This window comes from Rosa rugosa, chromosome 4 (genome assembly GCF_958449725.1).
Source record: "Rosa rugosa chromosome 4, drRosRugo1.1, whole genome shotgun sequence".
Classification (NCBI taxonomy): Eukaryota; Viridiplantae; Streptophyta; class Magnoliopsida; order Rosales; family Rosaceae; genus Rosa; species Rosa rugosa.
In genome coordinates, this window is record NC_084823.1 from 42,632,979 (window position 1) to 42,704,025 (window position 71,047).

Genomic DNA, 71,047 nt, shown 5'->3' on the forward strand with positions numbered 1-71,047 from the left:
TGTATTTACCCTAGGATTTGGGATCTAATGATTCACAAGCTAAAGACTAACTATGATAGTTTACATTACTTAATATATCCTCTTCCTTTGGGTAAACCGTAAACCCATCCATGCCAGCAGCATCATGAGTTGCATAAATCTCAAGGCTTCGACTCTGTTAAGGCCAGGAACACCTTCCTACCCTACTTGTCGATTTGCGCATAACGAAATAATGGAAAAGGCTCCACACACGAGATTTCTTAGGTGCTACACATTTAGCTAGAGATTCACACGACCCCACCTCACTTGCATAAGGTTTCCATCTTCTTCTCTGAACAGTACCACCAAACCTAAGGCCATGTTTGACTATTCTGCAGCTGCATAGAATCTCACATTCTTTGTACCCACACTGTTTGGCTTGCTACCAAGTCTACAGGTCTTTCATCCCCCCTCCCTTAATTTACTGCACCAATTATTCATGAGGACCAGACCAGAGACCCTTTGTCTATTAATATAAGAAAAATGGTGGCCTAATCTTGGGAGGGGTGGGTCCATATTTGAAGACTTTCTCAGGCTAGCTGCTACTGTGCTGGTCTCAAATGGTGGCAGGGTGACCCTTCTTGTTTAAATTTCACATGGGGTTTCGGTTACCATTGTGAGCATTGTCTATCAAAAGTCTACGGTTAAAGCCTTAAAGGTATTCCAAATGCACAGTTTCATTTTAGACATTAAAACCCTGAAATATATAATCACTAGCTTGTTGCCTATTCGCATGACATTGCAAATGAGTTGGCCCTGCCTTTTCAGGACACTGCTTCCATAATTGGTGGCCAAACTGGAACCTACCTCACAGCTTGAAAAATAAGTACTGCTATATGGGTTTTCACTTTTTCCAGTTCATATATAAATGTATGAACAGAGACATAATCAATGTAATAGGTATGAACAATGAAGGACATGTTCCAGGACTGAAACCAAGCTATGCGTTTGAAGATCTAACAGCGCTAGCTGTGGGCTTGATGATGGGCCGACGTCGGCCGTGGGCACTGAAGAATTAGAAAACTGCCTAAAGAGCTTGTTGGGCATTGAAGCTGCAGGGTTTGTAGTAATGGGATCATCCTCGGGTCTTATAGCGAGAAACACATCACAGTTTTGGAGTAGTGAGTAGCCAGCAGGGATGTCAGCGCCACCAGTCATATAACTGTACTGTGTGTGAGCCATAACTACGTTGTAGTGGTTTTGATCATTCTGAATCGGCTTGAGGTAAGCTCCTATTGCATCAAGATACCAGCCAGACCTCCCATGAAACCCAACAATTTTGTTACCAGTTGTCACTGGAAGTGAAAAATAGTTTCCTTGTTCAATTCCAAAAGGTCCATAAGATCTTTTGTTGCTCTTGAAAGTAAGCGATCGGACTGAGACTGTCCCCCATTCACTTATCTTGCCATAATACCCATGAATTGAAGTCAAAAATTCCTCTGGATAATCAAGCTTCACCTGCAGTAGTAATATACAATTAGCTAGCTAGTTTGTAAAGTATTGTTAATGTGCATGTGACTAAAATGACGGCTAACCTTGTCTGTTTTCCAGCCTCCATTTCCACCATGCTTGTCTGACCAAAATGAGCACCCTTTGCTATCATACTCAATCTGGATGGAGTCAATCCCAGAGCCATGAGCTATCACTAATTGCCTTACCGTTGAGTAAACTCCGTCATCCCACATGAGCCCAGTTTGGCCTCCCCATGGTCCAACTGATACCACTTTCTTCTCCGGTTCCTCAAAAGTACTCTGCGGCAAATTTAATGTCCAAGTAGTACTCTAATTATTAGTTACTTACAAGTGAACAAGAATTCAATATGTAATAATGAATGCATTGCAGAAGACATATAGTTAGTTACCATTTCGGAATAGTGATCACTGAAAGAGATGGAGAGCTAAGTGAGGCTGTGGATGAATGAAACTAAATGCTAGCTGCAATGAAAAGAACGATGTCAAGGGAATGAGGAATTTATACCGAGTATAAAATGTGTTTATATAAAATAGGTAGCTTGGAACAGTCTAGAAGAAGCTAATTCTGTTTTCCACTATGGAGCGAGGGGCACCCAAGTTAAAGAATCGAATTATTCAAATCCTGTATTCCTGTATGGTAAAGGAATGGTATGACCTCCATCGAATTATTCAAATCCTGTATTCCTGTATGGTAAAAGAATGGTATTATCCTTGCTTAGCTAGATAGCATTTGTTTTTTCTGTTTATACTACGGATCCATCGAAACGAATTCATCGAATTGGGAAACAGAAACCGGCAACCACTCACTCATGATGAATTAATATTGGAAGCTTTTCTAATCTGCGAATATAGGAAGCTAATTTTCTGGTTATGGCGTATTATAATGCATGAGGTAATTTAGAAACGCACACGTACTCTGAAATCTCTGATATTCCTACTTGATTCTATTCCATATCATGAATCGTTCCTTTCAGAATTTCTCAAGCAGGAAACGTTCTACTTTTTGGCAGTACTGGTTTGCTTTACAACATACCACCAAGAATCTAGTTAGTACTCCATTTCCACTTGCCAATATATTGACCACAGTTTTTGTCCACAGTCTAGTTTAAAATAATCCAGGATTGTGTACTAGCTAGCTATGATTTACCGCACCTGTAACATCGAGTTAATAAAAACATTTGATAACAAAGAACAGTCCGGGTTCATTGTTTCATATTCACTCTAATGCTCTATGAAAGTCAGCGTAACAATTATTCTGCAAATCAATGTCTGATCATAAATTGAAGAGAATTGATCATTGACTTCTATCCATTTATTTTAATCAGTATATTGTCTTCAATTCCATTATGTAAATCAAGCTTTTAGTTCTTACTTTAGATAGATGTACAGCTCTCGTATAAAAGCTAGTTAGGATTTGTATTGTAAACAGATTATTGATTACATTCAGATCGATTCCCATATTCTTCTTCTGTTCTTTACATGTATCAGAACAGAGTATTATCATTCAGTGAATAGAGAGATTATGGAATACAACTACATATAGAGAACATACTTGATGAGACAAGATAATAAAGTTTACCCTAGTAAACAAATTCTAATCTGGCTTATCTAGCTTTATGATTACCATCCGTATTTTTCTCTTATTTTCATCAATGAGAACTCAGAAGTATGGATATGGCCACATCCAAACATATATTATCAACCTCATCAAGCATGGACTCCAAAGAAGGATCAAAATTCTCAGGTAGTGAGGCAAGAAGAACTGCAACCTTGTCTTCCTCCATGATCCTCACCTTCGAGTCAGACAGTTCCTTCAGCTGTTCAGCATCTTGTTGAACTCCTTAATATGGTCCTCCATTGTTTTATTTCCACCCATGGTGAACCTATGAAGCTTCATCTTGAGGTTGATCCGCTTTGCAGAAGTTTCTACATTACAATTTTCAAGTTTCTCCCAAACCTCCTTCGCGGACATTGTCTCACTTGTGATAGTAGCCTTGATCTCCTTCGATAAATAGCACCGAATTATAGAACAAGCATAAGTATCAAGCTTACACCACTAGTCTTCCTCCATATTAGAGGGTTTTCCATCCAAAACAAATTCCAAATCCTCCTCGGCTAAGATATACCTCACTTCACGTTGCCATGTCCTCAAATTGTTCTTCCCATCATATTTATCGATTTCATCAATTTCATGCATTGTGGATTGGCGTACTTCTTGTACTTTGATCTCTCCCTAAAGCGTAGATATTACCCTATAGTACTGATCTGTGGCGCAATATATATATATATATATGATCATATCTAGAGCGGAGCTCCGCTTTGAAATTAACGTGTGAAATTCGAGTTTTGGGTCACTTTTCGGTCGCATATCCACATCTTGACCGTTCCGTTTCTAGGTTCTAGTGTATAGATCATCTCTGCAAATTTTCAGCCAAATTGATGATCGTTAAGGTATCTAACTCGCTTAAACCAATGGACGGACTGAATCTGTCAACCTGAACCGTACTAGCTTTAAGGCAGTTATCAATGCCTTAACGATCATCATTTTGGCTGAAAATTTGCAGAGACGATCTATACACTGGTACCTAAAAACTGAACGGTCAAGATGTGGATATGTAAAAGAAAAGTGACCAAAAACTCGAACTTCACATGTTAATTTTCAAAGCGGAGCTCCGCTCTGGATAGGATCTGTATATATATATATGGGTCCGGATCAAGGGACATCTCATTTTACACAAATTTTGACACACTTTGTAAGCCATTAGATTTTAAAATGTTCAATGGTCTAGATTCGTTGCTTGAATGATGTCAACACAACACCAAGTGATGTGGATAATGACGTGACATTATATATTTCTAATCTAAAATTATAATTTGATTACACTTTTCTTTATGAAATAAAAAAAAGAATTGAATACTGTTTGTATGAGAACTGTACACAATCAAAAGAAAAAAAGAAGAACAAGAATAGCACAAGAACAAACGGCAAAAGAAAGAGAAAAAAGAAAAAGGAAGAGCAGAAGACCAAACGTGCCATATCAATTAGGCAAAAACTTTATTAGGAAAATATATATACAAGAAGGCTCAATTGATGGTGCCAATACTCCCTCTTCTCCATGTCACTGATAAGCTTCCAAGATTCATCAACTTCTTGATTTTATTGTACCTAGAGATCACTGCATTTCAAGTAGCAACATCCTTCACATTGACCATGTCGAAAATCCCACGTGCCATATCAATTTGACCACAAAGAGAGTACATATGCACTAATGCATTGTGAACAAAAATATTAGAATCAAAACCATCACTTCAAAGCATGGGCACAGAACTCTTTTTCCCATTTCAATATAATATCACCAGTATATCCTCTTAACAAGAATGAGAATGTAGAGTAGTGGGGCTTCATACCCATCCTCTTTCATTGCTATATACATAGATATTCCATGGGAGCAATGTCTCCTAAACTATAGCCTTTGATTATGGTGTTCCAAATGAAAACACTTAGTTCAGGAATTCTATCAAACACCTGGTGTGCATACTTCATGTCACCAAATTTATGCATACAACATTACACTATGATTCTGTTGAGCAGAGTTGGCTATGATGTGAAACCTGTTTTAATGGTTTGGATATGCGATTGCTTCGATTACTCCCTGGTCTTCTTCTTTCTAGAGTCCAAAGTTTTTTCTCAAGCTCTTTTCCAACGTTTTTTCTCCTGCTCTTTTTTTTATTTTTTTCCTTTGATCGTGGATGTCATGTATTCTCCAAATTTTCATTTTCTTTTTTAATTTCATAAAGAAAAGTGTAATCCAACTAATAATTTTAGATTAAAAATATATAATGCCATGTCATTATCAACATCACTTGGTGTTGTGTTGGCATCATTCAAGCAACGAATCCAGACCATTGAATATTTTAAAATCTAATGGCTCACAAGGTGTGTCAAAATTTGTGTAAAAACACAGACACACACACACACACACACACACACACGGAGCCGTTCGAGAGCGGACGTCCGCAACCCAGAAAAAGTGTGGACGTCGCTCCTCCGGCCTCGATCGAGCGTCGACGGAGCGACGCGGCTTGCCGAATGGACGCCCGGGGTCTACGAAGCCGGCAACCGTTCTGCAGCGCTGCACAGAACCTGTAGTTGTAGGTGAGATGGCTGCCCAGAAATCGGCAACCCCGACCTCGATCGCTGCCCAGAAGAGGTCTGGCACGCCTCCGGCTTCCCTCCTGCCAGCCCCACGCCGCCGTCGCCGCCTGCTGTGTCGACGTCCGCACTTTAGCGCTTCTGCAGCGTTTCACGCAGCGACGACGGCGCGAATAGGGCCGGATGGAGGCCGGAGGCATCCTAGACAGCTTTTGGACAGCGATCAAGGTCGGAGGAGGTCGAGGTTGTAGGTTTCACATAGGGCATAATTGCTAATTTGCTACCCTAGGTTTCACCTTAGTGTCAATTTACTACCCTAGGTTATATATTAGCCAATTTTCTACCCTAAGTTTTCAAAATTAGCCAATTTGTTATCCTATGTTTATATTTAGCCAATTTGCTACATTTCCGTTAAATTTTATACTCTAGGTTTTCGAGATTAACCAATATGCTTCTTTAAGTTTTCAGAATTAGCCATTTGCTACCCTTGATTTTTAAAATTAATCAATGTTTGAACTGAGGAATTGACGTAAGGGTAGTAAATTCGCTAATTTTTAAGACATAAGGTGGCAAATTGGCAAAAATAATACTTATGGTAGCAAATTGACTAATTGTGAAAATTCAACATAGCAAATTGGCTGAATTAAAATTTAGCGTAGCAAATTGACAATGAATTGAAACTTAAAGTAGCAAATTAGCTATTATGATGTCTCTTTCTTTTTATAATACAATTAATAAAAAGGGCACCAACTCCCATTACAAAACCTGATATTGGGCGTTTGGATGAATACAACAACAACATACTCAACAAAAATAAGGATAACAATTAGGCTTAAAACAAGAAATTCAAACCAAATCCCACAAACACCAAAAGCCGATAACACTACAATCAGAACTTATGGAGTGGTCTTTACCGTCAATTTCTTCTGGATGGTTAGGAGGGATCAACTTTTGTAGAAATGTGTGTGTTTTCTTTCAAATCCAAGATGTTAATATTAGAAGTAAAGATGTATATTGGGCAAGACTATCCCAAATCATCACTATCCAAGCACCAATAATGATGGACCAGGCTGAGCGAGTCCGAGATATACTAATTCCATCTCATCAACACCAAAAACCAATAACACCACAACCAGAGCTTACGAGGTATTCTCCACTACCAATTTCTCATGGATTGTCAAAACAGAACGACATTATTAGAAATGTGAGTGTTTTCTTTTAAGCCAAAGATATTCACATTAGAAGTAAAAATGTAAACTAGGCAAGACCAACCCAAACCTATAAGGTTGACCCATCACGATCCAATAATAGACTGGGCCGAGATATATTAATCCATTGAACTCGAGAAGATGGAGATTTGAAAAATAGAAGACTGATGAGATTATAGGGTAACATTTGTAGATGTAGTGAATTATGTGAATTTTATAAGAATTATATGAGTAATTAAGAAGTAGACAACATGGTGTAAACAATTAATGAACCACCTTTTGTTGGAACAAGAATAAGATGTTCGATCCAATCACCACCGTACCAGTTGCACTCATCATTGAGCCACAACTTTAGATTTATTGCATCGTTTCTCATTATTACGAACTTTTTTTTTTTTTTAGGAAAATTATTACGAACGTAAATGAGGCTCAGTTTCTAGAACTTCCTTGAAATATTTAAAAGCTCACACAACTTAAAATTATGTTAACCACCTACATCATTTGTTATTGATCATTTCAACCCCCTTTCTCAACCTCTCCTCCTTCTCACATATCCTTTGCAACCACTCCTCTTGTCTTGCCATGAAAGTCTAGATGCACATGAATTGAGATGTTTTCAATTCCAATAATTTATAATTTGAATAGTTTCTACCATTAAGAGACAAACTAGTGTACTGGTGGGTATGAAATATCCTCATTTACAACTATTTGAACAAAAATTTACAAGTATTTGAACCAAAATTACAACATTGAGAACAAAAGTTACCATATTCATTTACACTATTTACATATAGTTAAACAAAAATTACAACATTGACAACGAATTTGTTCAAAAGCTTGTAAAAATGTCGTAAGAGGTGTAATTACCATTATTAGAACTAAGATTACAACATTGACAACGAATTTGTTCAAAAACTTGTAAAATGTCGTAAGAGGTGTAATTACTATTATTAGAACTAAGATTACACAAAGTAGGACTCAAATTACAATTTTGACAACAAAATTTGTTCTCACTTTTGTAAGTGTGGGTATGAGATACCCACCACTACACTAGAATTTCCCCTACCATTAAATAAGTAAGAAGAACAAATACATCATAGAAATCAATGATAAAATCAATCTTGATAAAAATGGAAAGAGAGATCATATAAAGCAGTATGATTTAATATCATCAAAGGGATGCACAAGAATTGAGATTTTTTTTTTGGAGGAAATATTTTGAATAGTTACATAGATTTTCATAAAGAAACAAAAGAAAACACATTAAAAATGTAAGCAAAGAAAAGATAATGAACACGGCTTAAATATAGAAGTGCAACATAGTCATGAAAGTATGAGGTGCAACATCGTTCGCACTATATTAAACTGCAAGCTTCTCATATTGGCTCGTCAGTTGTTGATCTCCGAGGCTTGAGTAATTAACTTGACACAACATAAGATTCATGAATGGGATAACTACTAGTACATTAGTCAATAAAACGATCAAATTAAAACAACAAAACACAGAGCAACATATAGGCAACAAAAACAATCAAACCACACCAACGCAATCAACATAATCAAAACACATCCAACACCATAAGTTCCGCTGAACCACCTTCCTTTCTTTCCCTTCTTATTCGCATTGCTAGTAGTTTTGTCAAACTGAGGGTCTAGAGTCTGATTAGGTGCATCCATGTATGATAGACCACCTTTTTTTAGGCTTCTTCTTATAAGTCTTCTCCTTTTTCTCCTTCTTTTCTTTCTTCTTGTTCCTCCTTGGATCCTCTTCCCCTCCAGCTTCCGCATACACCTGAATGGAGAGATAGTAGCTAGGCGCTGGGGCCGCTGAGTAAGCTGAAGTGTTTGGATCGCAAGGTAAGAGCTATATTAGCTGGGCATGAAGTTGTTATTCTCATCATATCTTGAATATCCCGAACCCGAACTATATTATTGACCCGAACGATCCGAACCCACCTGTCATACTGAATCCCAATGGTAGTTTTCCCCGAGTAATTGAAAACCCATATTACAATCCTAATCCTGGGCATGAGGTTCAGCCTGCTCACTTTGAGCCCCGTGAGAGCTATATTAGCTGGGCATGAAGTTGTTATTCTCATCATATCTTGAATATCCCGAACCCGAACTATATTATTGACCCGAACGATCTGAACCCACCTGTCATACTGAATCCCAATGGTAGTTTTCCCCGGGTAGTTGAAAACCCATATTACAATCCTAATCCCGGGCATGAGGTTCAGCCTGCTCACTTTGAGCCCCGTGAGAGCTATATTAGCTGGGCATGAAGTTGTTATTCTCATCATATCTTGAATATCCCGAACCCGAACTATATTATTGACCCGAACGATCCGAACCCACCTGTCATACTGAATCCCAATGGTAGTTTTCCCCGGGTAATTGAAAACCCATATTACAATCCTAATCCCGGGCATGAGGTTCAGCCTGCTCACTTTGAGCCCCGTGAGAGAGAGAGAGATGAGGCTCATGGGAAGGGAACCCATGAAAGGCGGAAAATCATGTTCTGAGGCTCCTAATAAGCCTAACAGCCGCAAGAACACGGGAAAGGAGAAATGCAAGGAGAAATGCTTTTATGAGTTCGAGTGGAGGAAGCGCGAGGATCCTCATTATCTCTAAGATGATTAGGCTTTTGATGCGGCTGGGATGGTTGCTAGGTTTGTGGGTGGCTGTTTAGGATCCCGATCCCTTGGTGTTGTTTGTTTTCATCGTTCTTCGCATGTGTTTTTGTTTATTTTGTTGTGGTGTCTGTTTAATAATTGGTTTTTGTTTTCGTTTATTTTGTAACTTAATTTAATGCTATAATGTAATGTTGGGAGTCCTGATCAGAGATGTGTCAACTATGGTGTTAATTTGTGTAGTCTTTTAATTTGATGCTTGAATAAATACATGATGGCTCTGTGAAACCCACATGCTGTCTTCATTATTATCCCACTTTACCTTACCGCCAAGGACTGAAAAAACGAAACTTTCGGCGAAATTTCGTTTTTTTTAGGGGCCGATATATCAGTAACATACCAAGCTTCTTTGAGAGCCCTGGCCAACTCTGTTGCACATACACTCATGCTATTTTTGCACTATTCTAATATATATTCAATTAGCCTACGAATCTGAAAATTAGATATTTATTTCAAAAAATTTCAGAGTTGTCGGCGATTCAGCATTTACCGTTTTTTGTTAAATTATAACAAATTACTATATAACAATGTTTATTCAAGGTTTTCTTTTCATATATAGTAGACAACTAATAAAACAAACATATCCAAAAGTTTCACTTAAAATTTCCATATTTTTCTTCAAATTTCCATAATTTTTCTTGATTTTTTATCGAAATCGATATATCCTCGATATTTCCGTCGAAATTTCCGTTTTCGGGACCATCGATATTTCCTCGAAACTTGATATTTTAGTCATTGGATGATAGGAGAGAGAGGGTTTGGCACCTTATTAGGTAAGTTTTGTTATTATGCGCTCAAAGGAAATAGTGTAAAAACGTTTGTACAAAAAAAAAATAGTGTAAAAACGTGTCGATTTGCTACGGTAGTGCTCTCCAAGATGCCCAATCATAATTGAGCATTCTTAGGCTTATAGTGAAACCGGTTGTGTGATATTACTATCGAGACTAGATTGGTACTTGTTCATCACTCTGGCACTTGTCAAGTCACTACTGCAATAACTTTAAAGCTGGTCTTAAAAGTCACGTGAAACGGAATCATCCTGCAGTGTTTCTCTTTTCCCCGGTTTCAATTGAGAGAGACTTTACTTTGTTTTTTTTTTTTTTTCGATTGAGAGAGACTTTATTTTATCAGAGTGGGGAGACCGGAGAGAGCTAGTAGAAAGTTAGTAAAAATGAGTGAGCTGTGATTTAAAGATTTTAACCCTTTTCCTCATGCACAACAAAAATAGTCAGATGCCTACAGAAATATGAACACAGTTTGTTCACTTGGGGTTAGGCAACAGCAAAGCCTACACAAAAAATAGTTTGGAGATATATATAAAAGGACCAAGTTTGAACACATGATAAGGGTTTACAAGAACAAAACATAACAACAAAAAGTGATTAAGAGGAGAACTCATAATCTCTAAATCTTTGGCTGCAAGTAAGCGAATACAATGTATCAACTCCCTGATCCATCTTTGCCAAATATTGGATTGCAGATGTTTTCTAGCTTTTTCATCTTATTCTCAATTTCTTCAAGAGTACAAGGTTGGTTCTCATTCTCATGCAAGCGGGAAAATCGTCCAAACAATGTCTGAACTTTTTCAGACTATTAATTTTCATACCTATATTTTGAAAAATATCAAAATGGTACCTGAAGATTTATGCCCGACCCAATTTTCGTACCTGGAGTCACTAACGACGTTAAGTCCGTTATATTTTCAAGGTTATTTTTGTCCTTTTAGTATTCATATTCTCCTTCTAACTTGATATTATTGTGTTCTTCCTATTATTCCTCTCTGACCCCAAATCCTCCTTGTCCTTCTTCCACCACAATTTTTCTTCTTCTTTTTCTTACTAAGCTCCTTAGAGCATCTCCAACCGATGTAGTCAAAAGCCAAAATGGCTTTGGCTTTTTTTGGGAGCATCTCCAACCATTCACTTTGTGTAGTCATTTTGACTTATTAGTCAAAAGCTTAAACAAAATGGCTAAGGAATGAAGAACGAAAGCCAAATGGCTTCAGATGGGGGAGATGTGGGCCCCAGCCGCACATGGCTTAATTGTTATTTCAGACATCATGGCTGTGATTGAAACATGCTTTAGCTAGCAATCATTCATACATTTTGAAAGTTGTGTGGGAAAACATCTTATAAAACGGAAAAATAATTAGTTAAAACTTAAAAGTTAAAAGACAGCTACAGAATCAAAGTTCCATGATTTCCATCGTCTTTCAATTATTATGGATGAGATCTTGAACATGGTTATTTTGTTAGTTTGTACCATCTTGGTCGACATAAAAGATACTCATTATCAAAACTCCAAAAGAAACCCCCAAACCAAAAAACAAAACCAATAAGAGCTTTACCTTTCCGTCAGGAACAGAATACTCCCACAAAATAATGGCACCCCCAGCAACTCCAAAGAGCAAATAATGTCATCCACAGCCTTTGGCTGTGGATGACGGTAAAGCTGTTAGCTTGAACAATGATTCTGAACAGTAAACTTTGAATGCAAACTTATAAGTAGCTATCTTACCTTTGAATGCAAACTTATTACTTGGAAGCCATTGAGTGCAATTAACAGAAACCTTGTGACCCGGAAGCGTAGTCAAAATTTGAGCAGTCTGCACAACCCTAAAGCCCAGAGAAAGCATCACCTTGCTCTTGGTAAACAGGGAGAGTATCTGTTTTCTCTTATTGCTCAGAGAGAGCATCCCCTTGCTCTGGTTGCACAGGGATAGCATCCCCTTCTGCGAAGTGCGGTTGAGGCTCCTCTTGAGGGGTTCCTGAATATCATCTGCCACATGGGATACCATCTATATGCTTCAACAAAGCAAAGTAAAAGCTCTTGTAAATACGCCATTCATTAATGTCTAGGAACATGACATTAGGATGAAAGCAGAAACTCAGTTAAACTCTAGTAGTATAAAAATTAGAGAACAAAAGGGTAGTAGAAGACATTTTTGAGTATGAAGTCACAACATTTGCCTATTTGGTCCAACCTTCTAATACACATTTAGTTAATCCAACCAAACTGATGCAACAGCTTTCTTTCAATTTTCAGGTTTCTTATAAAGGAAAATATATAAATCAAGGTCTCAAGTGTCTACCTAAATCACAACATCAGAGAATAAAAAGTCCTCAGAAAACCCAGTGCATGCATGATCCAAAGAAAGGGCTTAGCTGAAAAATACCAGAAATTCCTTTTGTTGAGCTTGAAGTTTCATTTCAACCATTTTGTACTGTTGAAATCTGCAAGCAGCGAATTGCCAAAAACAGTACAACCCCATAAAATTTCAACTTCCATGTCTTTTTTTTTAAGGACAATAGCAATGTATGAGAAGACCAACTCATTTGAATAACCTTCAAGTATGATTCAACCAGGATTGAAAAAAAAAAGAGTTTTAGCAAGTCAGCTGTTCAAAGTCTCTGACTTGGGAAATTGATTAGAACTATATGAGTCAAAACCCAGATGATCAACATGAAAGTAAGACTCTGTTTCCACCTGCAGACTCCACTCAGATTCTAATCCTCTCAATTTCAAACCAAAACCTCAACTTCGTCTTCATCCAAAAAAAACAAACAAACCTCACAAATATTAGCAGCAAAAACTCAATCACAACCACCACATTAACTACACAATTATCCAAGTCATTAAGGTATCAAAGTTCATGATCTCGACACCCGGTAACAACTACTTAGGGATCCACCTTCATAATTCCTGATTTTGCTGTTACCTTGGATGATAAAACCTGTCTCTTTGACAAGGTTCCAAACCAGAAGGACAGTATCATTGTACATCTAGTGTGGAATCCTGGGTCAAAATTTCCCCTTGTGACTGGGTGTGGTTGATGCAAGGACACATTTGCAAGCATGTCATCAAAGTCAATATGATCTATGAATCTCATCAAAGTTATAAACCTTCCATGTCTTATCAATCATTCAAAGAGTTGCTCATCAGCTTATCAAAGAAACCAATAGAGGATATAGTAGATGGGATGATTAAAGCAATCAAAGAGAGTGGAATGGTTTCTGCAGAAATCTTCTGGACTCATTTCCCTATTACATGTTTAAGCCCTCCGGTATCTAAGGGGGGAAGAATGTTAGGACTAGTGTTATAATGATTTTGGGCTCTAAAATTATTTGGTATGTGGACTTGGGTTGGGTTATCTTGAAAACGAGTATTTAGGGTTGGTTAGCAGATAAAGCTATATAAGGCAATCTGCCTCCATTGTAAGAATCTATCGACGAATATAACCTTGCTTTAACTTAATACCTTTTAGTTTCCTATAATTCACTTGTTCCAATTCCTTTTTTGGTTCAGATTCCAACAGTATGGTGACTTCCTCAAGAACAAGATGGTAGAATTCCAGTTGCAAGCATTTCTTTTTGTTTGTGTTGCAAGAATCATACCTCATGCTTGAAATTACTCTAGGCTAATACTTGCTTTGCATCTTCCACACCTTCACATCAGTTCCGTTATTCCACAACTCTTCAATTATCTATCCGCAGCTGCCTTAGTTCACCTCGGAAGGTGGGGCTAGAAGTTAGTGTTCGATATGCAGGATTTCTTATGTCAAGGCATAAACAGTCTTGGGAATGCGACCAAGCTCCCACAAGGCACCACCACTGATCATGTTTTTTGCATTTGTTTCTGAAAGATAGTGAATTCTACATTTTTCAGCAAACTTTCTACAGAGAATTAGCTTGTTCATGGTGGGATCAATAAGAAAGAGGAAAGGAAAGCTTACCATGTCGCGCTAAGTGGCCTAGTGCTAACTCACTGTGGCGCTTGGTTGGTGAGGATTATTAGCATTATGTACAATCATAAAAGTGCACTGTCCCCAATCAGAAGAGACCTTCCATTTTTGGTCCCCCTATAATTAAATAACCAGATTAGCTCAGTCCAAAGGATGATTAAACTGTATATGTTTCAATGCAATAATTCTTTAATAGTATTTGATAAGCACAGAATACAATTGAAGTCTTGAAGACAACCACAGGAAGACCTTTTTAATAGTCTTTTACCTTGTGTAGATGCCCTAGACTCGAATTTTGTGAAATTTGCAATCCCACAGGCAACTTGTGCAAGAACATCTGGATGCCCACATCTGACCATTCCTAGCAATGCCTTAATGCCACCTTCTGCCCTTAGCTTGCTCTGTAATTTATCTGAACAATGCAATTTCATTGGTGTTAGTGACAGCAGAATATACGACATAAAATTAGTCTTTATCTGGAAAGTAGATAAAGAAACACCCTGCTGAAGAATGATGTAGATCCTACTTTTAGCATTTGATGTGATTAAGAATATCATTAGGAAATTGACTACGGATTTGAACCATTTGATAAAGAGATTTACAGAAATTCACGAAAGTACTTGTAAGTGAACTAGCAAGGATTTTATTATATTTGATTGTTTGACAGGCCTCATAATTAGGTCATAATGTAATTTTCTTCAGACTGGAGCATAGAAGTTTAAAATGAAACCCCAGCTTCTCTCTAGTTCTTCTTCACTATCCGTTCCCTCTTTCTCTTCTTTTCTCCCTCTTCTATTATCTCTAGAGAAATAGTTCTTTGTTTTTAGTGAACCAGACACAGTATATAGCAAAACGACAATAGACACAAGCGCGAAGAAAGTTTCTCACAATAGAAATATGATTAACAAATCTAATATTTCTGGTGCAGCCTGTACTGTAACTTCTCGGTTGCTAAAAGTCTGCTAGCTACATTCTCATGCAATTCTAAGTAGGAGTAAGGTTTCATAAGATTTACTTGAACTCATTTAGAACTTCTTGCAACTTGGTGTAATGTAGAATTAAAAAAAGTTGAAGAAATGAACTTCAAAGAGGTCAGAAAGTTTACCGTTTCCGCAAAGATTAGCAATGGCTCCAGCAACCATTCGAAGGGTTTCTGGATCTTCACCATTGGCTGCTGTGATAGATAACAAACTAATTACCCCTTGATTCATTATCAGCTCCTGGTTGGTTTCAGAGTTCAAAGCCAAATTAAAGACCAGATTTTATTAGCCAATATTTGCAATATCTACGAAGAATCATGAATTAGGGACCAATATTTTTACCATTCATTGCTAAATTTGCAATGGCACCTGCCGCAACTCTATGTATGGTTTCTCAGAGGTTTTGAGTCAACAAAGATGTGAGATCGCCAGCTTCTACAATTTCTCCTGATTTACTTCTGCAAATTACGGGGGAGCAGTTATTATTGCTTGCTATGCAGTAGCATTAATTATAGTGATGCAATGAAGTGATCGTATCAGATCTGGAGATCGAGCTTTATTCAACATGGAAACTAATAAGAAATCTACATATAGAACTGGTTCAACAGCAAAATATTCTGACCCAAAATATATTACAAGGGAAGAGGGACCCAATTTTTGTACACAGCATTAGAAGCTAATATAGATAACAGATGAACTCAGTTTCACCACACAAAATAATTTATCAATCTTTACCTATCTTTTCATCTAACCATACTTGCCCTTTTACCAAGGAGTAGTAACTGCTAGTTGGACCACGAAACAGAACATACATCTTTAACTTTCACATAGCCAAGCTATTAATGTTCGCTACATGAATCTTTTTATTCCAAAACAATTAGCATCAATTATTCTCAGGCCAATTGATCATTACTTGAAGCCAAATTCCCTCTAGCATCTTCAATTAATAGTCGCTCTGTTTAACAACATATTTGGAAAAGGAAAAAGATCTTAAGAAATCAATTGTGCTAGTTTTTTTATCTTCTTTTCTCCCAGATAACTCGCACAGATCTTCTGGTATTGAGTGGTCCTTTAAAACTAAATGCTATTCTACTTCAAGCATAAAACACATACTTCTGCATATGCAATTACTCTGTAGTCTCCACATCTGAAGAGATGTTCTTAAAAGAAATTAAGCATTATGCCACAGGTAATATCAGTAACATGCTGGTGCATTGATTTTGAGAATTCAGAATGTAAGCATGTAATATGGCAGTAGCAAGGCAAGGAAGATGAACGAGGTAAAGAATTGAAATCACCTTCAGCAGCAAGATTTGCTACAACTTAGAAGGCATGAATTTGCACATCATTGTCTTCAGCTTCAAGTAATGACAAGATCTTATGCAATCCCACTAATAATATTATTTACCATTAGTAATAGATAAACAAAAGATAAGCAAGAGAAAAAGTTAATGAATATTATACAATATAGCATCAAGTGAAAATAAGCGAGCACTAGAGCCAACTGCAACCTTGTTTGAATATTTTTGCTATTGAGGCTATGACCTCATTTCCTGAATCCTTGAGCTGTAGATGCCTAACTTGAGTCATGAGGAAGTCAAGGTCACCAACTTTTCCAAGCCCACTCCTATCAAGTTGTCTACTTGTCTGCAAGAGCATATGTGTTAATGCACATTTTAGGACTGTGGAAACCATGGAATTGCATGAAATGGGACTATTTAATACCCAATGAAATAAATATTATAATACAAAAAGGTAGAGGAATGGATTGTCCCGGTTCATATGCAAAGTGTTGGTTCCATTTCAAAACGTTAAATTCTCCAGCATTACAAATTTTGTGAGAGTTGACTGTCTCAAAATGTTCTTGGAAACATAAAGTTCTAGTACAATGGATCTGGAGTGTTAATACTTGATGGATATGTTCACACTTTGTGATTAAAGAAATTGCATATTCAAGTAATTTGGCGAATGGAAACTAATTTAACCATTGCAACACTATTCAGATTGTCCACAGATATGGCCTCATTACCTTTCTAACTTCCTTACAAAGATATTACATCCCTTAGCCTGCCTGGTCAGCACTGCCGAAATTCAAGGCAAGGCTTGTTGCACTAGTTACACTAAGGCATGTATCTCTAATAGATGTCACCCCATTTTGAGCTAGAGTGCTTGCTGATGGCATGCATCCCTCATGGTTAGAAAGTGATAAATGATACTAGGTTTTGACTTGAAGCATCTTAGCCAGACCACACCAGTCACCAAACAAAACCATATTTTTATCATTTCTCACCAGCACCAACGAGAAACAAGGATCCTGATAACTATAATCTTTATTTCTGACCAGGGGATTTCATTACAAATGATTGACAATTTGACATGTAGGAAGTGAAAAAGATCCTCCTGATTTTGATATAGAAGTTGGTGGATGAGAAATTGAGTGTGGTTTGGGAAGTATAGGTGGTTTTTACTATAAATAAGGATGAGAATTTATATTAGTGGTGTATTAAAGATGGGATGTGTTTTAAGTATTTAGCAATGGGCATGATTGCTAATTTGCTACCTTAGGTTTCACCTTAGTGTCAATTTACTACCCTGGGTTATATTTTAGCCAATTTTCTACCCTAAGTTTTCAAAATTAGCCAATTTGTTATCCTATGTTTTATTTTAGCCAATTTGCTACATTTCAGTCAAATTTTATACTCTAGGTTTTCGAGATTAACCAATTTGCTTCTTTAAGTTTTCAGAATTAGCCATTTGCTACCCTTGATTTTTAAAATTAATCAATGTTTGAATTGAGGAATTGACGTAAGGGTAGTAAATTCGCTAATTTTTAAGACATAAGGTGGCAAATTGGCAAAAATAATACTTATGGTAGCAAATTGACTAATTGTGAAAATTCAACATAGCAAATTGGCTGAATTAAAATTTAGTGTAGCAAATTGACAATGAATTGAAACTTAAAGTAGCAAATTAGCTATTATGATGTCTCTTTCTTTTATTCTCTTTGGTTTGATCTTTTATAAAATGAGGAGACCTTTTTATTTTTACTTTTTATCAATGAAAGTATAATGCAATTAATAAAAAAAGCACCGACTCTCATTACAAAACCTGATATTGGGCGCTTGGATGAATACAACAGCAACATACTCAACAAAAATAAGGATAACAATTAGGCTTAAAACAAGAAATTCAAACCAAATCCCGCAAACACCAAAAGCCGATAACACTACAATCGGAACTTATGGAGTGGTCTTTACCATCAATTTCTTCTGGATGGTTAGGTGACGGTTAGGAGGGATCAACTTTTGTAGAAATGTGTGTGTTTCCTTTCAAATCCAAGATGTTAACATTAGAAGTAAAGATGTATATTGGGCAAGACCGACCCAAATCATCACTGTCCAAACACCAATAATGATGGACCAGGCCGAGCGAGTCCGAGATATACTAATTCCATCTCATCAACACCACAACCAGAGCTTACGAGGTATTCTCCACTACCAATTTCTCATGGATGGTCAAAAGAGAACGACATTATTAGAAATGTGAGTGTTTTCTTTTAAGCCAAAGATATTCACATTAGAAGATGTAAACTAGGCAAGACTAACCCAAGCCTATAAGGTTGACCCATCACGATCCAATAATAGACTGGGCCGAGATATATTAATCCATTGAACTCGAGAAGATGGAGATTTGAAAAATAGAAGACTGATGAGATTATAGGGTAACATTTGTAGATGTAGTGAATTATGTGAATTTTATAAGAATTATATGAGTAATTAAGAAGTAGACAACATGGTGTAAACAATTAATGAACGACCCTTTGTTGGAACAAGAATAAGATGTTCGATCAAATCACCACCGTACCAGTTGCACTCATCATTGAGCCACAACTTTAGATTTATTGCATCGTTTCTCATTATTACGAACTTTTTTTTTTGAGGAAAAATATTACGAACATAAATGAGGCTCAGTTTCTAGAACTTCCTTGAAATATTTAAAAGCTCGATCACACAACCTAAAATTATGTTAACCACATACATCATTTGTTATTGATCATTTCAACCCCCTTTCTCAACCTCTCCTCATTCTCACATATCCTTTGTAACCACTCCTCTTGTCTTGCTATGAAAGTTTAGATGCATATGAATTGAGATGTTTTCAAGTCCAATAATTTATAATTTGAACAGTTTCTACCATTAAATAAGTAAGAACAAATACATCATAGAAACCAATGGCAAAATCAATCCTGATAAAAATGGAAACAGAGATCATATAAAGCAGTATGATTTCATATCATCAAAGGAATGCACAAGAATTGAGATTTTTTTTTGTCGAAATATTTTGAATAGTTACATAGATTTTCATAAAGAAACAAAAGAAAACACAATAAAAATGTAAGCAAAGAAAAGATAATGAACAAGACTTAAATATAGAAGTGCATCATAGTCATGAAAGTATGAGGTGCAACATCGTTTGCACTATATTAAACTGCAAGCTTCTCATACTGGCTCGTCAGTTGCTGATCTCCGAGGCTTGAGTAATTAACTTGACACAACATAAGATTCGTGAATAGGATAACTACTAGTACATTAGTCAATAAAACGATGAAATTAAAACAACAAAACACAGGGCAACATATAGGCAACAAAAACAATCAAACTACACCAACGCAATCAACATAATCAAAGCACATCCAACACCACAAGTTCTGCTGAACCACCTTCCTTTCTTTCCCTTCTTATTCACATTGCTAGTAGTTTTGTCAAAAAATTTGATATGAACTCAATGCAAAGCCAAGGCTACTAATCAAAGGTAATTATATCTGTTAACTAGTGTAATAGTGGGTCTCCATAGTAATTAAATTTTTACACATCCCAATCATTCATATTAATCTCAATTGTTCCTCATCAAGGTATTTAAGTCTCAAACCAATTTATAGCATCCAAGAAACTCCAATATATATGGAAGAAAACGTCATATTATGGTACCTTTCATCAAACATCTATATCTATATGATGGGATCATTTGAATATGTTAAAGGGAATGGTCATCTCTATCACTCGTGCTTGTGAAATAATAGAAATTGAAAACCAACTAGGTAGCACCGCTCTCTCTTACGATCAAAGAATTGTAAGGTCTTGCATCTGATTATAGAGAACGACAGGAGGGGTGAAAGAGATGATTGAAGTTTTGAGTTGGTGGTTGATAATTGTTGGGATTGTGCATTGTACTATTGCATACCAAATATTGAATGGATGTATGGATTCAAAGAGAAATTTCAATATTGTTCATCAAGACCAAATAAGAGAGAATGAATACTTATCTAATTATTATAGGCGAGAGAAAAAATAAGAATGGAATGATAAAAACCTCAGGCTATATACGAAAAATATAAAAGCTACCAGACATGTTCTCCAATCTTAAAAATATTAAATCATTTCTCATTTTCATTTTTAAAATATATTTTTTGAAAATTGTTTTCAAAAACGTTACCGAACAGGATATAAATTTTTACACATCCCAATCATTCATATTAATCGCAATTGTTCCTCATCAAGGTATTTAAGTCTCAAACCAATTTATAGCATCCAAGAAACTCCAATATATATGGAAGAAAATGTCATATTATGGTACTTTTCATCAGATTTTGAATATATTTTTGAGTACAGGCCAATTGATATTTTTGTATTTCTAGGTTAGCATTCGACCCGGCTCAATTTCATAGTGATTCATATCCTAGGCTGACTGGGCCGAATGCCGTATTGGTATATCTGGGCTTGACTTGGCCTAGCCCGAATTGTTTATAAATTTACCCTCGTTTCTTCCAGTTTATTACGAACTTCACTCTTTTTCTTCCTTTAAAACCCGACGAGCGGAGTCACTCTCGACACTTCCATCTTTTATCTTATGGGTCTAGGAACCGCAAGAACACGGGAAATGAGAAATGCTCTGAAGAGTCTGAGTGGAGGAAGCTTGAAGACGGATATGATGCCAAGATGGTCAGGCTTGTGATGCGGCTGGGCGGCTAGGATGGTGGGGTGGCTGTTTAGGATCCCGCATCCCTTGGTGTTGTTTGTTTTCATCATTCTTCGTTTGTGTTTTTGTTTATTTTGTTGTGGTGTCTGTTAATCGTTCTTAGTTTTTGTTTTCGTTTATTTTGTAACTTAATTTAATGTTGTAATGTAATGTTGGGAGTCCTGAAAAGAGATGTTGTGTCAACTATGGTGTTGTAGTATTCGTGTGGTCTTTTAATTTGATGCTTGAATTTTTTATTTTTTTTATTTTTCCGCCAAGGAAGAGATTAAAATGAAAATATGCAAGGATGATCCGATGATCCATTATAGTAATCCCAACATGTGGATTTGTAATTACCACAAGACAAGGTGGATTGGAGAAAAATCCTTTTTTGTCTAGTTGTTATTATATGATATGTATTCCTAATTGTCTAAAGTTATTTATTCATACTTTACAAGAAATAAACAAGTAATTAGTTTTTGAGCTTAGCTCAAGTAGTGACGGGAGTTCTTTAATCTCAAAGCTTACTAATTATTTTTCACCTTACGCGTTTACAAGTAACCAACGTTCTTTTGTTAACAAAAAAATGTTGTTGATTAAGACCACAATGGAGAATAACCATAATCATTATAATGACATGCATGATAAAAATATCGGATATTAGATAAAAAAATACCTCGTACATCTAAGCACACAATTATAATTTATACACCAAGTGCTGCTATTTAAAATACTTGACATGAACTTAATGCTTGACATGAACTCAATCAAAAGTCATTATATCTATTAAGTGTTAACTAGTGCAATAATGAGTTTTCATCGTAATGAAATTGTTCCTTAAACTTTTATCTTTATAAAACCCACTTATTCACATTAATCTCAGTTGTTCCTTATCGAGCTACTCAAGTCCCAAACCAATTACAACATCCAATAAACTCCAACACATACAACAATATATCTTCGAATGCGGTATTTTTGAGCAGCAGCAGTGATTGATGGCTCTGTGAAACACATGCCTTCTTTATTGTGGATAGTATTTTTCATAACCCCACTGCTAATTGATGGCTCTGTGAAACCCATATGCTGTCTTCATTATTATCCCACTTTACCTTACCACCGCTAAAAATTAAAATCCCAACAAACAACAAGAATAAATTAAAAAAAATTATTTTTCTGCAAACTTCAAAATGCAAATCGACTTGTGAGTTGTGATTGGATGATAGGAGAGAGTAGCCTAGATTTTGGTTTGAACGGGGAGCGGGGGGCACGCGCTGTTTGAGTAAGTCGGGGTACGGTTTTGGAGTGAAAATGCGAGCCGAGCCAAAGGGGAGTGAAGAGATTATAATGATTTTTTTTTCCCGGCAAGGAAGAGATTGAAATAGTTAAAATGAAAATATTCAAGGATGATCCGATGATCCATTATAGTAATCCCAACATGTGGATTTGTAATCAACAGAAGAAAAGGTGGGTTGGAGAGAAATTCTGTTTTGTCTAGTTGTTATTATCTGATATGTATTCCTAATAGTCCAAAGTTATTTATTCATACTTTACAAGAAATAAACAAGTAATTAGTTTTTGAGCTTCGTTCAAGTAGCGACGGGAGTTCTTCAATCTCAAAGCTTACTAATTATTTTTCACCTTACGCGTTTACAAGGAACCAACGTTCTTTTGTTAACAAAAAAATGTTGTTGATTAAGGCCACACAATGGAGAATAATCATATTCATTATAATGACATGCATGATAAAAATCTCGGATATTAGATAAAAAGCACCTCGTACATCTATGCACACAATTATAATTTATACACCAAGTGCTGCTATTTAAAATGCTTGATATGAACTCAATGCTTGATATGAACTCAATAAGAAGTAGGGACTATTAATCAAAAGTCATTATATCTGTTAAGTGTTAACTAGTGCAATAATGAGTTTTCATCGTAATGAAATTGTTTCCTTAAATTTTATCTTTATAAAACCCAATTATTCACATTAATCTCAGTTGTTCCTTATCAAGCTACTCAAGTCCCAAACCAATTACAGCATCTAATAAACTCCAACACGTAACATTATATATATATATTTTTTTTTGACGAGACATAACAGTATATCTTCGAATGCGGTATTTTTGAGCAGCAGCAATACTGATTGATGCCTATGTGAAACCCACATGCGTCCTTTATTGTGGGATAGTCTCTTTCATTCCCCACATTTTCTCTGCAAGCAATAGTAAAGAGTAGCACTGAATAAACACAAGGATCAAGAGCTAGAGGAGTTGAGTTGTGGGGAGGGAGGACGCGTTCCTGGCCTTAATTAGGTCATTAGGATGACTACTACTTTTGTCGCCAACCGCCCTGCCAAATACGTCTTCCACAGCGACATTTAAGCATGCTTTCTTTATTGTGGGATGGTCTATGTCATTTCCCACTGTTGCTCTGTAAGCAACACTAAAGAGTAAAGAGCAGCACCAGCAGTGATTGATGGCTCTGTGAAACACATGCCTTCTTTATTGTGGATAGTCTTTTTCATAACTCCACTGCTGATTGATGGCTATGTGAAACCCACATGCTGTCTTCATTATTATCCCATTTTACCTTACCACCGCTAAAAATTAAAATCCCAACAAACAACAAAAATTTAAAAAAATTATTTTTCTACACACTTCAAAATGCAAATCGACTTGTGAGTTGTGATTGGATGATAGGAGAGAGAGGGTTTCGCGCCAAAGCGGCGATATTTCCTGCTAGAGTTCTTGGGTTGTGTAAAAAACAGAAATGGGGTTCATTGAATTGAAAGGTCTGTTTCTTTTGAGTTTTGAATGGAATTTAGATTTTTTTGAAGCAATGGAAATTACCATGCGACCTCTTTTACCATCGATGGAGATTTTCTTTCTCCGTGACGTGGGCCCCGCCTGTCGCTTTAAACCAACACTTCGTACTCCTGAACGGCCCGCCGTTAGTTTTTTCGTCTACATGCACTAGGCCAAAAAAGCTAACAGACAACGGGCAAAAATCATTGTGTGATTTGGACGATCTCCGTTGTGTATCGGAGCGTTGTGTGATGAAAAATGGCACAACGGTGGAAAGCCGTTGTATGAAACACAAACAGTCAACAGTTTATTTGTTATCAGCGTTGTGTCTTCCCTCGGCAGATGTCAGGCACAGCTGCTGTGCAGCCATGCTGTGTGTGGCAGGTGCATGCTTCAGACAACAAAACTTGTCTTCAAGCTGTTGTTGGTTAAGCTCGTCAGATAACATGTCTTTGAATTTTACTGTTGTGTGATTGCTCCTCCCACTTCAATTTGTAGACTATGGCTGTTGTATGATTTAATTTCAGACAACTGAATTTTAGTGTGTTATAAGAAGTCTGTTGTGTGAATTGTTGCTTGATTATTATGTAATCCGAATTTTGCATAATTAATACTCCATTGTTATCTAAATAACAGTACCGATCCATATTAAAAAGAAATCTGAATGCAATTCATCAATTCAAGTACTCCAATCCATACATTAAAGCATCAAATGTACCATAAACATAGTATTTCTCAATCATTCAAACATTAAAACACAAGAACAACATTGAGAACAATATTACTAAAGGCTGAACAGCTACTCTTCCTTGAACATCTTCTTCACTTTATCCAAGCTTTCAATATCCTTGTAAGCACAGACAAATTGAAAACAGGTAGAGCATCCAAGCTTTCAATATCCTTGCAACAGAAAATCAACATTCAGCATGGTATTCGCATGAGCATGCAAGTGTACCAAGAAGATGAAGTACAAATCATTTACTTGTCAAAAGTCAAGCCACAACCACTGAGAGAATATATTACTTAGGTGCTTGAAACTAGTACTAGACTATGGGTTCATAGAAAATGCAAGGTTTCCACTTTCCACTACCTGTCATCACCAAATCATGAACAACAGCTTACTAATAGTGTCAAATCCAAATAATACTAGTACAAATCGCAAATTAAACCACAACAACATTTGAACAAACCCAAGAAAATAAAACTGTGAATCTAGCAACTTACATCCACCAAGGTAATGAAACTTAGCAATTGAACATAATAATAAGTGTAGGACCACAGAGAGAGGTAATTAAATGAGTGAGAATTAAAGCAACCCCCATTAGTATTATCTATTGAGCTTTTAACCAAAAACAGAGTTCAACGATTGACAAGATTACATGTCGATCTCCATGTATTGGAAAGGTACCATATCAATTCCTAGTATAAATAACAAGAGACCATATCAATTCCTAGTATATTTACCAACCATACATGAACTTTGAAATGAAAGATTCACAAATCTGTGCATTGTCCATTACAACAATTTCCACATATGATGTTTACCTTAATTTAATGAAGGAAGAAGAAATAAAATTAAAAAAGATAGAAGTACAATAGCATACAGACGACAAGTAATAATTGAGATCTGTTAACAGAGTCTGAAACTCTGAATCTCTTCCACTATAATACCTTACCGCCGCAAAGCATTTCTCTTTCTGATAAATAAGCTGCACTGCACGGCTGCACCCAGACAATCAGTCTCCACCTCAACACCACCTAAACTTCCCTCCTTTACCATCTCCAACCCAGCTTTAATAGCTAACAATTCCGAGACCAAAGCTGAAACTGGAAAGACTCTTCCTTGCCGGCAGCCAACACAATAGCTCCCATTTCACTTCGTACAACAAAGCCTAATCCATATCGACCCGAGCTATCCGAGGCTGCACCATCACAATTCAGTATTTCAGTTTCAGCCTACCTCTACCTGGGGCCTGCCAACCACCCCCACCCACTCCACTTTCTATGTTTCCCCTAGCATGCACACTTTCCCTCCCATTCATATTCAACCCCTCCCCATGAACGTCCAAAACCAACCCCTCCCCATGCACGTCCTACCCCACCCATGCACGTTCAAACCATTCATATCTTGACCATGCACATTCAGTCTAGGGCTCTAGGCACATTTTGACCGTGCATATTCTGCCCCTGCAAGTCTTGATTATCATACACGTTCATCCTCGAGCTCCCATGCACAAATTCCCTCTCATTCACATTCTGCCTATCCAAAGTTGCACGCCCTTCCGCCAATTGCCGGACACCATTCTCAAACACTATCTCAGAAGACAATGCAGGTCCTTTATGAAATAACAAATTACGTTCATGCAACATGGTCTGCAGTTTTATCTTGGTTTAATAGAGGGATGGGCGGTGGGTTCCCGGTTCTTTCGAGATTGTGGGTGGGTGCCAGTCACCCCAAATCGGCTGTCGCAGAGGAACTAATATCGCCTAATCCTCTATTTAATTAAAAAAAAAAAAAAAAATTACGTTCATGCCAATTCCACCACAGTAACTGTGAACCTAATTCGTTATTTCATAAAGGACTTGCTTTGTCTTCTGAGATGATAACTGTGGTGGAATTAGCATGAACGTAATTCATTATTTCATAAAGGACCTGCTTTAATCTCTCAAAAAAAAAAAAAAAAAAAAAGTTTCCACCACAGTAGGAAAACAAGCAACTGAAGCTCCTCTTCCTCCAAAGCTTTCATGGCATGATCAAAAAACGAAATGAAAGAAAGAAACTGAGCGGATGACAAGTTGGAGAAGAAAGACGCCCTTTCGAACACCGGAATACAAACTCCACAACTCTGAGTTGCGTGTACAGGCGACTCTATCACTTGTTGACACTGGAAACATAATGCCGTCTGAGCGATCCTCTTCCAATGTAGTGCTTCCATAGTCGGTATAAACCCCATTGCACATCTCGATCCACAAAAAATGTTTCATCTTTTGGGGCACTTTAAGCTTTCACAAACGCTTCGAAAAATTCACGGGAGCATGATCGATTTACGTCGTTCACAGCTTCCCTGGCCTCCTCCTAGCCAACCAATTTCCACTCTAGCTTCACCGCGCGTATACCTCCCATTATATTCTTGCAATAATTCCAGATGCACAAGTCAGCTTTATCAGCGGGACCTTCAAAATGGCTTCCCTTTCCTGAGCACAAAACAAATGTTCCAACAACTGGACATTCCAGGCCCCAACCTCATTAATCAAATCTGGCACAACCAAATTTAATGGGGCCCATCACTACGTGTAAATCCATTTTTTAACTCGGGCATCCAAGGGTCACAAAACACCTCAATATTATCCCCGCCACCGACCCTCCATCTTACTCCTTCAGTTTTAACCCTGACGTACCTGCTCAGTGTTATTTACTTCTTCACTTCACTCTACAGAGAGGTAGAGAGAGAGAGCGAAGGAAGTGGTGCTGTTCCACCTTCCCTGCTACGCCGTTCCTTTTGTCCTCCAGGTTCTCAGCTGTGTTCCTCTGATTAGTTTTACCCGCAGAGAGAGAGTGTGAGAGTTGCAAATAATAGGTTCTGCATGTCGTGATTGTGTGAGTTTTCCTTCGATTTAGGGTTCGTCAAATTCGATTATTCAGTTCTTTGTATATGACTGATTTGGGGTTTACGATTGTCATATTGTGTTTGTCATCAACAAGGACAAGGAAGGTGATTTTTGGAATTGCGTCGCTGCAGGTCAGTTTTTGGTTTCTGAAATTCGTTCAATTTGCATATGAGTTAGAACTTGCTTAATTAAAGTATTTAAGATATGCTGCAAACACAAGTGGCAAATGGTTTAGAATGTCTTCATTTTGAAAGTAGGCAACTTTGTTTCTGGGGACTACTCTGTGTGCTTTAGTGAATTAAGTTAGAAAAATTGGATCCTTGGTTTGAAATTTTTGAGTTATCAAGTAGGAAATTGGTTTTAAATTTTGATATTGATTGAGATTTTCTTGATTTTGTTTTTCCAGGCAATGACAGAAACGAGTTTGGAGCAGAATCTCAGCCAAAAGAGGTTGAGGAAAGTGATTCTCAACTTCTGCATTACGAATTGGTTTACGAGTTTGAGTTGCGAATGGAATGTGAGGTCTTTGCAGCTGATTTATCAATCTGGTGAAAATTGCAATTAATAATTTTTTATGCCGAATTATCTTCAGGTGATTGAGCAGTCGGGAGAAGTTGAGGTTCCCGGACCATGTTACAGAATCATACCGGCTGTTGTTACAACTGCAGTTGGCCAAATGGTATGCAATTATATTGCGTTTGATTGCCTGTGTCTATTAAATTTGCTTTGTGTGGTTTATATATTGCAAATACTCTTTTCAATGCTATTGGTGATAAATAATTGTTACTTCTGATTGGCCTGGTGTGTTATGTGTTTTTATGTATGAGGGGTTCCCATATTGAATGTGACTTCGTTACTATATGGCTCATTGCCATGGCATTTTACTCCCATCAGGCCACAGATTGCTGCTATGATTTTCGAATGGATTTTAAAAAGATCACTTGCTTATCGGAATCAACCATCTAAGTTGGTTTCAACTGTAAAGAATAGTAAAAGAAAAAATGAGAAACAGGACATTCACTCTCTCTATCAAATGTTGAATTGAATTTTGGATATGCATATACCTAATTAACTTTGATTTCCTTACTTTACCTTTGTATTAACTCTCTGGCAGATTCAGTTAGTGTTTTTATTTTAAGGTTTTTTTTTTTTTTACACCTTAAAATAAGTATGCAATAAATTGAGTATGCATAAATTTTTTTAGGTTTTTTTACACCTGTTTTCAGCTTTTCAGTATGTAATAAATTGAGCTTTTTTCTGTTGTTTTTGGATATGGATATGGTTCGGTTTTAGTTTTTTTATCTGAATCAGAATGGTTTCTTTTTTATTGCACAGGAAATTTATGCAAATTTTAATAAGATGTTCTCACTTTTTGTGTTATTAATTTTAAGGTTTCATTGACTTTTCTGCATTTTCTTTGTGTTCAAGTGCAGCTTGCGATGGCTGGGGTTTTTGGTGTTGGGTTTGTTTTGGATTGCTTGCTTTTGGTCCATAAAGCTTGGTGATCAGTTTTCTGTAATTTTAGGTCAGAAATTGAAACTTTGATGACCTGTTTGTGCAATATCATTATTTAAATTCTGCATGTGTGTATTCTTCTCTGGAAAGAAGAACCCAGATTGGTGAATTAGTAGTTTATATCAAACCCAGATCAGTATCAATGCAAACATTGCTGCTTAGCTTCTTCCTCAAATTAAACCCATTTCTATTACTACTATTTGTTACCAATTCTGTGTTTTCAAAAAACACAGTCAATAGTTATGCACCCGCAGAACTGGTAACTATTGTGAATCAGGTTTGAGGCTTATTTAAATGAGTTGTTGATTGGTATAACTTGGCTCAATCACAACTGGTGCTTCCATATGGTGTGAGGTGTTGCAGCTACTAGCCGAGGATTAAAGCAGAAAGTGGAATTGAAGGTCAACATAATTTCAATGAATGTTGACAGTCCTTAACAATATGGTTTCAAGGTTATTCGCGAACTCTGTTTTCTTTTTCCATCGTGCACAAGTTCTGAGGACGCTTGGCAACTTCAGCTCCTCCGGTGCAACCTATCCTATTTGCAGGTAATTTCTTTTATGCTCGGATTTATTCTTCGCCCAATTTCTGTTCTTTGTCCTCAGTTTTTATTATGAATTTGGATGATGGGTTTTGTTGGATTTTGGTTGTTCTTATGGGTTTTGTTGTTCTTATGAGTTTTGTTTACGGTAAATAGATTGATGAAGCCTTTTTTGAGTGTTAGCTGCTCCACTTCATGTTAAATGCATTTTCCTTCTTCATGTTCATATTCGTTAAAGTCATGGCAAACTTTATCAAACAGAATAGGCCTCCCTGTGTTTGTTTTTTTCATGATGATGCTGTTGAGGCTCCCAGTGTTTGTTAATCCGATAGAAGGGACTGAAAAGTTCATGATATATGCTGTTTTGAAGCTGTTATTTATTTTCTGTTTTCAGATCTTATAAGATTTTGAGTGTATTGGAGTTTACTCTTACTGTACATTTTCGAAAGCAAGAGGGGGAGGTTGCAATCATATTCTGGTTTTCTACTTAAAGGTTGTACTGGTTCGTAGAACAATGTTATGGATGGTTTAAGTCTATCTAGGAACAGCACTAGGTTGCAATGTATGAGAGTAATAATGGTGAGTTTTCTGTGACTTTTGAGATAACAAGCATGATGCAGGACAGCACAAGGTGGCTTACTGCCCTATAATTTTGTGCTAAGCCTTAGATGGTAAAAACTTTAGTAATGGAAAGAGGTGTTTAGCGAGGACAAAAAGATAGTGTTATGGTTTTGGGTAGTTCTGGAGAAATTATAGAGGTTTGAAATAAGAGGGAGGTGAAGAGAGACTTTGGAAAGAGATCTCAAGGCACTACGACTTTAGGAAAATGGTGAAATCTATTTGTCAAAGTTTTTAGGTCATGTCATTCAACCATAAAGTGAGTTGTTCATAAGAATTTCATTTAAGTTACAAGTAATAATTAAGATAAACTGTGGGATTGTCTGTTTTTGAGTCAAATGGTCATTACTTGCATCTGGGTTTTATCCGTTTTGGATGTTTGGAGGTTTAATTTTGAGATAGGGCTTCATGATCTACATAGTCTCTGCAAGCCATGCAAGACTGAGTGCTTGATAGCCTAAAGATCACTGGGAGAGTTAGCAATGAATTTCTTAACTTCTCTGTTGCAATGGAGTTAGCAGATTTTCATTAAAGTTGAACCTTAACTGATTGTATTTTTCTGGAAATACTTTCCCTGCCAACCAAACAAAATCAAGGAGTGATATTATTCCTGGGGGATGTTGGGCCAAGGTTTCTATTACATTTACATACATGCATTCTGAATTTAGAAACCCATATGAACTGTAGGCATAATATATATTACTATGTATTCTGAATTTCTGATCTCATGAAGGATCAAAATAGTTTTAAAGAATTAAATGTTCATATACTCCAGTATTAGATATTAGCATATAGAAAATATGAACTTGGGCAGCTTCCTCTTATTGCTGGATTCTATGTCCTAGCAACCAGCTATTTTGGTCTTTTCTCTTGAAAAAGTTATCGGTTAGTTAGATTTTTTCCTTATGGTTTGTTTCACCGTCACTTCCATACATCTTTGTTGGTTAATGTGATGATTTTTGCATTGCAAGTTGAAATTTTAGCACAAAATTCAAATAAATGCAGTCATGGTTAAGTACTGTAAATACATAAATCAATGACAACAAATGAATGTGAATTTGGTGCATTTCTAATTGGCAATAACTATAGTCTGCCACCCCCTGATTGCATTGGATTACCTTACACAACTAAATAAACTTACTTCAGTTCTACTATAAATATCAAATTCTTTCCAAGACATTGGAATACATATTTTTAGATAAGAAAATTATAGTGTACTGAATTTTAATTGATCTGATTTGAGTTAGCATCTTATGTCTACAAACAAACAGCAATTCCAATTCTGATATGGTTTTTTAAATTCTGTTCATTTCTTCGGCATCTTTTCGTTTCGATAGCAGCAATTCTTTAGTTTTCATGGGGAAGTTAACAAAGTTTATTTTTGATACCGTTTTCAGTTTGTTATTGTGGAGCTCTGATGTTGTTAAATGAATACTATGTAAATGAAGCGGCTGTTGAACATTCGAATTATTCTTTATTGTCATTTATTTATGTGGTTATCTATGGCATCAGATACGTTGCATGGTCTGTTTGATTTTGCATTCAATCTTATATTCTGAAAGTCCTCCATGTACATACTGAAACGAAAAGATTTTGCCTTTTTTTCTCTTTGGAGAAGAGCTGGACAGGGGAGAGCTTGGAGACGTATAATGGGTATTTTTCAGCCTTTCGCCTCCTTTCATATGAAAACGGTCACAATAGCCTTTTGCTTATTTTATGTTTAAATTACTCATCCTCTACTTTTCTTTTTCTTCTTTTTTAACCCAGTGCTCATTGCTCTTTCCGAACACAGAACATGGGGTTGAAGGCCAGTTACTTTTTTAATAGTTTAGTTAGCAGCAAATCTATAATTTAGAGTTGTGATTTGTTGGAAGGGTGGAGCAGCATAGTCAGAGTGTTGAAGATACAAAGGAACTTTAATCACTTTTGGTGTAATTACACAGGTATCTACACTTTGGTGAAGTGCTTAGGCTTAGATTGTAGGGACAATGTCTTGACATTTCTGTATGAGGGAATAAATTTTGATCAGCTACCATCTCTACTTGCAGAGAAATTGAAATGTATACAAAGCATAGAACTATCATTTTAGAAGGTCTTGATATTTTTCTTCTTCCTACAAGCAAGAAAAAGCAACGAAGATATAGAAAGAACAAAGCATGTGAAGTTGTCGGATACTCAAAGTGGGGAGATTGCCTCCACCTATATGGCAATCTTTTGTACTGAAATCACATCTACCATTTTGTGATAAGATATACATATATTGTATATGGAATGCAGCTCCTAGAACTGAGTAGACACAATATAACCTAACTCATAAATAATTTTGCTTCATTTTATTACATCTTCATTTTGTGTTAGCATGAGCGTTCGTCCCTCTGCCCCTCTTAAAGACGTAGTTGCCGCAAGTATTGCATCTGATGCTCATCGCAAGCAATACGGACCTTAATCAATCTGTCAGGGAAACAACGAAGACCGACATATTTAGAGAATTCAAAATGAATGGTACTGTTTTTAATATATAAAGAGCTACTCTCGGATTTATTTATCTATTTTTAATATATATATATATATATATATATATATATATATATATATATATATATATAAAAAGAATGTTACAGCTTGTTAAGAATCTCTCAAACAAGACTAATTATGACCAGATTTCCATCTTCTTCGGCAACTAAACACATACTAATACTAAAAGACCGTCGCGACTTCTTATTCATTCATGTCATTCAGTATGGGACTGCACAAGTTATCGAGCTTTCTCAGCTTATCCTCATATTCTTCACATTCAGCAAGATGATTCTCATTCTCATCGAGCCACTCGAGGACCTTTTCAACCGCATCCACAATTCTTTTCTTGTCTTCTTGGTTGAGGTTTGAGCGATTATGAACTGTGTCCATCTTGTTGGTTGCATAGTTTTCTAATGCAACCATAGCCTCCATTTTCTTCTTGTAATCATCATCATCGGACATGTACTTCTTTGCCTCATCGACCATCTTCTCAATTTCCTCCTTGCATAAGCTGCCTTTGTTGTTATTGGTGATTGTGATCTTGCTCTTATTATTTGTTGATTTTTCCTCGGCGGAGACAATCAAGATTCCATTGGCATCAATCTCAAAGCAAATGCTGATATCAGGAACTCGCTTTGAAGCAGGACGGATGTGTGAAAGCATAAATGTACCCAACAATCTGTTCTGTTTGGCTATTGGACTTTCCCCCTCATACACATCAAACTTGATACATGATTGTGCAGTTTCAATGGTTGTGACAGATCGTTGTTTCTTGGTAGGGATGGTAGTGTTTCTTGGGACAACAATAGTCATATGTCCTTTATAATCCTCGCAACCAAGAGTAAGTGGAGTGACATCCAACAATAGCAAGTCTTGAACTTTCTCATTATATCCCTCAATGCTCAAAATTGCAGCTTGTACGGTCGCACCATATGCAACCGCTTCATCAGGATTGATGCTCTTGCAAAGCTCCTTACCATTAAAAAGATCTTGTAATAGTTGTCGTATTTTTGGGATTCTAGTAGATCCCCCAACAAGAACAACATCATGAACAATGCTTTTGTCCATTTTAGCATCTCTCAAACACTTGTCCACAGGCTTCATACATTTTATAAAGAGATCCAAGTTGATATCCTCAAATTTTGCTCTTGTTATTGTGGAGTAAAAGTCAATATCTTCAAATAAAGAATCAATCTCAATGGTAGTTTGAGAGGTAGAAGAAAGAGTTCTCTTTGCTCTTTCACAAGATGTTTTCAATCTCCTTAGTGCTCTGGGGTTCTTACTGATATCTTTTTCATGTTTTCTCTTGAACTCTTGTACGAAATGATTCACCATTCTATTGTCAAAATCTTCACCTCCAAGATGAGTATCTCCAGCTGTAGCTTTCACCTCAAAAATTCCCTCTTCAATCTTGAGAAGGGAAACATCGAATGTACCACCACCAAGATCAAATATAAGAACGTTCTTTCCGCCAACAGTATTTCCCTTTCTGTCAAGACCATAGGCAATGGCGGCAGCGGTTGGCTCATTGATGATACGGATAATATTCATCCCTGCAATTACACCGGCATCCTTTGTGGCCTGACGTTGAAAATCATTGAAGTATGCTGGAACAGTTACAACAGCATTATTTACTGTCGATCCGATGTAGGCTTCTGCTATTTCACGCATCTTAACGAGAATCATGGAAGATATCTCTTCAGCAGCAAATTTTTTCTCAACATTCTTGTAGTTAACCACAATCATGGGTTTATCCCCGACACCACGAACCTTGAAAGGCCACAACTTCATGTCACTCTTAACAGAGGCATCGCTGAATTTCCTACCGATCAAGCGCTTTGCATCTAAATTATAATGTAGATCAAAACATAAGTAATTTAACATGGCTGCAAAAGCTTAAAAAAAAAAAAAAGTTTTCATGGAGACTAAGAATAAACTCACCAAATACAGTGTTGATGGGGTTCTTGGAGACTTGATTCTTGGCTGCATCACCAATTAAACGCCCACTGTTCGTAAAAGCAACGTAAGACGGTGTTGTTCTATTGCCCTGATCATTAGCTATAATCTCAACACGACCGTGTTGCCAAACTCCCACACATGAGTAAGTTGTTCCGAGGTCGATACCAATCGTTGGACCCTCACATTTTGTAGCCATAGCCATTGCACGTATATGATTTCTTCTTGAATATATGAAGAAAAAACGTGTTTGTGTTATTGTGTGCGATGGATGTCTATATATAGAGATTTGAGTGATGGATGCAGTGTGTATTATTTACATGCTTAATCCTAAAACGTTTAGGATAGTAGCAAATCTATTCCTTTTTTTTTTACTGAAATAAACTATTCTAATTGACATTAGGAATCCTAATGTCATTGGTCAACGTACAAACAATTATTTGAGTCATGGAACCATTGCAGTTTACAACTTTGGGGCTCGTATCTTATCTTTATACTCTTTTTTACAGCCATGGCTTCTTCTTTTCAAAACCAAAGAAGGCTACTTTTCTACTGTCATCGCACAGAGTTGGTATTCAAGATTATGAATTTCCTGAAGCCAAGGTAGATTTTTCAATCAACAACTCAATTTGCCCAGTTAAACTCTTTATCAGTAATTTCTAATTTAGATTTCGTGCCTTTGTTGTTAAAGTTTACAACTTGGCCATTAATTCTGTGGATTTTGCTTGATTATTGGGATTTTAGGATTATTTTAGGGTTCAAATCATCAATTGGGTTACTGTCAGGCCTTTGGGTTATGCCTTGTTGAATCTTGACTGATATTCAATTGGGTAATGGTAGTGGGTATAAGCACCGAAGCCTCTATATGCTCAAATTTTAATGTTGCCATGTTCTGCATCAGTAGATTGATTTTCCTGGGCACTATGTTAAAATATCATCTCTAAAATACAATCTTGTGCTGAGATGTATGCATGGCATTATAAAACAATGTATACATTATAATTAGTAGTGTGTTCATCTTGTAAATTATGGAGTTCCGAATACATAGTTCTTACATACATTACTATGAAACAGGTGATTCTATTATTTCTCCAGGAGCAAAGCTCCACTTAATCCCCCTTGCCTTGCCGTACCACTTTCAAAAAATAGCTCAGGTATGGAAAAGGATCACCTTTATCTAGTTGATTATTGCCCCAAGAGTTCGCTTGTTGTTAAAGCTGTTGTAATTGTGAGCTATTCCTTGTGAACAGGTGCTGTAACTGCATAGCTCCAGTGGCCTACAGCTCCGCCAGGGTGAGTGTTTGTCAAACAATCTTGATCCATTTTTGAGTACTTTACTCATCTAGTCCAATCCTGCAGTATGGATATACTGGTAGTTGGGGTCAAGAAGCATGGGGTGTGGCTTTTAGCGAAAAATGTAAGTAAAGCAATGTGCAACCCTTGTGCTAATGTTTCAATGTCGTTTATTTTCAGATGTCTTGGAAATAATTGGAAGAGACCTGATAATGTATTAGGGTGTGAGAATTACTATCTAGGTGATGTTGATGCCTGTGTATGTGTGAAGACCTGATTTTTATTTAATGTGCAGAACATTGATAAATCCCTCTGGTGAAATGTCCTATGCTGGTAATACATCTAAGTACTTGAATATGTTATTCTGCATTTTGTTCTCTTGTTTTTCTCTCTACCTGTGACATAAACTTTAACTTATAGTACAGGGAGCATGTAATTGTTTCTGAACATGTTATTCTTCTAATACGGAGAAACTTATTGTTGAGTTGCAGGGTTAAGTGAAAAAACTGAATTTGATGCAAGGGAGAAGTTACAGTAGTACATAAGGTAGAAAGCCAGCAATCTATCCATTTCTTTACAGCAGTTTCTTCTTTTCTCTTCTTTCATCTGTTTATCAGGTATCATGTTTCTGATTGTTCTTCATGGCTTTATGGTGCTATCAAAAATTGCATGTTGATATATCTTTAGTCTTTACTATGTTCTTCTATATATTGCATTTGCAAATTACAATGAATGAATTTTACAAGTTTTCATGGCATTATGGCTCTGTCTGGTCATATGGGATCTGATATGATCACTTCTGATGGGTAATATTCTTTTCTTTCTATTCTTAAAAGAATTGTGCATCTGTAATGCATTTTTAGTTGTGTATAAGAAGTCCATTATGCTTGCAAGGAAAGGAGCTTATATTGTGTGCATTGATTGAAAGAGGAACCACGGACAATGAAAGGAAGACATTGAAGACCACCAGCTCTCCACTTGTTAATAGAGTTTCCAAACTAATTTTAGTTTTGTCTAAGTGTTTTGACTTTTAGCTGTGAGAGAGTCTCTCAGAGAGACTGAGGAATTTATAAGGGAAAATGCTCGTTTACCCAATTTTAGGCTAAAAATTGCCCACTTGCTCCACCAACTGTTTTTTAACCCCATTTACCCAAAACACTCTAAGGGATTATTTCCCCTTTACCCAATTAATTCTTTTTTCTTTTTTTTTTTGAGACTTTTTTGCCCTCTCCTTCTTTCTCACTTAGAGAGAGAAGTCACCCTCCACCTTGCTGTGCTCCGGTGACCAGTGGCCGGCGCGGTCTCCGGCGACCAGACTCCGGCGAACGGTGACCGGATTCAGGCGACCGGTGACACAATTCCGACAACCGGTGATCGGATTCCAGAATCCGGCTATTATTGCCCCCCAGTAATCATATTACTGCCCCCCAGTAATCATATTATTGCCTCCCAAAAATCATATTATTGACGTCCAGTGAATTGTATGAACTCCCAAAACCAAAATGAATACACTACAGGAACAATTGATCAATTTATAATCATATTACTGCCCCCCAGTAATCATATTATTGCCCCCCAATACAAAGTCTAATGTTTCTACTGCCTCCCAATAGACCACCAAAAATGCACATTTTTGTAGGATTCACAGATAATTTGACTTTAATACACAGAAAACAACATATAACTTATCAAAACACCACACTATAGTGATCCCTGTCCATCATATCAAAGTCTACTGGGGGCCAATAATGTGTCTACTGCCCCCAGTAGACCATCAAACAAACCCCACAGTTACATTGCAATTCCTTCCTCATTCTCGGGGTTCACAATGTACAAAAAAAAAAAAATGCTTCTGGCACCCAGAAATTGCTCTGGGCACCGGATCTGAAGGACAAGGGACGGAGGCACCGGCGCACTATTTGCTGTCTGATCGGCCGGCCAGAACTGTGAAATTGCAGGTGCAAATGGCCGGACCTTGAAGCTCCAGAATTGATTGGATTTGGGACGAGGTTGATGGTGGAGCTCATCGGCGGTGCACGTCGACTGCTTCTCCAGAAGCTTGACGACCTCTTTCGACTGGTCATTGGAGAAAGCTCTGACGCGGATCGACGTCGTCCACGGCGAGGAGGAGAACGACGATAGCACCCGACGTGCCCGGCGAGGAGGAGCAGTTTGTCCCGACGGTTCGGGTCTCTGACAACCCGATGGACCTGGACATGTACAACCAGTGGAGATGCTCCAGTGGCACTGGAAGTTCGACGATCTGATTCGTCAGAAGCCTAGGTCGCCGGAGGCCTGGGTTGAGCATCAGTGAGAGAGAGAGAGAGAGAAGTTGTTGCGGTCTGGTCGCCGGATTCATCGAGCGTGACGGAGTTCAGTGAGAGAGAGAGAGAGAGAGAGAGAGAGAGAGAGAGAGAGAGAGAGAGAGAGAGAGAGATCGGTGAAGGGGGGAGAGAGAGAGAGAGATTAAAAGGAGGGTAATTATGTCAGTAGAAGTTAGATTGGGTAAATGGGGTCAAAAAACTCTTAGTGGAGCAAGTGGGCAATTTTTTGGTTAAAATTGGGTAAGTGGTCACGACCCCAATTTATAATATACTTGTTTCTTCTTTTCCTCTTTGACGTATATGTTGATTAATGGACACGTGAGCTTCCATTTGCATTTTGTTGATATAATAATGTTATAACAATTCAGACTATAAAAATAAAAAACAATTCCATTTTGCTAGGCTTCGATAGTACTATGCCGAGCCTGATGGTTCGGAGCAAATTTTTTTAAAAAATGGAACCAATATGGGCAGAGAAATTTTATTCACATCCCAAATTTCTAAATACACATTCCACATTTTTTGAAAATTTTTTTTATCCCTCATTTTAGCTTTTAATAAAAAAAATTAAATAAAAAAAAATCCTTCTCATACCTCTGATCTGCGGCAAAGGTGAAGAAAATTCAAGCTCAAGTTATCTTTTAAGTGGTTTTAACGGAATTACCTTTGGTCCCTTAACACCAAGTTGCTACTACTACATTTTATTTGTGATTGATTGTTGGGTTTATCATATATACAATAGTCATTGGTAACTGGGGAGCTTCCTGCAATTTTTCAAGATGATTGACTGGTCATTGAATTGTTAATGCCAAATACTGAGGATTTCTTTTATATTTTCATAAAAATCACCTAATCTTTGTTCTTAGTTGTATAACCAATAATTTTTTTTCTGTCAAAAAAAAAAAGAAATAACTTATAATTGTTTTATCAAAAAGAGTCTTTGTTGTAGTTGCAGATGGAGAAGAGAGAGAAAATGGTTGAAGTAAAATGAAAGAGGGGGAAGGGTAGAGAAGGAAATATTGAGAGAGAATGTGACAAAAAAAAATTAAGAGATGTGTATTGAACAAATAGAGATGTATCAATAAAATATCTCATATGGGCACGGACAAGAAAGAAAAAGATTAAAATATAGGTGGGTACACATTAGCACCGAGTCCAAAAGCAATGGCTAATAAAAAGTAATAAAATAAGAAGAGAAACTGTTCAATGTCAGAAGGAGGGTGAGAGCAGCGCGTGAGTATTGGTGCTTTATGTGCGACGGACAGATTTAACGGTGGGCAATTGGTAAAAACCCCAAATGGAGTTGGTACATTTAGAGTCGGACATGATATTTGTCCCTAAAGGCCAATACCCACTAAACTCAGTCCCCAATAGACCCAATAGCTACTAAAATCTGGTGGTGGCTATAGGCCAAATAGCTAGTAGTGTATCTAGTTGCTACCACAACTAGTTAAAGTACATCCATAACGAGATTAAATCCAAACACCGCACCAAAATTGAAGGAACTCTACCGCAAAATAACCCTAGCCTTTTCATTTCTGATCATAGCAAGAGAACGTACACTTACAAAACAATCAGAGAATTTTGTTTTGATAAAGCTACTGATGCTCTTGTTAATTATGGTGCTTCTTCAGATAGGTTTACTTGATAGGCCGGATTCAACTCCTGATTTTATTGTTAGTCAAATATGTTGGGTCTTTCTAATTTTTGATTTTGTTAATTTGAGTTCTTTTTGTTAGAAAGATGGGTGCGTTACTCTTTACATGCCTTCCCTACCTCCATTCACTTTTTAACTTCTTTTTTTTTTATAAATAAACTCCCCTCGCTTGAGATTTCATAAAATATAATTAAAAAAAAAAAGAATTTCATCTGTTAAAATGATTCTTAGAGATTAGTACCTAGATAGCTGAAGCCTTCTGTAAAGCTTAAACATGACTGGAGAATGTACATGTCTGGAATTTTATTCCAAAGCCGCTCATACTGTTCGGATTGTATTTTCACTATTTTGGTTCAAACATATATAATTTTTGTGCAATATCTCAGATTTACATGCTCGATTACCACTATTTGTCACCCTTATGATTGGGTGACAAAATTTACCGTTTGTCTCTAATGAGAATCTGTCACGCTGTTTCAGAGACAAAATTAGTGACAAAATCATTTCGTCTCCCATGCCGGTTAGTGACAAAAGTGTACTATTGGCGACAAAACAGTTTTGTCACTAAAAGAGTTTTCTCTTGTAGTCTAGAACTAAAACCAATACATCATAAAATAAACAACAGACTGCTAATTAAAATAAAATTGAGGAAGGTTTATAATGTCGTTATTACAGTACGATACTATAAAAGGTAGAGGCTTATTCCACCACACCAAATAGAGGTCGTACGTGGAACCATGTTAGCTAACAATAACAAATGAATTATTTTGACAACTAGTTAAAGTACATCATAAAAAATTAATAATAAAAAAAATAAAAAATCCAATTAAACCCAAAGATCTAGCACCAAAATTGAAGGTACTCTAGCGCAAAATAACCCTTACATTTCTAGTCATGGCAAGAGAACCGTTACCAAAAAAGTAGAGAATTTATTCTAATCAAACTTTTGATGTGTTGTTGCTAACTATAGTGCTTCTTTTTTGAAGTAAAGTACTGAAAATTTTATTCAGAGATTACGAAGTAGGATTACAATCTTGTGAGACAAGGTCAACAATACAAGGTGGAGCAGTACCCTGCCATGTTGCTTGTCGTAAAGTTTCAAAAGCAAGATTAGCAAGTTTATGTGCAACCCTATTACAAGACCGGGGTGCAAATTTGATCAGTACACCCGGCATGGCACATAATTCCTGTTGAATGTCAAGCACAACGCTGCTCGTAACTCAGAGATTTAAAGCAATACTTGTGATCTCTTGAACTGCCACTAGGCAGTCTGTTTCAACTATGACATTCTGTATCTGCAGATTCTTGATGAACTGCAGGCCTTCCTTGATCGCCAACAGTTCAACTTGTTGTGTCGAGTTTACATGAAAAACCGACTTCGAGATAGCAGCTTGAAAGGCTCAACTTGGGCCTCTTAAAACTCCTCCAATTCCCTCATATGACTCTTACGAGATAAAAACGCTCCATCAACATTTAGCTTAGGAACTGTAGCAACGTGCCATTTCTTTGTAGTTTTTTGGACTGGCAGAGTAGTACTCATTCTAGCCTTGTGAAATTCTTCAAGCCATGTAAAGAATCCCAGCAGAATGTCATTTCATGACTACACCTTGTCTTCCAAACAATTTGGTATTTCAACTCTTCCACACACCCTAGATAATCATTAGTTTTGCGAAAACGTCAGCTTTTAGATTAAGAGACTGCTCTAGCATCCACTCTCTAAAGTCTAAGTTTGGCATAATAGTGTGTTTCAAAGAAAAAGGTTGACCTGAAAGTAACTGAAGGGCAACTGGGCACTTACAAAAAATGTGTACTGTAGTTTCGCTTTGGTGGATACCGGTCAGTTTTGGCTTCCACAAGTATAGGGTTATGATCAGAATTCGACGGAGGCAGTGTAACTACCCGACTAAAAGGGTCACGATCCCTCCATTGCAACGACTGGAACCCTCTATCCAATCTTTCTTTAGTAAATTTACTCGACCAAGTGTAGCAACAGCCAGTAAACCCCATCTCTATTAGGTGTGCATTCATCATCGTTCCCTGGAACAGGTTCATTGCAACAGTAGAGCGTGGTAAACCACCCGATTTATCTTCCCTACACCAAACCTCATTGAAGTCCCCGGCCATGAGCCACGACAGTGAGCAAACTTCACAAGCTAGGGTTTCAATTATAGACCAAGTTTGGTTTCAAACACCCCTAGCCGCAAAGCTATAGATTCCCGTAAAACGCCAAGAGACAGTTTCCCCTATTTTAGAGACCTTGACATCGATATAATGGAATGACGACGTACGTACATCAACATGGAGATCAGAACTCCATAGTACCTCAAGCCCCTGACAGTCAGGCTGCTTATCAACACAAATGTTTCCAACAAAACCAATACGAGCTGTGATCGTAGCAATCAGTTTCTGCTGTGCTAAATTTTCTGACAGGAAGATAAGATGAGGTCGTTTTGCTTGAACCATGTCAATCAACACTCTTTGAGTTTGTTTGTTTGTTTGTGATACCACGACAGTTCCAGACAAGAATATTTCCCTGCCACATATCGGTAGGGTTGGTGGAGCACACAGGAAGACCAGTGGCTCTTAGGTTTGACGGCGGCGCTTAGGATTTTAGGGTTTTTTCTTTTCAACCGGGATCATGTTTAACACACTAATCTAACTATATTGCTTCTTCAAATAGCTTTACTAAGAGAAATCCAGCTCTAGTTTTTTTTTTTTTTTTTTTTGAAAGATAGAAATTAAATTCATTCAATCAATCAGAAAGCATACATTGGGGGACATAAACCAAAACCCCAAGAAACCACGGTTACAGGTACTATTAGATCAATGGGTCTAAACTCTAACCACAATACACCCCTTTCCAAGCTAGGCTGCTTTGATCATATTATCCCGAATGACCCAGTCATACCTAGTAGTCGACAACAAAAAGACTGCGTCATTTTCAACACCGTGGTCAAAAAGTACCAGACCCCGTGTAAAGGATCGCTTGTCCCATAACAGTAAACTGAAGTTGAAACAAATCGTCCTCGGGTACACCATTTACATGGCATAACATCTTAACACTCCTGTTCTGGACAAAAATCTGCATAACCTGACATTGGAATCGTTGCCATCGTCGTGCACTCTTGACCAGATCGGAACAACCGTAAGATGAGTCACCGACATCATCCAAGGCAAAGAAGAGTCGCTATCAGCGACTTCGCCTCCATCCCCACAAAGAATCCAAATACCCGTCCAACAACAACCACCAAGTACCAACGAAGCTAGAGGCCCACACCAGCACTGGGGTGCCGCCGGACGAGACCGCACAGCCAAATACGAGAAAACTCAAGGTATACGAGAAAACCCTAGGAGCTCTGAGAAATTTGGGTGATACAAAACTCTTCAACTCAGCTCCAGGTTTTATTATGAGTCATTATAATAGGAATATGTTGGGTCTTCTTAATTTTTAGTTTCGTTAATTTTGGTGTTTATTGTTGGGAGTATGGTTATGTTACTCTTTATCCCTTCGATCCTTACCTTTATTCACTTTGTAACTTCTTTTTTTTTCTTCTTAATATTTTCTCTTGCTTGGTTAAGATTTCATAAAATAAAACTAGTCTTTATTGACACATGCGATGCATGTGTTAAACAATTTTATTTTTATTTTTAATTTTATTTTTACTTTTTGGAGGAAAAAAAAGTAGGAAGTTACAACTGTAAGATGCGGGAAGTTATATATGTAGAAAGTGGGATGAATTTCTTTTTCTTTTTTTTTCTGAATTTTTATTTATATTTATATTTTACTATTTACCATAACACCTCTTATATATTAAAAAGTATTTTAAATTAACCTATATTCTAAGGATATTTACGTAAATTCACACCCACTTTGGCTAACAAAGTGGGTTCTCTTAATAATAGTACTAGACTCCAAATGCACCCTATGGGTGTGGATAATTACTCCAAACACACCCTACTTAAGAAGTTATTCCACATAATGTGGAGAAAATTACTGAACATATTTTGTTTTTTATTTTTGATTTTTTTGGTTAAATTTCTTTTATTTGTGATTTGATCATTTTATCTTTCTCAAATATTTTAGTTTAAATTTTTTTAATATTTGAGGGATATTTTGGTAAAAAAAAATTTGTTTTAGCTGACAAACTCTTTTCTCTTAATAATAGTATAGATAAAAACAAAGATTTCTTCTGTTAGAATGATTCTTATATATTGACTAGCCAAATTTTAAAGATAAACTCATCGAATTTCTGTACAACGTAAATATGATTGAAGATTGTACATATCATTATCAAATTCCATAGCCACTCATATTGAGCAAATTGTATTTTCACTTTTCTGGTTCGAACATATATAACTTTTGTGCAACACGTATTGTAATGTCTTAGATTTACATGCTCAGCAGTATTATTTACTAAAAAGAATGAAACTTTTAATTCATTCATGCACTTAGAAGATTAAAACCAAACTAAACATAAATACTCATCGAGACGAATTAGATCAATGTTAATTAAAAGCAATTGATATGGAAGTTATTTCTACAACCTATATCAGGAGTACCCGGACCCCAGGCAATATGGGATTGCAAAAGATTTCAAGCTTTTTGATTTTCTTTCTTCAACATATATACATATGCATGTGTGGCAAATCTAGCATATGCCTAACTCGATCAACAAATTAATTTCAGCACATAGGCATCCAAGTAGTGAAAGACAATGTACGGATAAATTAGAGTTTGCAAATGTGTAATGGACATTGGGGCATTCAAACCAAACAATTTGCATCCATGCACAGTATACATTAAACAAAACAAGGACCTTAGCTGGTCTAAGATCTAAAAAAAACAAGAAGAGTGATCCTAGTACAAATTTATATCCGAGGTGTTACCACACTTGCAAATCGATCGTTCACTTTTCCCATAGGAGAAAAGTGATATTTCTTAATAACAAATATCAAACATCGCACCTGCTGTGGTTACAAAGCCAAGTCTATTGCATTATTATCAATATTGGAAGATAAAACTGAGTGATTCATTACACAGCGCACACAATCAATAGAATGATGGGTTAATTTAAACAACAAATTCTAGGCATCTAGCTAGCCTCCGGTGTAATCTGCAGACCCAAAAAAGAAGATATTTTCTGTCTTGATCAATACTATACGTTGTATGTATATGTGCGCAGTAGGTCTTCGATTTGTTTTTTGGCGGCCTCTTTCTTCATATTTCCCTCCGTATAATTTTCATCTCCTTTACCTTATATGAATATCAGATGTAACATGTTCAGATAACTCTCATTCACAGCAGAAAAATAGGATGTACCATGCTCATTAATTCTTCTTTCTCCACCATTTCTATTCTTAGCCTTCTTCTCTTCCCTCCTTCCTCCACTTCTCATTTTCTTCTGCTCAATATCTCCTTTACCGTTACTCTTCTTACCGCTCCTCTCTTTCCTCCCTCCACCCTTCATTTTCTTGATCTGATCCTCATCATATCCTTTTTCTGCGTTACAATCAGGTTTGGATTCCTTCATATTTGAACCATCATGTTCGTTATTTCTAGTACTCTTGGCTCTTCTCCTCCTCGGTTTCCTATCTTCTCCATTCTTATTGGTTTTCTTTAGCTTGTCATGCTCCATAGCCACCTCGTCAGCATTGTTTACCTCTTGACTACTGGTCGCCGTGGGTTCAACCAATATTGATTCAAGAATATCTTCACCAACCTCTTCCATCGTCTTTCGCCTCGCCACCATTGCTTCAAGAACACCCATCTCATCCTCCTCCACTTCCTCATCATCAACTTCACCTGTTTCACTAAGCTTTTCCCTCTGATTATCATTAACACCATCAACAAACTCCTCTTCGCTATCACTCCCTCCAACCACCTCATTCCTTTTTGCTTCCTCCAAAACCTCTTCTTCATCTGGTTTTTCCTCCAAAACCTCCAACAACTCCATTAACTTTGCAACCATGCGGAGATGCTTTTTTGATTGCTCATGATTCCTGCACTGCCGCTCACTCCTAAACACCTTCCTACAAACTACACACTCCCATTCGTCTCTCTCTTTTTCCTCCTCCTCCTCCTCCTTGTTACTATATTTTCTCTTCCTCTCAACCGGTTTCGTCCACTCCTGCTCCTCATACTCCATAGCCTTCACCAACTTCTCTTTCTTCAACCGCTTCCTTCTCTCCCTCTCCTCCTCTATCTCCCTCTTTCTCTCCTCCTCCCTCTTTGCTACCATCTGCATGACCCTCCTGTCGAGCCTTTTCGCAGTTTGAGTCAAACTCCGCACCTTATTGTTGTATTCCTTCTTTGCTTTCTTCCTCGCCTTCATGTTTATGCTGGACCATTCCTTCACCCCTCTGCGGGAGATCTGACTTAGATCATACTCATCATGTGGATCCTCCCAGCAGAAATCCATTATGGAACTAAAGTTGAGCCAGTAGTTGTAAAATTGAACAACCTCAGGATAAGGGGTGTCGAGATTGCCCATGTCTGGAGGCTTGTGAACCGAATTCCACGGCAGGTCGTTCTTCTTTTGAAAAGCGCGCTCGTTGGCGTAAATCCTTTGAAAAATGTCAGAGTAGACATTGTAGAAGCTGCGGCAGGAGCTGGAGTAGCCGTTGAAGACGATGTCGTCAAAGGGTACTTCGAGGTCGGGGTTGAAAACTTCAGGGACAGCGTAGGTCTGGCGGTAGGCGTTATAGGTTTCTCGCTTTATGGGATCCATAAGGATTTCGTAGGCTTGTTGGACCTCTAAAAATTTAGCAGTGGCTTCTTCTTGGGACAAGCCGCATTGGGATGATCTACATTTGTCCCAATGGTACGTGAGGATTAGTTTCCTGTGAGCAGCCTTGATTTCTTTTTCTGAGCAATTTGGTTCGAGGCCTAAGGTCTCGTAGTGGCAGACGCGCTCTGTGCTCTTCACCATTGTAGTTTGGTCGCTTGAATAAATTGTAAGGGTAGGAGTATGGTTTATATAGAGCAATGAAACAGGGTTTCATATTTAATAATAATTACATAAAAAAAACAAATAAATCAATACCCTAATTCTAATTGGAGAAGCAAACGTGATTTCTACTTAACAAAGGTAACCTACTCAAACCATTAAAGGAAAATAATAAAGGAACTTTCCTAAATTTATTTAAACTTCTAAACTTTCCTAAAACCTTCAAACACAGTTTTGACTTTTGAGGTCCTAACCTTTGAACTGTGGTACACTTTTTCGCTGAGTTCTCGTATATCCTTATAGATAATGCTCAGTTGTTTTTATGTTGCTTCGATCCAACCCCATGGATAGAATATGAACGAAGGTCATATGTTTGAAACTAATCAGTCGAACTCATGTAGTATAATGATGCGGTGATGCCGCCGCAACAGTGTTTTTCGAGGCAGATCCCAATAACATATGTAGCATTTTCAGTGGTTTCTATGTTTACTCACTACTTACGTACCCATTGGTGTTTCAAATCTAAAGAAGCAGATCCCAATAACATGTAGCATAGGACCATGATCTTCTCGCATGCACCTGGATGAACTCCACTTTTTATAGCCTTGATCTTGCCGGTCTTATGCCAACGAACAGCCTGTACTTCGAGCCATGCTCTCTGTCAAGCCTGCTACGCTTCGCTGATGCAGTAGAATATGCATTACATGTTTTATGAAATAAATGGAAGCTACTTCCATCTTCCTTTGCACCTGAAACAAAACCAAGTAAAATGATCATAATATTAGCTCTATGAAATAAAAAGAAGAATCAACACTACACAACTATTCATCCTTATACACAAAAAAATTGGGTCATTAGCAGACACCATTACTCTCAAGTCTCAAGCCTTAAATTTCCTCCAATCCTAATATCACTGTCAATGAAATCCACAGCCACGGATACACATAAAAATATACAAAACCAACACAAATATTCTCCCAGAACATAGCAGAAAATGATCGAATTCTTCAATGAAAGAGCTTAGACTGACTCTGACAGAAACACAACATGATGTACAAAATATTCGCATTACATAAATCATTAGCACAACATAATATAGGCATATTCAGCAGACCTTATTATTAGGAACCTCCATTCTATGCGTGATAGCCTCATTTTCAGACATCATGGCTGTGATTGAAACATGCTGTAGCTAGCAATCATTCATACATTTTGAAAGTCGTGTGGAAAACATCTTATAAAATGGAAAAATAATTAGTTAAAACTCAAAAGACAGCTACAGAATCAAAGTTCCATGATTTCCATTGTCTTTAAATTATTATGGATGAGATCTTGAACATGGTTATTTTGTTGGTTTATACCATCTTGGTCGACATACAAGATACTCACTATCAAAACTCCAAAAGAAACCCCCAAACCAAAAAGCAAAACAAATAAAGAGCTTTACCTTTCCTTCAGCAACAGAATACTCCCATAAAATAATGGCACCCCCAGCAACTCCAGAGAGCAAATAATGTCGGTCGAAGCCTTTAGCTGTTGATGAAGGTGAAGCTGTTAGCTTGAACAATGATTCTGACCAGTAAATTTTGAATGCAAACTCATTAAATAGCTATCTTACCTTTGAATGCAAATTTATTACTTGGAAGCCATTGAGTGCAATTAACAGAAGCCTTGTGACCTGGAAGCGTAGTCAAAATTTGAGCAGTCTGCACAACCCTAAAGCCCAGAGAAAGCATCACCTTGCTCTTGGTAAACAGGGAGAGTATCTGTTTTCTCTTATTGGTCAGAGAGAGCATCCCTTTGCTCTGGTTGCACAGGGATAGCATCTCCTTCTTCTGCAGAGTGCGGTTGAGGCTCCTCTTGAGGGGGTTCCTGAATATCATCCGCCACATGGCACACCATCTATATGCTTCAACAAAGCAAAGTAAAAGCTCTTGTAAATATGTCATTCATTAATGTCTAGGAACATGACATTAGGATGAAAGCAGAAACTCAGTTAAACTCTAGTAGTATAAAAATTAGAGAACAAAAGGGCAGTAGAAGACATTTTTGAGTATGAAGTCACAATATTTGCCTATTTGGTCCAATCTTCTGATACACATTTAGTTAATCCAACCAAACTGATGCAACAGCTTTCTTTCAATTTTAAGGTTTCTTATAAAGGAAAATGTATAAATCAAGGTCTCAAGTGTCTACGTAAATCACAACATCAGAGAATAAAAAGTCCTCAGAAAACCCAGTGCATGATCAAAGAAGGGCTTTTCTGAAAAATACCAGAAATTCCATTTGTTGAGCTTGAAGTTTCATTTCAACCATTTTGTATTGTTGAAGTCTGCAAGCAGCGAATTACCAAAAACAGTACAACACTATAAAATTTCAACTTCCATGTCTTTTTTAAAGAACATTAGCAATGTATGAGAAGACCAACTCATTTGAATAAGCTTCAAGTATGATTCAACCAAAATTGGAAAAAAAAAAAAAAAAGTTTTAGCAAGTCAGCTGTTCAAAGTCTCTAACTTGGGAAATCGATTAGAACTATATGAGTCAAAACCCAGATGATCAACATGAAAGTATGACACTGTTTCCACCTGCAGACTCCACTCAGATTCTAATCCTCTCAATTTCAAACCAATACCTCAATCTTCGTCTTCATCCAAAAAAAAAAAAAAAACAAACAAACAAACCTCACAAATATTAGCAGCAAAAACTCAATCACAGCCACCACATTAACTACACAATTATCCAAGTCATTAAGGTATCAAAGTTCATGATCTCGACACCCGGTAACAACTACTGAGGCATCTACCTTCATAATTCCTGATTCTGCTGTTACCTTGGATGATAAAACCCGTCTCTTTGCCAAGGTTTCAAGCCAGAAGGACAGTATCATTGTACATCTAGTGTGGAATCCCAGATCAAAATTTTCCCTTTGTGACTGGGTGTGGTTGATTCAAGGAAACATTTGCAAGCATGTCATCAAAGTCATATGAATCTCATCAAGGTTATAACCTTCCATGTCTTATCAATCATTCAAAGAGTTGCTCGTCAGCCTATCAAAGAAACCAATAGAGGATTCAGTAGATCAGATGATTATAGCAATCAAAGAGAGTGAAATGGTTTCTGCAGAAATCTTCTGGACTCATTTCCCTATTACATGTTTAAGCCCTGCGGACATGCCTTTATCTAAGGGGGGAAGAATGTTAGGACTCTAGTGTTATAATGATTTTGGGCTCTACAATTATATGGTATGTGGACTTGAGTAGGGTTATCTTGTAAATGAGTATTTAGGGTTTGGTTAGCAAATAGAGCTATATATGGCAATCTGCCTCCATTGTAAGAATCTATCAACGAATATAATCTTGCTTGACTTATTTCCTTTTAGTTTCCTATAATTTACTTGTTCCAATTCCTTTTTTGGTTCAGATTCCAACAGTATGGTGACTTCCTCAAGAACAAGATGGTAGAATTCCAGTTGCAAGCATTTCTTTTTGTTTGTTTTGCAAGAATCATACCTCATGCTTGAAATTACTCTAGGTTAATACTTGCTGTGATCTTCCACACCTTCATATCAGTTCCGTTATTCCACAACTCTTTAATTATCTATCCGCAGCCGCCTCAAGTTCACCTTGGAAGGTGGGGCTATAAGTTAGTGTTCGATATGCAGTTCTTATGTCTTGGCGTGAACAGTCACGGGAATGCCAACAAGCTCCCACAAGGCACCACCACTGATCATGTTTTTTGCATTTGTTTCTGGAAGATAGTGAATTCTACATTTTTCAGCAAACTTTCTATACAGAATTAGCTTGTTCATTATTCTCAAAAAAAAGAAAGAATTAGCTTGTTCATGGCGGGATAATAAGAAAGCGGAAGGAAAGCTTACCACGTCGCGCTATGTGGCATAGAGCTAGCTCAATGTGGCACCTGATTCGTGAGGCTTCATTATTAGCATTATGTACAATCATGAAAGTGCACCGTCCCCAATCAAAATAGACCTTCCATTTTTGGTCCCCCTATAATTAAATAACCAGATTAGCTCAGTCCAAAAGGATGATTAAACTGTATATGTTTCAATGCAATAACTCTTTAATAATATTTGATAAGCACATAATACATTTGGAGTCTTGAAGACAACCACAGGAAGACCTTTTTGACAGTCTTTTACTCTTTTACCTTGTGTAGATGCCCTAGACTCGCATTTTGCAAAATTTGCAATCCCACAAGCAACTTGTGCAAGAACATCTGGATGCCCACATCTGACCATTCCTAGCAATGCCTTAATGCCACCTTCAGCCCTTAGCTTGCTCTGTAATTTTTCTGAACAATGCAATTTCATTGGTGTTAGTGACAGCAGAATATATGACATAAAATTCGTTTTTATCTGGAAAGTAGATAAAGAAACACCCTGCTGAAGAATGATGGAGATCCTACTTTTAGCATTTGATGTGATTAAGATTATGATTAGGGAATTGACTATGGATTTGAACCATTTGATAAAGAGATTTACGGAAATTCACGAAAGTACTTGTAATTGAATTAGCAAGGATTTTATTATATTTGATTGTTTGACAGGCCTCATAATTAGATCATGATATAATTTTCTTCAGACTGGAGCATAGAAGTTTAAAATGAAACAGTTCTTCTTCACTGTCCGTTCCCTCTTTCTATTTTTTTCTCCCTTTTCTATTATCTCTAGAGAAATAGTTCTTTGTTTTTAGTGAACCAGACACAGTATATAGCAAAACGATAATAGACACAAGCGCGAAGAAAGTTGCTCACAATAGAAATATGATTAACAAATCTAATTCTAGTGCAGCCTGTGCTGTAACTTCTCTGTTGCTAAAAGTCTGCTTGCTACATTCTCATGTAATTCTAAGTAGGAGTAAGGTTTCATAAGATTTACTTGAACTCATTTAGAAATTCTTGCAACTTGGTGTAATCTAGAATTAACAAAAGTTGAAGAAATGAACTTCAAAGCGGTCAGAAAGTTTACCATTTCCGCAAATATTAGCAATGGCTCCAGCAACCATTCGAAGGGTTTGTGGATCTTCACCGTTGGCTGCTGTCATAGATAACAAACTAATTCCCCCTTGATTCATTATCAGCTCCTGGTTGGTTTCTGAGTTCAAAACCAAATTGAAGAGCTGACTTTATTAGCCAATATTGGCAATATCTATGAAGAATCATGAACCAGGGACCAATATTTTTACCGTTCATTGCTAAATTTGCAATGGCACCTGCCGCAACTCTATGTATGGTTTCATCGTCAGAGGTTTTGAGTAACATCAACAAGGATGTGAGACCACCAGCTTGTACAATTTTCTCCTGATTTGCTTCTGCAAATTATGGGGGAGCAGGTATTATTGCTTGCTATATATGCAGTAGCATTAACTATAGTGATGCTATGAAGTGATCATATCAGATCTGGAGATCGAGCTTTATTCAACATGGAAAATAATAAAAACTTACATATAGAACCAGTTCAACAGCAAAATATTATGACCCAAAACATATTACAAGAGACCCAACTTTTGTACACAGCATTAAAGCAAATATAGATAACAGATGAACTCATTTTCACCACATAAAATAATTTATCAATCTTCACGTATCTTTTCATATAACCATACTTGCCCTTTTGCCAAGGACTAGTAACTGCTAGTTGACCACAAAGCAGAACATACATCTTTAACTTTTACATAGCCAAGCTATTGATGTTCACTACATGAATCTTTTTATTCCAAAATAATAGGCATCAATTATTCTCAGGCCAATTGATCATTACTTGAAGCCAAATTCGCTCTAGTATCTTCAATAGTCGCTATGTTTAACGTACTACATATTTGGAAAATCAATTGTGCTAGTTATTTTATCTTCTTTTCTCCCAGATAACTCGCACAGATCTTCTGGTATTGAGTGGTCCTTTAAAACTAAATGCAATGCTACTTCAAGCATAAAACACATACTTCTACATATGCAATTACTATGTAGTCTCCACATCAGAAGAGATGTTCTTAAAAAGAAACTAAGCACATCCAAGTAATTTGGGGAATGCAATTTAGACCTCATTCCAAAATTTCCTTTTATATCTAAACCATTGCAACACTATTAAGATTGTCCACAGATATGACCTCATTTCTAAATACAAGAATATATCATCCCTTAGCCTGCCTGGTCAGCACTGCAAAAATTCAAGGCAAGGCTTGTTGCACTAATTACACTAAGGCATGTCTCTCTAAAAGATGTCACCTCATTTTGAGCTACAGTGTTTGCTGATGGCATGCATCCCTCATGGTTAGAAAGTGATAAATGATACTATGTTTTGACTTGAAGCATCTTAGTCAGAGCACACCAGTCACCAAACAAGACCATATTTTTATCATTTCTCACCAGCACCATCAAGATAAAACAAGCATACTAATAACTACAATCTTTTTCTCTGACCAGGGGATGATACTCTAATTAAAAACTCCCTTGGGAGAAAAGGTGAGTTGGAACATTACTTTCTGAAGAGGTAATATTTTCAATTTTAAAATACCAACTGGTGATATTTAAGTCAATTATTGGTGTTTTTAGTCCTAATTTCATCCATAAAAATTTACAATTCCTACAGCAGAAAAAAAAAATTTCAGTGAAAGCTAGAACAAGGAAATAGATGATTCCCAACAAGACTTTTAAACTTCACATATTGCATACCTCATCAGCATCAAAGCTCAGTTGCAACAACTGACTGGAAGTGTTGCTATTTCTCCTTCTGACGTGCCTCTTCTTTCAGCATCTTTCGAAGCTTTAAGATCTCTGAATTTCCAGCTGCCTACCACATCAAAAGAATTTCTCTATGCAACATCTGCAACATTTCAAAGATAGGTTCAATGGTATGATATCAGAATCATTAAACTGGTGATAAAACGCACCTCTGACCTTTTCCATTGAGTCAGTTGACTCTTAAGATTACTGGCTTCCTCTACAGCAGCCTTCCTAAGACTTGTCTCTCCCTGGAGCAACTTTCTTAAATCATCAATTTCCTCAACATGCAACCTGCAAATCTATGTATAATAAACTTGTTAGGAATACTCCTCAACACAACATATAACAGAAAACAAGAGCTAAAAAATCGAATTGGCAGCGGTAATAAGAAAATATAGATCAAGGGACCACTACTTGATCGGTGGGAAAAACTTAATGTGAAAGGCAGCTGGAAACCAAGATAACGTTGTGCTTAAAATGACAAAAAAGAAGAAGCAAGCAATCTTCATAAGACATACAACGTATTCCAATCACCAATTGTGATAGCATTTAACTTTTGACCTTGGTAAAATGCATGATGATATGTTACTTCCCCGCACGCAATAGATAAAAGCTGCAGGATCATCTTTAGAGCCACAAACAGAAGAAATTCATGTGGACGAGTATCAACAATACCCACACCCTCCCAGTGACAAAACCTTTCCATATCAGCGGAAGGTGTATCAAGTATTATCCACAGAAGGTGTTGCGGGTAGAACCAATACCCGACCTACCAGGTAAGCTGTTTACCTTCTTTTGAACTGTTTATACCTTTTTCACTGATATATAAATACATACATAAAGCACCAAGTTGATTATTCTTTCTACTGCAGTTTTTCTTCCCAGAATTCTGCAATTTTATATGGATTGATCATTGAAAATCAAAAATCATTGCAAAGCGAACCGACGGCATTCAAAACAGATCTACCAATTGATTTACCCACTTTTCTCATTTAAACAGGTAAATAACAGTGAGAATGAGAAGTATAAATATAATAGGTCTCACTCAACCTGATTAATCAATTCACAATCCATAGAAGATAACAAATTTCAACTACAAGCCAGAAACTCATGTGAAACACAAACAAATTCACTATGAAACTACACAATTATCCAAGTCATGAAGCATCAAAGTTCATGACCTCGACATCTGGTAACAACTACTGAGGCATCTACCTTCATGGACTTCATCTCATCCAAAGCAGCAAGGATATCAATCTTCCTTTCGAATCCAAGGTTCTGTTCTCCAAAGATTTCATGGCATCTCCCATTTTTTCAGACTCCCTCTTCTGCTTCTCCTTATCTGCTTCCTGAAAACAAAACAACATATACAAATCGAGTCATCAAACAGCGTCCACAACAGCATAACAAAACCCGGAAACAAAAAACACATTTAAGAAGCACTATGCTTCAAAATCAACACTCAAATAAACCTACTTTCCTACCATAATTATTCTAAATTTGTTTACCAAAACAAAAATCAGCAACAATGACCAAAAAAAAAAAAAATCAGAAGAAACCCCAAAAGCTAAAAATGACTAACCTTGACCAATCTAGGATCAAAAACCACATCAGCCAGGTTCTGAAGCAACGCCGCGGATGCCATTGACGCTCTGCAAAGCTCCTTCAACCGAATTGTGTACCTCAGATGATGTATTAGCCAATCCAAAGGCTGCCTCAATTTGAACTCTCCAGAAGGCCTTGGGATCAAAGAACAAAACTTCATAAAACTACTGTCCTCGTGATACATGATTCCACAGCTAATATAACTATGGATTTGGCATGAATTCGATAATTCCTTGGAGTCAATGATGCAGAGCATTAACAACAGAAAATGGAAGCTGAGGTAAGGATTCAAGCATTGCAATTGCTTGTGCCTGAGCAACAACATCTTTGTCCTTCTCCAACTGATTAATCTGATATGGCAACCACCATAAAATAATCAATGACCAATACACTAATCTAACATGGAAGAGAAATAATCAATTGAGCATAAGTACCAAGGTGATTAACCCACATGTCTATAACTCCATGAAGCATGTAATTAAAATCACCACATCTCATATGTACCCACATCTGTACAGGTTGATTAAAATGAATTTCAGCAAGGTATTCAATCTAAGATCAAAAACATGACTAAATACATCCCAGGGCAGTGCTGGTTCTCCTTCATTAGCCCTGCATTTCAAACATTGCCTAACCCTTCAGATTCCCATCACAGTCTTACATTCTCAACACAAAAGCATTGCATTCCACAGTTCAAATTCCCAGCTCAAATACCATGATTTTCCGGCCTAAACTCTTCCCAGCAACCCCAACACTATACACAAAAGCTACAAACGAAACAAACAAAACGTACTCCTCGGTCCAAGAAATTGCAGCGAAAAGTTTCAACTTCTCTACCTAAATCCCAATCGAGCTAAACTTGCCTGGTTTTTTAGGCTCCAAAAAATCAAAAGACAAAATAAAAAGCCACTCAATTTCCTGCTCATTTTCTCAGCCACCAAACAAAAACGGAAACTTCAAAAAATCGAATCCAAACTCGAAAAAGCTTAATAATTCTGAGACTGAAAGCCTTAAACCTTTGAAGCGCTTAATAGAGAATGCTCTTTGGGAAACAACGAAGACCCAAACGTTCAACGAAGCGGTGGAATAGACCAGTATATAATATATTTAGAGAATTCAAAATGAATGTTACTGTTCATCTAGAGCTATTCTCAAATTTATTTATCTATTTTTAATAAATAAATCAAAAGAAACGTAATCATTCATTAACGTAGGAAATGTTGTTGCAATCATTGGAGTCATTCGTAATCAATATTAGCTACATAAAAATTCCAAGGTTTACAGCTTCTCTTAGGGCTGGGACACCTTCATATTTTTGATAAAAAAATAAATGTAATCATTCATTAAACGTTAGAAAAGTTGCAATTATCAGAGGCGACTTTAATTAATATCATAAGCTATTTTGGCCTAATTAATTCGATACAATACATGTTTTCATCTTCAAATAAATTGAACTAAACTAAACCATAAGCAACATTGTTGCCCTTCTTGGGTTGGAACAACATTAACATTATGCTTGTGCTACAAGTACGTTTTCACGATAACCTTAATCTCCTCCACTAGGTAAGTGGTAACCTTCTTCTCCCCTTCATATTATTTGGTGTTCTGTTTTCACTGATTTCTTTCATCTACATATTAAAATCGAATACTTTATACAGTGAGATTTACTTACTTTTCTGTACATTCAAGTTGTCCGCCTCTTTGTATTAATTGATGAGAGTTCGATCATGAAATTGCATTCATGATCGATTTATCCAAACAAAACAATTAACTGATACACTCAAAATGAGTGTCAATTTAAACCCTGCATCAGATTGTAGTATAGAATAAGTAGGGTATCGTTCTAAGCCGGGGATTGGGGTATACTTCCTATCAAAAACATTAAACAAATTAGTATTATTCACAAAATATAAAACAAAAATAAAACAAAGTATATATTTACAAAAATTACAAAAGATAAACAAAACAATTAACTGATACACTCAAAATGAGTGTCAATTTAAACCCTACATCAGATTGTAGTATAGAATAAGTAGGGTATCGTTCTAAGCCGGGGATTGGGGTATACTTCCTATCAAAAACGTTAAACAAATTAGTATTATTCACAAAATATAAAACAAAAATAAAACAAAGTATATATTTACAAAAATTACAAAAGATAAGAGGATTTTGAAAGTATTTATATTCTAATCTAATTAAACTAACTACAATGATCAATCAATCCATGAATCAAGAAGAGTTAAAGGGGACGGCAAAGATGCATGATATAGTCAACCACTATTAACATGAAAACAGAACACCAAATAATAATCCACGAATCAAAATATGTAGATGAAAGAAATCAATCAAGAACAGAGATGAACGCATATAAAGTCCTTATTACTTCCCTTAATTAGATTAACTAGATGAACGCACCATAATTAACCCTATTAAACATGCAATGCTAGTCATAGAACGCTACTCACTAACAAAACATATTTAACGCATAAAGATCAATGAAAGTTTGATTTATTTAAGAAGAACACACAAGTTAGAACGCTAATCAAGCATGCAAATCTCTTTGTTGATTTACCTAAGTAATTATAGGTTTTCCACTTAGCAATTAAGACCTAGAACGCTAGCATATCTTAATTTAGAATCAGATATATGCAAACCCTAATTGTTTCGAACCAACTAAGATAAACACATAAAATGTGGGATTGAAGCACAAAATCAACAAACAATCATCATCACATAGAGATATCGCATATTATTATCTGAAAATCCTAAAACGTTTATCATGCTTCATAGTATTCAAAAACTAAACATCAAAACATGCTATTTATTCTAACAAAAAGTCGAAATATCCAATTAAAACAAAGTCCAAGAACGCAAGTGAAATTGTTTACAAGGTTACAAGAACATAAAACCGAAAACAAAAGAATAGAGATCATGGTTACACTTTTGAAGAATTCAAGAACGCAAGAAGGTCTTCAAAGGTGGTGGAGGATGATGAGGCTCACGGCAAGGAAATGATGAATGGAGGATGGAACTTGCTTTACGGCTTCAAGTCTTGAACAATTGGAGAGGTATCGAAATTTTGAGAGTAAATTAAAAGGGAGGATTGCGATTTTGAGAGTAAAATGTATATAAATATGAGTAGGATTTCCAAAACCTTTTCTAACTTAAATTCTTTCTTTGTTTCGAATTGTGTGAGTATATATATGTTAGTTTTCGTTGCCTTCTCATCCTTTGTTCTCTAATTTCGTGTGATACATGTATGTCTCTCTCTAATTCTTTCTTTGTTGTCCTTCTAACTTTTGGGTGAACTTGTAAATGGTTTTTAATATTTTCAAAAATTTGTAAATTCTTCTCTTTGATTTCGTTTCACATGTTTGTACCCTCAATCCCCGGCTTGAACGATCCCTGCTTATTCTATACTAACAACTACATCTTTTCAGGGTTAAATTGGTGATTGCTTTTGCACGTATCAGCATCTATCTACTTGTATAAATAGTAGCTGCTAGGGCCACAATTGTATTCATTCAGTCATTTTCTAAATCGAAATATCAGTTTCTTCGTCTGCATTTTCTTTCTTTTCTCCAAGAAATACACAAAGCTTTCAGGTTGTTCAGTTTTCAGTTTCACCCCCTTAATTTCCCTTATTACTTCCTATTCGACCACCCACCTTTTTCTTCACCATGGATAACAGCAACAGTAGAGGACACAAGCCACAACCTCGTCCTAATGCTGGGTCTCTTTCTTACCAAGAGGCCAACCTAAAGGCCATTGAGGCCTACTGGAAAGCACAGTGGGAGCATGAACAGTTCCTGGAGAGGCAGAGGGAGAGGGCTGAGAGGGAGAGGGAGGCGGAGGAGGGGTGGGGGTCGCTATGATGGGTGACAATGTTGGTGTCGGAGGAGTATGCGGCTTTAGTGTCTTAATTAAGTTAGATTCAAATATGTGTTAGTGTCAATTAATTTCAATTTCAGTTGGTTAATTTAGAGTTCAGTGTGTTTTAGTGTCTTGGTGTAATTTAAATTTTAGTTAACTTTAATTTCTTGTAATTTTAAGTTTGAATGAATGAGAGAAGCCGCCTCCTCTTCACTACGTTTTCAATTCCTCACAAGTCCCCAAGTTTTTCCTATAAAAGCAGACTATGTCTGCCTTGCTCTCTTGCCTTTTAACTCTCCACTCCGATAATTTTTGCTTTTTACTTCCTCACTTCCAGCATGGGCGGCGGCAATGCGACGGCGGAAACGGCAACCAGGCCACAGGCAATGCAAGCCGTTTCCGCCGCTTGCATTGCCTGCATTTCCACAACCACCACGTCCACAGCCGAAACAAGGATGTCACGGTAAAAAACCCGCCCATACAAGGCCAATCACTCAAAACCCCCGCGGTGGTAATAATCCTCCGGTTCGGTCTGGGAAGAATTCCCAAGGACATGGGGGACGTTAGTGTGTGGTGGCCTCTGAATAGTGCTTCGGATCCCTTAGTGTGGTGTTTCTCTCTCTATGTTTAAATTGTTGTCGTGTGCTTTTAGTTTGTAATTGATGTTGTGTAATTTTCTGTGTTAATCATGTTTGCTTGTTGTTTTGATAGTTTAAATTTAATGTTGTAATGTTTTGTATAATCAAGAGGATCCTTTTAGTTAATGTTCATGTTCTTCTTCTATTTTCTTTTGTTCATTGTTTTAGTTTAAAATTAAGTCACTCACTGTTACTGGTTTGGTGATAATTAACATCAAAATGAGAATAATTTCGTTAAAAATCGAATACTTTATACAGTGAGATTTACTTACTTTTCTGTACATTCAAGTTGTCCGCCTCTTTGTATTAATTGATGAGAGTTCGATCATGAAATTGCATTCATGATTTATCCAAACAAAACAATTAACTGATACACTCAAAATGAGTGTCAATTTAAACCCTGCATCAGATTGTAGTATAGAATAAGTAGGGTATCGTTCTAAGTCGGGGATTGGAGTATACTTCCTGTCAAAAACGTTAAACAAATTAGTATTATTCACAAAAGATAGAACAAAAATAAAACAAAGTATATATTTACAAAAATTACAAAAGATAAGAGGATTTCGAAAGTATTTATATTCTAATCTAATTAAACTAACTACAGTGATCAATCAATCCATGAATCAAGAAGAGTTAAAGGGGACGGCAAAGATGCATGATATAGTCAACCACTATTAACATGAAAACAGAACACCAAATAATAATCCACGAATCAAAATATGTAGATGAAAGAAATCAATCAAGAACAGAGATGAACGCATATAAAGTGCTTATTACTTCCCTTAATTAGATTAACTAGATGAACGCACCATAATTAACCCTATTAAACATGCAATGCTAGTCATAGAACGCTACTCACTAACAAAACATATTTAACGCATAAAGATCAATGAAAGTTTGATTGATTTAAGAAGAACACACAAGTTAGAACGCTAATCAAGCATGCAAATCTCTTTGTTGATCTACCTAAGTAATTATAGGTTTTCCACTTAGCAATTAAGACCTAGAACGCTAGCATATCTTAATTTACAATCAGATATATGCAAACCCTAATTGTTTCGAACCAACTAAGATAAACACATAAAAGGTGGGATTGAAGCACCAAATCAACAAACAATCATCATCACATAGAGATATCGCAAATTATTATCTGAAAATCCTAAAATGTTTATCATGCTTCATAGTATTCAAAAACTAAACATCAAAACATGCTATTTATTCTAACAAAAAGTCGAAATATCCAATTAAAACCAAGTCCAAGAATGCAAGTGAAATTGTTTACAAGGTTACAAGAACATAAAACCGAAAACAAAAGAATAGAGATCATGGTTACACTTTTGAAGAATTCAAGAACGCAAGAAGGTCTTCAAAGGTGGTGGAGGATGATGAGGCTCACGGCAAGGAGATGATGAATGGAGGATGGAACTTGCTTTACGGCTTCAAGTCTTGAACAATTGGAGAGGTATCGAAATTTTGAGAGTAAAGGGGAAGATTGCGATTTTGAGAGTAAAATATATATAAATAGGAGTAGGATTTCCAAAACCTTTTCTAACTTAAATTCTTTCTTTGTTTCGAATTGTGTGAGTATATATATGTTAGTTTTTGTTGCCTTCTCATCCTTTGTTCTCTAATTTCGTGTGATTCATGTATGTCTCTCTCTAATTCTTTCTTTGTTGTCCTTCTAACTTTTGTGTGAACTTGTAAATGGTTTTTAATATTTTCAAAAATTTGTAAATTCTTCTCTTTGATTTCGTTTCACATGTTTGTACCCTCAATCCCCGGCTTGAACGATCTCTGCTTATTCTATACTAACAACTACATCTTTTCGGAGTTAAATTGGCGATTGCTTTTGCACGTATCAACATCTATCTACTTGTATAAATAGTAGCTTCTAGGGCCACAATTGTATTCATTCAGTCATTTTCTAAATCGAAATATCAGTTTCTTCTTCTGCATTTTCTTTCTTTTCTCCAAGAAATACACAAAGCTTTCAGGTTGTTCAGTTTTCAGTTTCACCCCCTTAATTTCCCTTATTACTTCCTATTCGACCACCCACCGTTTTCTTCACCATGGATAACAGCAACAACAGAGGACACAAGCCACAACCTCCTCCTAATGCTGGGTCTCTTTCTTACCAAGAGGCCAACCTAAAGGCCATTGAGGCCTTCTAGAAAGCACAGTAGGAGCTTGAACAGTTCCTGGAGAGGCAGAGGGAGAGGGCTGAGAGGGAGAGGGAGGCGGAGGAGGGGTGGGGGTCGCTATGATGGGTGACAATGTTGGTGTCGGAGGAGTATGCGGCTTTAGTGTCTTAATTAATTTAGATTCGAATGTGTGTTAGTGTCGGTTAATTTCAATTTCAGTTGGTCAATTTAGAGTTCAGTGTGTTTTAGTGTCTTGGTGTAATTTAAATTTTAGTTAACTTTAATTTCTTGTAATTTTAAGTTTGAATGAATGAGAGAAGCCGCCTCCTCTTAACTACGTTTTCAGTAATGTGTTTTTGTTTGTTTTGTCTATTTTACAACATATTTGACCTCTCTGCATTTTTGGGGTTTCATATTTTTCTTTCTATTATCTTAATCTGGGATTAATCTCTTGCCTTTAGACTCATGTTTAGTATATATATATATATATGAGTTTTGGATTTAATCTCAAAAACCCATGCCCATTTGGTAAATTGTGATTCCACAATATATTGCATAGTTTATTCTTGTATTGGCCTTTTATATTGTATATAATCAGGATGGACTAATAATTCATACAACATAGACAAATAGTTCTTAATTGATGGCTTGATGTCATTTGGGATAAATTTTAAATGTTATATTGGCCTGTATGTATGTCCATATGTTCACCACTTCTCAGAAAGCTTAAAGCATAGATAGTTATTTTTTGTATGAATGTATGGCTGCACCACAAAGTTCATTCTACGATGAAAGAGATCATGTTCTATAGCATGTATGGGTCCTAGCCAAAGTTGGTGTATAAACCCTACTATGTACTCTTAAGTCTATTCATAATTATTCAAGCGACCATTTAACGGGTTGAAGACTTGAAGCTATATTAGATAAGAGTGCCCATGAGGCCATGACTAAGAAAAGAAGCTATTTGGCTACAAACTCAGAATGGGTCTCCTAGTCACTAATGATAAAAATCAGGTGATTTCTTGGGCAGGTAGGCATATATTAATATTAATTACCCCCCCCCCCCCCCCCCCCAAAAAAAAAAAAAAAAAAAAAAAACCAAAACCAAAACCCATAAAGTTTCTTACCTCAAAATTGTTTCTTCATAAAAAGTCAGAGATTTATATATGAATTCTTTGATTCGTGATAAATGGAGTTCAGCAGTTACATTTAGACGTCAAAAAAGTTGAATTATGGTTGAAGGTATGTATTAAATCCACACTGGGGGTTTGTCTGGCCAGGTTTTGAATTCTAGGAATCTGGCCCACTCTGATAGTGATTGCACTAACATGGCACACAACTCAACTTTGGATGTTGATGGGTCATCTGAAATCTGCCCTTCTAGTCCATCATGGTCCTTGAGGGACAAGTCCCTTTCTCCTGTGAGGCTCCAACGCCCAAGAATACCATTAAATGGACCTCACCTTTGGGAGCCAGATGCACATGGGGTCTTTTTCAGAAATGGGAGTGTGACTAGAGCCTTGGGAGGACTCAGCCTAAATGATGGAGCCTAGGCTGACCCGGAATGCATTCCACCGTGGGCTTTCAATAACAAGAACAAGTTCTACATTGCTAACCCACACCTTCCAGTCCCCACCACTCTAAACTATTTTGATGGCAAAGTTGCTAATTTCCCCAAGCCTACTGCAGCCAAATTAGTGGAACTTCAGCCCACTGGAACTAGTGAACCCCAAAAAGAAGAGGGGAGCTCCAAGTCAACTGTGATTAAAAGAAAACGTAAGGTCAAGAAGGCTCAGGATGTGGATGGTGATGCCTTATCTACTACTAAACGGCTAAGAGTCTGCTATAGTCCTGGGCTCCAATTATCCACTACTGGGGGAAGAGGTAGAGGACATGGCCGGAGAGGGCGTGGGAGAGGACGATCTATGGGAGAGAGAGAGAGAGGAGTTCCACCCCATCTCTACCTCCTCTACGGAGGTCATTATCAGTGAAACTGAGATTAATACAGTTGAAGGAATCATATCAACAAGCAGGATGGACAATACGAATGCAGGTATGGAGGACCTAACCCCCCTCCAGGGCTGTGGCGGCTGGCCTAATGCAGCTGCAAGGGGTCAATGAATTGTATTTCTTGGAACTGTCAAGGTGTGGGTAAGTCCTTGACAGTTCAAACACTAAGGGAGATAACCCGCTCCCAAGATACTAATTTTGTTTTCCTATTTGAAACACACAAGAGTGACTTTTATGTTGATCGAGTAAGGAAACAACTGGGGTACAGCAAAGGCTTCAATGTGGCACCTATTGGAACCGCTGGTGGGCTGAGTCTATGGTGGAAGCCCACTAATAAGGTGGACATTATTGATTTCTCAAAAAACTTTGTTGACACAAATATATTACTTCCAGACTATACTCGGCCCATTCGGGTCACATGGATGTATGGCCCCCCCTACGGAGAGGACCAGACGGTTTTTAGGGAATAATGGTACAACTGCAATCATAGTGACGAGACTCCTTGGCTTGTAATTGGTGATCTAAACGAGCTGGTGAACCACCACGAAAGGGAAGGGGGGGTCCTCTACATCATATGGAAGATCTTTCCTTAGAAGTTTCATTTCCTCCAATTCCCTTTTGGACCCCGGCTTCAAGGGTCAACGATTTACTTGGGTCAAAAAAGAGGATGAGGTTGTAATTCTTCAAGAGCAGTTGGAACGTAGCCTAGTAACTGAGTGCTGGCTCCTAAACTGGCCCAACACCTGCCTTACCCACCTCATTAGAATAGGGTCAGATCACTGCCCTATTTTTTTCACCTCAGAGACTATTTTGACTAAACGCAGGGCTTCTTTCAAATTCGAAGCATCTTGGGCCGACGAAGCAGAAACTTACCAGATCATAAGGGATAATTGGAAACCACGTGGTCATATTCCGAGTTTGGTACAGTGGAAAGCCAACCTTGTTGGCTGCAGGGAAAATCTAAAGAAATGGAGCAAATGCCGTTTCCCAAACTGTAACAAGAGTGACATCAGTGCTTGCTTACTGGAACTGGAGGAGTTACAAGTAGCCTCTCCCTTCAATTCTACGGGTAAACAACAGGAATTAACTTGCAAACTGGGGGCCTTATGGATGAGGGAGGAAAAATACTAGCATTAAAGATCTTGTATTAGCTGGCTAACAACCGGAGACTCAAATTCTCGATTCTTCCACCTTTCGACCATACATCGGAGGCAGAGAAACTAGATTCTTAAGATACAAAATGATTCCAATACTTGGCTCATGGGAGAAGCTCAAATAAGAGCTGAATTTGAAACCCAATTTCAAAAAAAATTCACCAGTAATGGGTCTAGACCTTGGGGTGAAGTATTTGGGGGAGTGGACACTGTTGTCACTGATGAGATGAATGTGGGGTGTTGGCCGCTTTCACTTTGGATGAGGTAAGAATGGCGGCCTTCTAATTAGGTGCCTTGAAAGCACCTGGACCGGATGGCTTCCCGGGGTTGTTTTACCAGAAATACTGGAAGATTGTTAATAAAATTGTGGGGGAAGCTTATAAGGATTTTCTTGCTGGACAGCTTCGGGTCCAGAGTATCAACCAACCCCATATTGTTCTTATTCCAAAGATCCCGAACCCAGAAAGAACTATACACTTTCGGCCAATTAGTCTCTGCAATAATTCCTACAAGATACTTTCCAAACTCCTAGCTAACCGTCTTAAACCTTTATTATCCCTCTTGATCTCCCTCAACCAGAATGCTTTCGTTTCGGAAAGGTTAATCCAGGATAATATAATGGTAGCGCATAAAGCCTTTCATTATCTTCGTTTAAAAAGGGAGGGGGGTAAACATGAGTTTGGGTTGAAGTTGGATATGAACAAGGCTTACGATCGGGTTGAATGGGATTTCCTAAGGGCTACCCTCTACAAATTCGGGTTTGCAAGCGATTGGATCAACCTAATCATGGCCTGCGTTACTACTGTTTCTTTCTCTATGGTCCTCAACGAAAATCTGGGAGGGTTCTTCTCACCAACCCGAGGTTTAAGGCAAGGAGATCCCTTATCCCCTTACCTTTTCCTCATGGTCAGTGAGGTTTTATCCCTGAAGCTATCCATGTCCGTAAGGGAAGGTTGTTTAACCAGCATCAAGTTGGCTAGACCGTGCCCTATGCTATCCCACCTATTCTTCGCAGATGATTCCTTATTTTTTATGAGGGCCACCCTCCTTAACTGTTGGAAGCTATCTCAAATTCTTTAGGAATACTGTTTGGCCTCCGGACAACTTATCAGCTATGAAAAATCCAGCATTTACTACTCTCCTAACACCCCTATTCAGATGCAACGGTTTATGTGTGCTTTACTCAAAATTGAGGTCACTGATCACCCCAGGGCTTACTTGGGTCTCCCCACAATTTGGGGAAGATCCAAGAGTGAGGCATTGACTTTTATAAAGGAGAGGGTGGCTAATAAGATCGATGGGTGGAAACAAAAGACTCTGTCACGGGCTAGGAAAGAAGTTCTAGTAAAATCAGTGGCTATGGCTGTTCCTATGTACCCCATGACATGCTTTAAATTCCCTAAAGGAATCTGCAATGACATCAATGCTGCCCTAGGCAATTTCTGGTGGGGAAGCTCAGAGGTGGGCAACAAAATTCATTGGAAGAGTTGGGCGTATCTGGGGAGACCAAAAGAATCAGGGGGCATGGGCTTCCGGGATCTGCATCATTTCAACCTTGCTCTTATTGCCAAGCAAGCATGCATGGCGCCTTATACAGGCTCCTGACTCCTTGTGGGCTATGGTTCTAAAATCCCGGTACTTCCCGAATTGTAGCTTTGCTACGGCCAAAAAAGGACACAGCCTCCTGGGGATGGTCAAGCCTACTAGAAGCAAGGGATTTCGTCACTCAAAATAGTGGCTGGCAAGTCATTTCTGGTTCTTCGATTAACATCTGGTCAGATGCTTGGCTTCCCTCCTCAAATATTGGTCAGACCCCTAACTCCGGTTTAATTCTAACCACTGGCCCTATACCCAGCAACGCCCCCACCATGAGAATTGAATGGGCACTTCCATCACTTTTTGTCTAGTTGTTCGATCCGCTGCCTTTTTTTATTGGGAGAGGATCCTCTCCTAATCTATTCCCCTCCTAACCTGCCTAAGCTTTCAATTAGACTAGCCACGTGAAACAACGCCAATAATGCCCATAAATGATGCGGATACCATACACTTGTGGTATCGGGTAGACCACACCTAGTCCCACATTGGAAACAAAAGGGTGACAAGCCTATCCCCACACTATAAATACATGTCTCTCTACTCATTCAAGATAAGCTACCACTCTTCACATACTCCTACCTAGTCTACATTGTTACATGTATCTGACTTAGGCATTGGAGAGTCGAAGGCCGGCTAGCCCGGTCTTCCCTCTGACCTCTGTTCATGGTTGACAGGTATCGGATCTCGGAGATGGAAGCTCTCACCACCACCCCGTTTCTACCACTGAAACATTTGGCGCTAGAAGGAGCCCTAGAATTTGGCGAAAATTCTATTTCGTGACTATTAGGTGTACGTGTCTTGGGCCTTCTTAATAATAAAAAAAATCATAATCTAATCTAATCTAAAATAGTGTTTTGTGTTAGTAATAACTTACAAATTTGAGATGCCAAATCATCAACTAAACGTGTGTCTCAATGTCATCTCACCACCCCGAACTATTTATGGAGGTGTGTACTATGGAGGTGTAAAGAAACATTTAGCTTAGCACACAAAAAAAAAAAAGTGTTCTGAAACTACTAACTGACCAATGAAATTATATTTAACTACCTTTGTAAATTCAATGGTGGAAACAATTATTTTAAAGTTATAGATATTGGTTGAACATAAATTTCTTAGTCAGTTATTGACTATATGAATATATTGAGCACTAATATTTAACTATCAATATCATGATCATCTAATAAGAAGGGTTTCAATTTTTTCAAATGAACGATTTAAAGACCTATTGATTCTAACAACTGATTGCAGAGTTGATCATTCGAACCTTTCAATTCATATATGTGGAACTCGGACTTATGAATAGGGATATTTCCTAACTCATAAAGAAAAAAAGAAGTGAGTTGGACAAAACTTCTCTCATATTCCAAAATACATTAGAATTATCGATGATAAACAAATTCTTACAAAGGTCATATGATAACAAAACAACTTTGGAGAAAGAATCAATGGTTTAGCCGTGGAAGGTTCTGGACCATCTGCCCATTATAGACTAGTAGTAGTGCCCGCACTTTGCCGCGGAATGTAAAAAGTGTAATGAACTGTTTTCCGTAAACTTGAAATGGGAGTTCCCATTATTGCAGTTTGTTACAGTTGGTGGTGGAACATTTTTGAGAAGCATGCAGAATCGATCTGGTTGTAACTTGAGTTACTAAGTTCCAAATGTTATACGACATTCTAATTTTGGATCATAAGACCCTTGACCTCAGATGGTTGAGCCTTCGTTTTAGGAAGCCTTGTTGATTTCTTCTTTCTTCAGGATGATCCACATAATACTGCAGTAGTAAAAATCATAAGCAATCCAGTTTCAAGTTAAAAACCATGTCTCAAAAGATATGCAGTCCACACCATATGAAGGAAAATAATAATAATAATAATAATAACAACAACAATTACCTGGAGTAACTTCGTGTAGCACAGGGACAGAGAGAACTCAGGAGGGCTATACTCAGGTTGACCAACATCAACTTTTTCATATGGTCAACATCAGTGTCCAACTTTTTCATACCTGTGAAGGAAAAGTTGGAAAGTTCAGAGATATAATGTATTTATAGCAGATGTTATTAGTATATTGTTAGTGAAACAACATATAAAAATACCAAATTGGATTAGCTATATCTGTGTAATGTAATAGATAAAGCATGACTGTTAGCAAAACATGCAATAGCATTAGAACAAAAACCAACATTGCTTTAGTGATTAGTTGATGTCAACGTCTGAAATATCGTAAAACATGGAACAATAGCCTAGTTTTAGACAATGCACTGAAACATGAACAAAGAAAATATATAAAGAAGAGCGTAATCTGTGCTTCATTTCTTGATTTATATAAAATAGCATTATACCAATTATTTTGATCAATCTGTTCGAACTTCGAACATAATGAATTATCATTTAATTAGATCCTTCGCAGATGAAGCAACAATCTGATCTGTTATCATTCAATTTTGTGCACAATATCAAAAAGCTTGATATCAATATCAATGGAAAATGGGAAGTGTAGGCAGTTTTGCCTATATATTATACGCAAATGGTAGTGTAAATAGCTGGAAAATATGAGATTGAGCATAAGATAAACATACTCGTGTATAAGTCAATTCAAATTCTGTAGTTTTATGAAACAGAAACTAAATAGATGTGGGAGCATTGATTTAGTTATCAACCAAGATTCAAAAAGCAGAGACATCTATTTCAATAGAAGACTGCTCTAAAAAGCTGTATTCGAACACATCAACACTACAGTAAAGAGTATATGCAGAACAAAAGTGCTTAGTGTAAATAACGCAAACATTTTTAAATAAAAACAAACAATGTTGTGCAGTGAATAACTTCTAAACAAACATCATTGTAAATCATTAAAACAAACATCATCAAACTAAGTTATTATTTAATGGTATGTAAATTTAAGAGGAAACCAAATGAAATAAAATTGAATATTTTATTTACCTTTTAATTAAAATCAAGAAGATGAAATGCATACTGCGGAATTGGAGGCAACGTATGTCCCACTGGTTCAAATTTAGTTGACTCTTTGAAATACAGCTGAGGCATCATGATCTACAACTTTGTATTTGGATACGTGTTTCCGTCTGGAGAAATGGGAGATGTCGTAGATCTGTCCTTGTTCCATCTTGTTCAACACGTAAGGATAATCAGATTCATCAATTATAGTATGAATCGTATTTCCCTGTGTTCAATTGAATTGAAGGATCAGTAATAAGGTTGATGATTCAAATGTATTTCAATTTTCAAAGAATTGAATTGAATTTAGACAATTTGTAAAAAAGTTACCTCTTTATCAACTAACACATAATGGAGACCATCGTACATCTCATTGTTGTACTTCCTTGTCTCCAGATTCTGAAAACACAAATCTTGATTTGAAAAGCTCTTATTTCACGGATTAATGTGCGTCTGATCATCTCTTGAAACTGAACGTAGGAAAAAGAATGTAAATATAATTAACGGGAACTGATGAAAGTTGAAGAATAAACAGAAGAATCAATCAACGGATATTTGAGCTGTAAACATTGTAATAGCAAATTGTAGTAATAGCTACTTTTAGCTAAAACAACCCTGAAGATGATCATTCAGAAAACACAACAAATATATCATACTATCTTGTACTAAAAGGATAGCTCAGAAAGACAAACTTAAACCAATAAATAGATCATCAGAAACTTCTGAACATAAACTACACACAAAAATTAACTCTGAAAGTTAAAAACCACTACAACATTAATATCTGCTTAAGAGTGTCTAAAGTCTTTTGGAAGTTTCTGTTAGTGTGGTTTTCTGTCAAATCACTTCAAGAGTATTGTTCAATCAAACCTCAATTTTCAAGGCAAATTGACTAACCACCCAGAACCCAGTTTTGACTTCTTCTTTTTTTGTACAATCCAAAACTGAAAGACTTGAATGAATTTCGTATATGACAACAAATCACACACACGATTGATGAAGAACAATTCACTATAAAGAAACCCTCACATCAACAGAAACTTACAACCTTATCAATCATCATTACTTTAGAATTCAAAATTGACTATAACAGAGATCGTACAAATAGTGTTGTTAAATGCAAGGAAAGACAGAAACAGAAAAAGGAGAACAAATATACGCAACTATGGAATCAAGGTGTTAATTTAAACTGCATAATAACTAAAGATGAAGACTTTATATATAAATTGTTCATGTATAAAGAAGAAAGTAAACTGCTGACCAA

General features: G+C 37.0%; 5 protein-coding genes, 2 long non-coding RNA genes and 1 pseudogene across 28 annotated transcripts in view; 2 read left to right on the forward strand and 6 right to left on the reverse strand.

The window, feature by feature from the left end:
• Nucleotides 1-714: 714 nt before the first annotated feature.
• On the reverse strand, nt 715-2,012 carry LOC133743341 (jacalin-related lectin 19-like). Its single transcript, XM_062171233.1, has 3 exons — nt 1,880-2,012; nt 1,554-1,769; nt 715-1,476 (listed from the first exon to the last, which is right to left on the reverse strand). Exons 1-3 carry the CDS (start codon nt 1,880-1,882, stop codon nt 907-909), a joined length of 789 nt encoding a protein of 262 aa, XP_062027217.1. The 5' UTR covers nt 1,883-2,012; the 3' UTR covers nt 715-906.
• Nucleotides 2,013-14,416: 12,404 nt separating this feature from the next.
• Nucleotides 14,417-16,557, reverse strand: LOC133743344 (kinesin-like protein KIN-UA). Its single transcript, XM_062171239.1, has 3 exons — nt 15,608-16,557; nt 15,391-15,505; nt 14,417-14,697 (listed from the first exon to the last, which is right to left on the reverse strand). Exons 1-3 carry the CDS (start codon nt 15,608-15,610, stop codon nt 14,459-14,461), a joined length of 357 nt encoding a protein of 118 aa, XP_062027223.1. The 5' UTR covers nt 15,611-16,557; the 3' UTR covers nt 14,417-14,458.
• On the reverse strand, nt 15,612-56,678 carry LOC133744848 (kinesin-like protein KIN-UA; annotated as a pseudogene).
• On the forward strand, nt 27,452-32,701 carry LOC133743342 (uncharacterized). Of its 10 annotated transcripts, none has more exons than XR_009863072.1 (8): nt 27,452-27,685; nt 27,791-27,827; nt 28,103-28,213; nt 28,289-28,375; nt 29,130-29,221; nt 29,575-29,759; nt 31,989-32,023; nt 32,138-32,701. XR_009863072.1 is itself a non-coding variant. In XM_062171234.1 (7 exons), exons 1-5 carry the CDS (start codon nt 27,741-27,743, stop codon nt 29,646-29,648), a joined length of 456 nt encoding a protein of 151 aa, XP_062027218.1. In that variant the 5' UTR covers nt 27,452-27,740; the 3' UTR covers nt 29,649-29,759; nt 31,883-32,023; nt 32,138-32,701. The 10 variants fall into 10 exon arrangements, 5 of the variants coding, with proteins under 5 accessions (XP_062027218.1, XP_062027221.1, XP_062027219.1 ...); XR_009863071.1 differs by having other exon boundaries at nt 27,453-27,827; nt 32,138-32,313; nt 32,419-32,701; XR_009863075.1 differs by having other exon boundaries at nt 27,462-27,598.
• Nucleotides 29,766-35,042, reverse strand: LOC133743337 (heat shock cognate 70 kDa protein 2-like). Of its 3 annotated transcripts, none has more exons than XM_062171222.1 (3): nt 34,829-35,042; nt 33,110-34,731; nt 29,766-30,201 (listed from the first exon to the last, which is right to left on the reverse strand). In XM_062171222.1, exons 1-3 carry the CDS (start codon nt 35,040-35,042, stop codon nt 30,130-30,132), a joined length of 1,908 nt encoding a protein of 635 aa, XP_062027206.1. In that variant the 3' UTR covers nt 29,766-30,129. The 3 variants fall into 3 exon arrangements, with proteins under 3 accessions (XP_062027206.1, XP_062027208.1, XP_062027207.1); XM_062171224.1 differs by lacking the exon at nt 29,766-30,201 and having other exon boundaries at nt 33,084-33,373; nt 33,767-34,731; XM_062171223.1 differs by lacking the exon at nt 29,766-30,201 and having other exon boundaries at nt 33,084-33,313; nt 33,485-34,731.
• Nucleotides 35,285-39,081, forward strand: LOC133741890 (uncharacterized). Of its 4 annotated transcripts, none has more exons than XR_009862212.1 (6): nt 35,285-35,446; nt 35,918-35,997; nt 36,094-36,260; nt 36,432-36,469; nt 36,628-36,942; nt 37,031-39,081. It is a non-coding gene; the product is annotated as an uncharacterized LOC133741890 (long non-coding RNA). The 4 variants fall into 4 exon arrangements; XR_009862213.1 differs by having other exon boundaries at nt 37,036-39,081; XR_009862211.1 differs by having other exon boundaries at nt 35,286-35,446; nt 36,094-36,136; nt 36,203-36,260; nt 36,628-39,079.
• LOC133743338 (DNAJ protein JJJ1 homolog) lies at nt 45,218-50,813 on the reverse strand. Of its 7 annotated transcripts, XM_062171231.1 has the most exons (6): nt 50,577-50,813; nt 49,898-50,114; nt 49,339-49,396; nt 48,683-48,973; nt 48,512-48,597; nt 45,218-47,813 (listed from the first exon to the last, which is right to left on the reverse strand). In XM_062171231.1, exon 6 carries the CDS (start codon nt 47,044-47,046, stop codon nt 45,373-45,375), a length of 1,674 nt encoding a protein of 557 aa, XP_062027215.1. In that variant the 5' UTR covers nt 47,047-47,813; nt 48,512-48,597; nt 48,683-48,973; nt 49,339-49,396; nt 49,898-50,114; nt 50,577-50,813; the 3' UTR covers nt 45,218-45,372. The 7 variants fall into 7 exon arrangements, with proteins under 7 accessions (XP_062027215.1, XP_062027210.1, XP_062027211.1 ...); XM_062171226.1 differs by lacking the exon at nt 49,339-49,396 and having other exon boundaries at nt 48,683-48,966; XM_062171227.1 differs by lacking the exon at nt 49,339-49,396.
• Nucleotides 56,679-68,165: 11,487 nt separating the features above from the next.
• The window catches only part of LOC133706558 (uncharacterized), a 3,966-nt gene continuing 1,084 nt past the window's right edge, over nt 68,166-71,047 (reverse strand). For both annotated transcript variants that reach the window (XR_009844599.1, XR_009844598.1), the window contains 4 exons: nt 70,114-70,253; nt 69,769-70,009; nt 68,719-68,830; nt 68,166-68,597 (listed from right to left, as the gene is read on the reverse strand). This is a non-coding gene — a long non-coding RNA (uncharacterized LOC133706558). The remainder of the gene's footprint in view (nt 68,598-68,718; nt 68,831-69,768; nt 70,010-70,113; nt 70,254-71,047) is intronic.

What these genes read in the sequence shown, in the direction of transcription:
- LOC133743341 (XM_062171233.1), bottom strand. An exon ending in GAGGCTGGAAAACAGACAAG is followed by an intron (nt 1,477 to 1,553) that starts GTTAGCCGTCAT and finishes TTACTACTGCAG; the next exon opens with GTGAAGCTTGATTATCCAGA.
- LOC133743344 (XM_062171239.1), bottom strand. An exon ending in TGCTAATCTTTGCGGAAACG is followed by an intron (nt 14,698 to 15,390) that starts GTAAACTTTCTG and finishes TGCATTGTTCAG; the next exon opens with ATAAATTACAGAGCAAGCTA.
- LOC133743342 (XM_062171234.1), top strand. Translation starts at nt 27,741, where the DNA reads ATGACTGATTTGGGGTTTACGATTGTCATATTGTGTTTGTCATCAACA. An exon ending in CAACTGCAGTTGGCCAAATG is followed by an intron (nt 28,376 to 29,124) that starts GTATGCAATTAT and finishes TTTGTGTTCAAG; the next exon opens with TGCAGCTTGCGATGGCTGGG. An exon ending in TCAGTTTTCTGTAATTTTAG is followed by an intron (nt 29,222 to 29,574) that starts GTCAGAAATTGA and finishes GAGGTGTTGCAG; the next exon opens with CTACTAGCCGAGGATTAAAG.
- LOC133743337 (XM_062171222.1), bottom strand. Translation starts at nt 35,042, where the DNA reads ATGGCTACAAAATGTGAGGGTCCAACGATTGGTATCGACCTCGGAACA. An exon ending in CCCCATCAACACTGTATTTG is followed by an intron (nt 34,732 to 34,828) that starts GTGAGTTTATTC and finishes ATTATAATTTAG; the next exon opens with ATGCAAAGCGCTTGATCGGT. An exon ending in ATAACTTGTGCAGTCCCATA is followed by an intron (nt 30,202 to 33,109) that starts CTGAATGACATG and finishes CTCCCCCTCTTG; the next exon opens with CTTTCGAAAATGTACAGTAA.
- LOC133743338 (XM_062171226.1), bottom strand. Translation starts at nt 47,046, where the DNA reads ATGGTGAAGAGCACAGAGCGCGTCTGCCACTACGAGACCTTAGGCCTC.